The sequence below is a fragment of the Pan paniscus genome, chromosome 11 (assembly GCF_029289425.2).
Source record: "Pan paniscus chromosome 11, NHGRI_mPanPan1-v2.0_pri, whole genome shotgun sequence".
Lineage (NCBI taxonomy): Eukaryota > Metazoa > Chordata > Mammalia > Primates > Hominidae > Pan > Pan paniscus.
The window spans coordinates 101,761,374-101,833,462 of record NC_073260.2 but is presented as its reverse complement, the minus strand read 5'-3'; the positions used below and the strand labels follow the sequence as shown (position 1 = coordinate 101,833,462).

The 72,089-nt window shown below is 34.2% G+C and overlaps 1 pseudogene; it reads left to right on the top strand.

The window, feature by feature from the left end:
* The first annotated feature begins 26,497 nt into the window (after nucleotides 1–26,497).
* LOC100968453 (chloride intracellular channel protein 4-like) lies at nucleotides 26,498–40,095 on the top strand (annotated as a pseudogene).
* The last annotated feature ends 31,994 nt before the right edge of the window (nucleotides 40,096–72,089 follow it).

Genomic DNA, 72,089 nt, shown 5'->3' with positions numbered 1-72,089 from the left:
CAATTATTATATCTGTGCTATATATGCATTGTCAGATAAATACCTTATTACATATTAGATTTATGTAACCTTTATTTCATCTAGTTATATAATAAATATATACATAATACCACTAGATCTTATGTTGGTGTCTTTTTACTTTTCTGTTGTCTGAACTTCATTCTAGATGGATTACGCAAGAAGGGTTTATAGAAATCATATTTCTTGGGTTTTTGACTGTTAAAAATACTTTGTGCCCTTTCACTTGAATGTCACTATTTCTAGTTTTAAAATGTTGGGCTCCCATTTTCTTTCCTTGAGTATCTTAAACATCTCAATTTTCTTCTAATATGAAATATTGCTATTAAAAATCCGGTAACATTCTATTTTTTCTTATAATTTGTTCTTTTCATTTATATGCCTAAATGAGTTTTATGTAAAGTCAACTACGTTTAATAGGCTATGACTCAATGTTGGTTGTTGTAGTCAATATTTTCAGGTATGCAGCTATGCATTTTATTATGTAATTTCTATTTTACACTAGCGTAAAATTCACAGCTTTAAATTAACCATTTTTGAGTTGTATAATTCAGTGGTTTTTAGTACTTCACAAGGTTACAAAACCACAACTACTTTCTAATCCAAGAATATTTTTATCATCCCAAAATAAACCTGACAGCCATTAAGCTGCCACTTCTCATTCCACTCTCCTCTTAGCCCCTGCCCACCACTAATCTGCTTTCCACCTCTATGAATTTGATCAATCTGTACAAATGAAATCATACAATATGTGGACTTTTATGTCTGTCTTTGTTTTCTTTAGCATAATGTTTCAAGGTTCATCCAGATTGTGGCATGTATCAGTACTTCATTCCTTTATGTGGCTAAGTAATTTTTCCATTATATGCATATACAATATTTTATATAACCATTCATTATTAGATGAACATTTGGGTCATTTCCACATTTTTGTTGTTATAAATAATGCTGCTGTAAATGTTTAGGTACAAGCTTTTGTTTTCAATTCCCATTGATATACAGCAATAATTGGAATAGTGAGGATCATCAAATTCTTCCACAACAGCTGCACCATTTTGCGTTCCCACCAGAAATATAGTAGAGTTGCAATTTTTTCATATCCACGTATTTTTCTTGTTCTTTTTTCTTTAAATTATGGCATCCTCATGAATGTGAAGTTGTATCTCGTTATGGTTTTAATTTGCATTTCATCAATGAGTAATGATATTGAGCATCTTTTCATGCTCTTATTGGCGATTTATATATCTTCTTGAGATAAATATCTACTCAATATTTTTGCCCATTTTAGAATTTGGCTTTCTTATTTGTTGTTGGATTATGTAAGTTATTTATATATTTTGGATTTTTGCAAATATTATCTCCCATTCTATGAATTGTCTTTTCACCTTCCTAACAGTTTTTTTAATGCACAAACATTTTAAATTTTGTTAAAGTCTAATTATCATATTTTTCTTCTTTAGTTGCTTGTCCTTTTGGGTCATCTCTAGGAAGCCATTGCCAAATACAAGGTCATAAATATTTACCTCACATTTTCTTCGAAGAGTTTTATAGTTTAAGCTCTTATATTGAATTGATTTTTACAAGCGGCATGAAAAAGATGTCCAAATTTATTCTTTTGTATGTGAATATCCAGATATCCCAGCACCATTTGTTGAAAGTATTATTATTTCCCAATTGAATAGTGTCTTAGTCCATTTTGTGCTGTTATGCTGAATACCATAGACTACGTAATTCATAAGAACAGAAATTTGTTATCTCACAATTCTGGAGGCTGGAAGTCTAAGATCAAAGAGCTACATGTGGCAAGAGCCTTCTTTTTGCATCATCCCATGGTGAAAGGGCAAAGAGAAGGGGAGAGAGAGAATAAAAGGAGAGAGTGAAAACAGTCAAAATCTTTTAATAATGGCTAAATAATAAACCCTATCAATAACAAACACTCTCTTGCAATGGCAGCATTAATTCATTCACTCTGTCTTCATGGCCTAATCACCTCTCATTAGGCCCCACCTCCCAACACTATTACATTAGGGATTACGTTTCCAACACATGCTAATTGGAGGACACATTCAAACCATAGAAAATTTTCTTGGGGCTGGGAGCGCTGGCTCATTCCTGTTCCTGGCACTTTAGGAGGGTAAGGCTGGAAAATCCCTTGAGCCCAGGAGTTCACGACTAGCCTGGGCAACATGGTGAACCCAGTATCTACAAAAAATTAGGGAAGTGTGACAGCATGTGCCTGTTGTCTCAGCTACTCAGGAGGCTGAGGTGGGAGGATCACCGGAGCCTGGGAGGTAGAGGCTGCAGTGAGCCTTGATTGTGCCACTGCACTCCAGCCTGGGTAACAGAGTAAGACCTCATCTCAAAAAAAAAGAAAATTTTCTTGGCATGTTTGTCAAAAATAAATTGATCATAGATGCCAATTTTCTGTATTCTCCATTCTATTCCATTGTTCTCTATATCTATTCTTATGATAATATCACACTGATTTGATTATTGTTGATTTATAGTAAGTTTTGGAATCCAGAAGTATGAGTCCCCAGCTCTATTATTTTTTATCCAGAGAGTTTTGCTATTCTGTGTTCCTTGAAGAAATTCCATATGAATTTTAGCATATGCATGTTCGTTTCTACAAAAAGGCAGTAAATATGATATAGATTGCATTAAATCTGTACATCAATTTGGGGAGAATACTAATCTTAACAATATTGTGTATTCCAATTCATACCACATGATGTCTTTCAATTTATTTAGGTTTTTTAAAATCTACTTTCATAGTGTTTTACAGTACTCAGTGTACATATCTTGTAACTTGTTCATTAGATCTATTTGTAAGTATTTTAGGTTTTTAATAGTATTTAAATGGATTTTTCATTAATTTCCTTATTGGAATGCTAATTGCTAATGTATAGAAATACAATTGACTTTAGTACGCTGATCTTATATCCTGATACTTTGTTACATGTGCTAATTCACTCTAACCTATTTTTTTCTGTACATGCAGTCTTTAGGGTTTTCTGTGTAAAAATCACATCATCTTTAGATAGAAAGTTTTATTTCTTTTTTCTCAATTAAATATATTTTATTTTTTCTTTTATAATTTCATTTCTAGAGCTTCCAGTACAATGTAGGATAGAATTGGCCAGAGTCAACCTCCTTGACTTGTTTTTGATCTTTAGGAGAAATCTTAACCCTTACCCATTAAGTATAATGTTAACTGCTAGTTTTTCATAAATACCCCACAGGAAGACAAGTCCCTGAATAATTCTGACTGACCAAAGTAGGTTTTCTCCCTTTTTTATGCATAATGTACTGAGAATGCAAATTTCTGAAATAATGAAGAAATGTTTGAAACAACTTGGACTATGTCCTTGTTTCCTCCAGAACAGAATATTCTGCAATGCTTGAGCTCAACAATCGAAGTTGTGTCCAGGGTATAAAACCCAGAGCTGAGTGGTTTCATGATCCTTCAGATATAGTATGACCGGGGACATGAACAGAAAAAGCTCCATGTCCCTGGGCAGCTTTCCTGAGACTTAGGGGACTTATTCACCAGGGTTCCTTGGCTTCTGTTTATACTTGGTGCCTCTCACTAATAGAGGTGCTTTGCCTGCCTTGTTGTGCAAGTGTTCTGTCTCTCAGACTCATGCAAGTAGTAAAGATACCAGGGCTTCTTTTGCTGCTCACAGGTGCTGTCATGAAACTGGGACTGCTGTGGCAACTGGGTCTGTTTTTAGGTCCATCCACACCTAAAAACCCTTGCAGAAATTAGTGTAAACCTTTCCATACCCTTTACTGATTTAAGGAAGTTTTCTTTTATGTTTAGTTGATTGTGTGCTTTTTTTTTTAATCATAAATGAGTTTTGGATTTTTTCAAATCCTTTTTCTACATTAATTGAAGTAATTGTGTGGAATTTTATGGTATATTACATTCATTGACTTTTCTATGTTGAACCACCTTTGTGTTCTTGAAATACATTCCACTGGGTTATGATGTATAATCCTTTCAACATGATGCCAAATATAAATTGCTAGCATTTTGTTGGAGGTTATTATATCTATATTCATAAGGTATATTGGTCTTTAATTTCCTTTTCTAATGATGTCATTGTCTGACTTAGAAGTGAAGATAACACTGGCTTCATGAATGACTTGAAAATTTTTCCCTCCACATATAGTTTGGCTGTGTCTCCACCCAAATCTCATCTTATATTGTAACTCCCACAATTCCCATGTGTCATGGGAGGAACCTGGTAGGAGGTGATTGAATTATGGGAGAGGGTCTTTCCTGCACTGTTCTCATGATAGTGAATGGGTCTCATGAGGTCTGATGGTTTTAAAAAATCAGAGTTTCCCTGTACAAGTTCTCTTCTCTTATCTGCTGCCATGTGAGATGTGTCTTTCACCTGCCACCATGATTGTAAGGCCTACCCAGAAACGTGGAACTGTAAATCCATCAAACCTCTTTCTTTTGTAAACTGCCCAGTCTTGGGTATGTATTTATCAGCAGCAAGGAAACAGACTAATACAGTAAATTGGTACCAGTAGAGTGGGGCACTTCTGAAAAGACACCCAAAAATGTGGTAGTGACTTTGGAACTGGGTAACAGGCAGAGATTGGAACAGTTTGGAGGGCTCAGAAGAAGACAGGAAAATGTGGGAAAGTTTGAAACTTCCTAGAAACTTGTTGAATAGCTTTGACAAAAATGCTTACAATAATATAGACAATGAAATTCAGGCTGAGGTGGTCAAAGAGGGAGATGAGGAACTTGTTGGGAACTGGAGCAAAGGTGATTCTTGTTATGTTTTAGCAAAGAGACTGGCAGCATTTTGCCCCTGGCCTAGAGATTTGTGGAACTTGGAACTTGAAAGAGATGATTTAGGATGTCTGAGAGAGGATATTTCCAAGCAAAAAAGCATTCAAGAGGTGACTTTGGTGCTGTTAAAGGCATTCAGTTTTACAAAAGAAGCAGAGCATAAAAGTGGAAATTTGCAGCCTGACATTGCGATAGAAAAGAAAATCCCATTTTCAAAGGAGGAATTCAAGCCAGCTGCAGAAATTTGCATAAGTAACAAAGAGCTGAACGTTAACCCCTAAGACAATGGGGAACAGGTCTCCAGAGCATGTTAGAGGTATTAGCAGCAGCCCCTCGCATCACAAGACCGGAGGCCTAGGAGGAGAAAGTGGTTCTGTGGGCTTGCCCATAGGTTACTCTGCAGTGTGCAGCCTAGGGACTTGGTACCTGTGTCCCAGTCACTCCAGCCATTGCTGAAAGGGGCCAATGTAGAGCTTGGGCTGTGGCCTCAGAGGATGCAAGCCTCAAACTTTGACAGCTTCCGCATAGTGTTGAGTCTGCCAGTGCAAAGAAGTCAAGAATTGCGATTTGGGAACCTCTGCCTAGATTTCAGAGTATATATGGAAATGCCTAAATGTCTAGGCAGAAGTTTGCTGCAGGGGAGGGGCTCTCATGGAGAAACTCTGCTAGGGCAGTGCAGAAGGGAAATGTGAGGTTGGAGCCCCCTCACAGAGTCCCTACTGGGGCAACACATAGTGGAACTGCGAGAAGAGGGCCATATCCTCCAGAACCCAGAATGATAGATTCACCAACTTCTTGCATCGTGTACCTGGAAAAGCTGCAGACACTCAATGCCAGCCCATAAAAGCAGCTGGGAGGGAGGCTGTTCCCTGAAAACCCACAGGGACAGAGCTCCACAAGACCATGGGGACCCACCTCTTGATCAGCATGATCTGGATGAGAGACATGGAATCTAAGGAGATCATTTTGGAGCTTTAAGAATTGACTGCCCTGCTGGATTATGGACTTGCATGGGGCCTTGTAGCCCCTTTGTTTTGGCCAGTTTCTCCCATTTGGAACAGCTATATTTACCCAATGCTTGTACCCCCATTGTATCTAGGAAGTAACTAACTTGCTTCTGATTTTACAGGCTCATAGGTGGAAGGGACTTGCGTTGTCTCAGAAAAGACTTTAGACTGTGGACTTTTGGGTTAATGCTGAAATGAGTTAAGACTTTGGGGCACAGTTGGGAAGACATGATTGGTTTCGAAATGTGAGAAGATGAGGTTTGGTGGGTCCAGGAGCAGAATGATATGCTTTGGCTGTGTCCCCACACAAATCCCATCTTGAATTGTAACTCCCACAATTCCTATGTGCCAGGGGAGGAAGTCAGTGGGAGGTGACTGAATTGGGTGGGGGGAGGGCGGGTCTTTCCTGTGCTGTTCTTATGATACTAAATGAGCCTTACAAGAGCCAATGGTTTTAAAAAACGGGAGTTTTCCTGCACAAGCTTTGCCTCTGCCATTCACGTAAGATGTGACTTGCTCCTCCTTGCATTCTGCCATGATTGTGAGGCCTCCCCAGCCATGTGGAACTGTAAGTCCAAGTAAACATCTTTCTTTTGTAAGTTGCCCAGACTCAGGTATCTCTTTATCAGCAGCATTAAAACAGACTAATACATCTCCTATTCTATTTTTTGCAAAAACTTGAGAGGAAGTGGTGTTAATTCTTCTTTAGATCTTTGGTAGAATTTATCATTGAAAGCATCTTGTCTTAGGCTTTGCTTTGTTGGAAGTTTTTTTATTATCTTTACTATTTACTACATATATTTAAATAGATCTTGTAATCAGTACTGGTCATGTTTTTCTTTGTCCCTTGTAACAAATTTGACTTAAAGTCTAGTTTGCCTGGTATTATTATAGCCACTCTGGCTCAGTATAGTCACTCATGGAATATGTTTTTTCATACTTCGGTTTACAAACTACTTGTGTCTTTATATTTAAAGTGAATCTCTTACAAAGAGCATATAGTTGCATTATTTTAGCTCATCTTATGAAGGTATCTTTTAATTATAGAGTTTAATACATCTAAAATGTAATTAATTATAATGAATATAATTATTAATAAGGAATAAGTTATTTTCCCATTTTGTTATTTGCTTTCTATATCTTGTACTTTTATTTCTGTCTCACAACACATCCCTAACATAAGAGAAGGCATTCTCTTATGTTAGATAACTATTTTAAGTGTTCCATTTTAATTCCTTTCTTATTACCTTTACTAAATGATTTCTAGTTATTTCTTAGTGGATCCTTTGGAGATTACAAAAGAAATCCTAATTTATAACAACATTATTATATCATTTGAATTAATGTCATATAATGTACACTAGTTACTTTGTTCCTGTCTCCCCTTTATTGATTTTTATGCCACAAATGCCACTTTTATTTATTGTGTGCCCATTAACATAGATTTATGAGGATTGTTTTGTTTAACTGTTTTTTTAAAATCAAGAAGGACAAGAAAAAGAATTACAAACCAAAATTATATTAATACTGAATTTTATATTTACCTGTGTAGTTGCCTTTTGTGTGGATTGCCTTTATTCTTTTGTGTGGATTTCAGCTACAGCCTAGTGTACTTTCACTTCAGTTTGAAGGACTCCTTTTAGTATTTCTTATAAGGCATATCTACCAGAAACACACTTTTAGTTTCTGTGTCTGTGGGAATATCTTACTTCCTTCTTCATTTGTGAAGTCGGTTTTAGCCAAATACAGAATTCTTTGTTGATTTTTTTTTCCTTTCAGCACTTTAAATATGCCTTCCCACAGTCTTCTGGCTTTCATAGTTTTTTGTTTTTGTTTTTGTTTTTGTTTTTTAATGAGAATTCAGCTGTTAATCTTATGGTGAATCCCTTGTATATGATGAGTCACTGCTCTCTTGCTGGTTTTAGGTTTCTTTTTGGGTTTATTTTCAGTTTTGATCTTTTTGCATTTATCCACCTTGACATTAATTAAGTTTCTTGTATATGCAGATTCAGGTATTTCACCAAATCTGAGAAATTCAGTCATTATTTCTTTATTTCTTTTTCTTTTTTTCTTTCTTTTTTTTTTTTTTTTTTTTTGAGACGGAGTCTCACTCTGTTGCCCAGGCTGGAGTGCAGTGGTGCGATCTTGGCTTACTGCAACCTCTGCCTCCCATGTTCGAGTGATTCTCCTGCCTCAGCCTCCTGAGTAGCTGGGATTACAGGCATGTGCCACCACACCCAGCTAATTTTTGTATTTTTAGTAGAGACGAGATTTCACCATATTGGCCAGGCTAGTCTCAAACTACTGACCTCAAGTGATCCACCCGCCTCAGCCTCCCAAAGTGCTGCAATTACAGGTGTGAGCCACCACACCTGGCCTAGCTCTTTAAATATTCCTTCTGCCGCTTTTTTTTTTTTTTTGTCTCTACTCTCTTCCTAGAACTAACATTATGGATATTTTTGTATGCTTGGTATCCCACAGGTTTCTTAGGCTCTCTATTTTTCTTTATTATTTTTCCTTTATGGTCCTCTGACCTGGGAATCTCATTTGATCTACTTTCAAATCTTCCCTATACCTTTTCAAATCTTTTGAATTCCTCTGGTGAATTTTTTATTTTAGTTATATTTTTCTATACGAGAATTTCTATTTGGTTTCTTTTCAAAATTTCTATCTGTTTATGGGTATTCTCTGCTTGGTGAGACATTGTTCTGATGATTTCCTTTATTTGTTTGTCTATGATTTTCTTCAGCCATGTTAGTATATTTAAAATAGTTGATTATACATTTTAGATGAGATAATTAAAAATATACATAAAATAGTTGACTAAGTCTTGGTCTAGTAAATTCAATGTCCAGGCTTTCTCAGGAAAAATTTTTGATAATTTCTATTTGTATTTTTGGTATATGGGTTATATACTCTTATTTCTTTTCATAACTTATAATTATTTTCTTGAAAAGGGGATATTTTGAATATTATTATGTAACAACTCTCAGGATCATGTTCTCCTCCTCCCCAGAGGTTTATGTTCTTCATATTGACATTGTTTTGCTTGAGTGTCAAGTGGATTTTCTGCACTAATTTTGTAAAGTCTAAATTTCTTCTTTGTGTTCCTTAAAATCTCCATTTCATTATATTGTTGGTCAGCTTGTGATTTAATAGTGATTTCCTTAAACTTGTAGAAACAACAACAAAACACCAAAACCCCAGTCTTTGAAGATAGTCTCTGTTTCTGTGTTGGAGCACATGTTTCACATTCAGACAGGAAGAGTGCAATTCTGCCTAATGCTTTACTTCTGATTGAGTAGAGTTCAAGTCACAGTGAGAGCTTGGGGCCTTAACACATTTTTTTCTGAACATGTATATTGTAGCCTCAGAGGTTCTCAGTAGTATGTGGAAGATTTTTAATTCCCTTATTACCAGAAGCATCTAATTTTCTAAGCTTTCCTCCCAAAGTTTTAGCTTTGTCTATTGCTTACCCCAACTGTTATCCCTTGCCCTAGGTGGCAAGGAATAATGCATTTGTTTAAAATATTTTTTTCCTGGTAGCCACTTCAGTACTGGGAGAGTTCAGAGTTCAGTAAAATAAAGACAAGCCTAGTGGTCCTTCAGGGAGCCAGCAGACATATCAAAACAAAGTCATACTTTTTTGAAAATGAGATTTATTTTGCTCCCCCTAGTGCTAGGCACCTATAACCTATATAAAAAATGAGAATTGTTGTGCTCAAAGTTGCTGCACAAGTGGGAGACGCTGCCCAGAGAAATTAAGACTCCACAAACATAAACTAGCAAGAATCAAGTTTCTTGTTTTTTTTTTTTCTTAATTAAGCATTTTCCTGATTGCTAGAAACCTATGATTAGTTTTTCCAGAGTTCTAATAAAGTTGCTTCTGACAGTGCTTACCAGTTTCTTCACTTTTTTTATGCAAGGACAGTCTTTTGTAATTCCTTATTCAGCCATTTCACTGATGTCACCTCAATTTGTTTAATTATTCAGGAAAGTTACTAAAATTATAATTGGTTTTATTTATTGTGTTCCTTTGTTTCTGTATTTATTCCTGAAAACATTATTACCTATTTTGGATTTTTTTACTACCTTCTGTAATTATTACTTATCTCAAATCCATTTTTAAAGCAATTTTTCAATTTCTTTTTGATTTTTAAAATTTTCATCCATTTGACTATTTCTATAAAGGCTTTAATCTTTTGTATTTATTGTTTTTTTTCATTCTCTCTAGTTTGGTTTTCATAACCAGAAATATCCTTTCTAATTATGTCCTGAGTTGCATAGTCTCATTTTGAATTTTGTATAATTCTTATTTACCTTCTTTCATGTTTTGTACCATAGCTTTAATGTGTTTTAGCTATTCTGGAATGATCCTTGGCCATTCAGTTTTGATGACTGATTCAGCCCCTTCACATCTTCTTAAACACACTTGCACTTACCCACATTTCCAGTAGGTAAAACTCTCCAATTTTAGTTGCTGCACACAACTAAAATCTACACCATTGTGGTTTTAAATAAATACCTGTTGGTCATTTGGATTTTTTTCCATTCTCAAGTATTTCAGATTCCCACTTGCTTTCTTGTGCTTTCTCCCCTCCAGACAGTGATAGTAGGCTGGACTTCTGGCTGTTGCTGTGATTTCTTTTTCCAATTCACTTATTTTGGGGTTCATCAGGCACCTCATAACTAAATTTTATTAACAGGTTGCCCATAAATTCCTGACTTTCACATTTAGTTGCTGAGTCTGTTTTTGTCTGGGGATCCAAGAATATTGAAAAACTATGACCCCTGCCATCAACTTCGCAGAATCCCCATTCACTCTTATTTGATGTTTATCCATATATTTCATAAACACATCTTAACTAATATTGATAAAGTTAAAAAATAGAGAGATTATTGGCATGTAAACTGATATGGATTAACCTTCATCAGTTTACCACTATTAACACCAAAGTTTATTTGCAATATTTTATTTTGTACACTGTGATAAGTCAATTTTGATATCACCTGTCATTTATTATAGATATGAATTATATTTTAATATGTAAAATATATTTCAATATATAGAATATAGATAATATATTTTTATATATATGAAATAACATATGACCCCAAGATTGATGTATATATATGTGTCTGTACATAGCTAAGCTATTTGCTTCCTCTAGGGGGAGCAAAACTTAAAATTATTTTTAAATTTTAAAATAAATATATTGATTCTCATTAATACACTGATATTTTTATAATTTGAGAACAACATTTTCTGCTTTAAATAGCAGCTTTCTATACAAAGTTTTGAATAGTGACATATTTTAAAATGACTATTCATGCACATAAATATTCATCTGGACAAAAAAATTTAAGACTCCAAAGAAATTTTTCTAAAATTTCAGCTGCTTAGAGAGAATTTTATGGCTTGACACTGTAGTTTTTCTGTTGCCTTCTTAAATTTTCCCTTATAGTTATATAACCTACTTTATGGAAAAGCTGCCACAGAGTCAGAAAGCTACTAGATAATGACAGAAAAAATTGCATAGTTTCCACTTCACTAAGCTCAGAGATGAAAGTTAAATATTGTTTTTGTGTTCTAGTCGTGTATAAACTTACTATCACAGAACACACTCTGCCCAAATATTACTATGCTATTTTGGTAATAGCACTGGTAATGTTCTCCACTGAATAGTAAAATATATCAGAGTCTCTATGAGCTTAATATTTCAAACCTTTAAAAACTAAAGGAAAAAGAAATAACTTTAAATAGTTTTGTTAATACAACGACATGAACAGGTTTTGTAATTTTGATTAAGCATTTTAGAAAATGTTTCATGGGAGATGACTACCTTGAATATGAGATGACTACCTTGAATACATATGCTCTGGGTTTGATCAGGTTTTTATAAAACCTTAAAAGGCATATAACTATGTTTTATCGTAGTGGATTAACTGTCAAGCAAATCACTTGATGTGTTTTGATGTTTTATACAGACCACTATACTGTCTCTTGGGCAGCAATACTAACAACAGAAAATATGCAGAAACAGAGATTTGTTAAGAACACATATATGCTTCTTGAATTATTCAGGTTTTAAAATGATGCTCCAAGCATACCATTTTCAATACTCTGCAATGTGTTCTGTTGACATTTGCTAAAATTTTGTCATGTATTTTTTTCATCTTATAAAAATAAGTGAATATTCAACTTTTCCTTCTTTATATTATTTTTGTGAGAAATGAGATCCTTTATGGTGAGACTGTGTCACTACTTGTATTATATTACACTCACTGAACACAATTTTTCTCATTTAAAAAATGAAGATTAAAATACATAGAGTTAATAAAAATGCTCAACACTATGTCAAAAATAAGCTAGATTATATAAAAAAACATTAGTTTCTTCCATCTTTCCTCTACATAATAAAATATTTATAACCAATTTTTGCAGTATAATCTTCCTGCACTATAATCTACAATATCTCCCAAAGAGCAAGTCTTTGTTTCTGTGTAGACAGGCATTTGCATTTTTTAGACATTTGATTATAATCAGTACTCTCTTTATTCTTACTATATAACATTAGATGCTTCCATAGACTTGTTTACTACCTTTGAAGTTAATCAGAGAAGGGGTAATTTTGCCAATCAAGTACCTCAGTAGGGTATATCTTAATTTTCTGATTTGTACATCAAAAATTGATCTATCAAAAACAAGCTTTAAATTTGGTAAAGAAGAAGACGTTATTGTTGCAGATGCTGAAAAACTATATTAAAGAACATAATCTTCTGTCCTAAAAAAGATGCAAATATCGCGACTCTGTAAATATGTCTTTCACATGCCAGGCGCAGTGGCTTACACCTGTAATCCTAGCATTTTGGGAGGCCAAGGCGAGTGGATCATTTGAGGTCAGGAATTTGAGACCAGCTAGACCAACATGAGGAACCCCACCTCAACTAAAATTTAAAAAAACTAATTTACTTCATAAATTTACCTTTTCTATATAGTTGTTATAAATAGATACAACAAGACAATATTTAGTCTCTTATGTTTGACTTCTTTCATGTAGCACAACATTTCTGAGTTGTACCCATGACACAGCAAGTGTCAGTATTTGCTTCATTTTTATCACTAAATAATACTCCATTCTATGGATATACCACATATTGTTCATTTATCAATTGATAGGCATTAGATTGTTTCCAGTTTTTGTTTTTCAGTATTCCACTTGCTAGAACTCTCTTAGCATACAGAATTTTTACATCTTATTTCTGTCTCCCTTTCTTACTTCCTACCTTCCTGCTTCCTTTCCTTCCTTTCTATATTATAGCTTTCCAACACAAATTATGAAATCAGCACCAATAAATAAGTTATAGATGTTGCTAATTGGATCCAAACGGCTTATCCACTATTTATAATAAGTAAAAGTTTAGGTCCTTGGAGTTTATTATAACAAATAAAGAAGGGAAATGAATGCGACTTGGAAAAAAATAGTAATAGAATCCAGAAAGCTAAGTTTATTAAAGATTCATTTGCTTATGAAAATAATTCAATTAACAATTATTAGCCTTAAACAGATTAAGCTAATTTTGAGAGTTAAATATCTACCACATATAGATGAACATTTTTATGTTGACAATTTTCATTCTATACAAAGCAACACACAATTTATTATTGAACAATGTCAAATTTCTAAACTGCAATATCATATAACACCTTTCACAGAAAATGCCATAAAACTAAATTGCATCATTTCTTAAGTAAAGATAGAGGAAGACTAATTGCTTTAGAAGGGTTATGAAGGCCAACATAGATAATATAATTGGATTTCTAATTAATTTAATTTGTTTTACAATTACCATAGATAAATTGCTATTACCACAATTCTTTTTTGTTGTTAAAAATTTAAAGTGATATAATTTATCTCTAATAAATGAGAGATAAAGTAATTGACTTTTATAAAATACATTACTATCTATTCCCCCTAGAGACAAATATAAAAACAAGTGAAGTTTTAGATACTGTTGTACAAATCTGCTTGGGTTATGTAGAATTTTAATGAACTTTCAGGGAATTCCAGATGAAGATCATAGAATAGTATCCTTATTAGGATAGACAATACTCATGCTCTTTTTCTAATTCAGAAAGTTGATACTAATATTTATAATAATCGTTATGGATTGAGGTAAATTTGTTTGGGTGAGAGGGTGTAGCCTCAACAGGAGTCTGAGCAATGATTGTATTGGTCAGAAATGAGACCTACAGGATGCCTATGCAACACTCAATCAATTGGCAGAGAGAGAACAATTGCTGTTAGGACATACTAGTTACATAACTGACGAATGCTGAACACTGTGATTTTAATTCATTAAAATCATTTAAGTTCCATTAATTTTCTTCAGAGTTCCACAGCATTTTTAATGGTAAACTTATAGCACTTATTATAGGGCTTTTAAGATTAGATGTTCAATTTTCTAGTTTATTATAATAGATAAATATTTGGCTTTTCTGGGTATTTTTTGCCTTTTGGTCAAAAACGCAGATGATAAATGTGTCAAATAGACATTTTTGGTATCAGTTGTATAAAGGCCAATAATGAGATACATCTTACAAATGTTCTTTAAAAAACACATCTAAATCTTACATATTCTCTTTGCAATTAGAAATAACATTCTTATTTTTGTGTAACTCTTTAGTACCTAAAGAGAGTTAAAGGGTTTATGAAGAACTAAAAAGAGTGAAGAATGAAACATTCATTATTTCAACAACCCTAGACATTTGAAAATATTTCAGGAGCCTAAAGCTGATGTAATTACTATTAGAGATCTATAAAAAGAAATTACACCTGTGTAAAAATCTGAATGTCAGTAAAATGCCTCTGAGTGCTTAAACTATTTCATTTTTCAATCTACGAAACACAGATAATATTTGCCACCCACATATCTCAGAGGAATGACATGAAGAAAGTGTTTTGTGCTTTTGTCATATTTAGCCTTCATTCTAATCATCCTATTAACCTGCTTCTTAGTCATTACAAAGACATCCCTGACAAAGCGACATGTCGTTGTTAAAACACATCCCTTTAACTCTCATACTGTACATCTTTGCTCCCAGGAAGAATTTGTACCCAAGGATGGTGCTTGACATTTGATTTAAAGGGACTTTTATTTAGGTTTCTACTATCAAGTATTTGAGCCATTTTAACTATTTTACTTACACATACTCTGAATCGGGCACCTAACAATAAAGCAAATTTTCTTTAAGAACTTAAATACTTATAGAAGAAATTTCTGTAATGCATCTATTCAGAACTTTTACTTTGAGCTAAAAGATAAACATCATTCAACAACCATAGTTATAATGCATAAGTTATATATACTAAATTTACTATTCAGGTGTTACCTAAGAAGAAATTTAAGTATAATAAAGAACACTTATTTTTTTACTCAACTACACTTTATTTCCTAAAAATTAATGTGTATTGCAAATTAATCTTAACTTTAGGTAGAAAATGGTTTAGTGCTCTTTCAGATGTTGATGTTAAAGATAATTTTGCTTTAATGCAAGATAATATTACTCATTTTTGGTTTGGCAGAAAATACTACTTGTCTCAAAATATCCAATTTCTTTCCTTCTCATATATACAGGCAGACTAAAATTCTCAAGATTCCTATGCAGTCGAGTTTTACCATATGACTGAGTTCCAACAAAGAAATATGAGTAGAAGATTGTATAAGCATCATTTTTGACCCAGGGCTTTAAGAAGCAGGTATGTCCACTGACTATTATTTTTTCTTTTCCACTGCTTATATATCAACACGTCTGTAAGAGATGCTAAAACCACAGATAGTCGACTGGCTACTTGAATCAGACTCAGGCTGGGAAAACTCATGTTGAATGGTAATGTGAGTATGAAATAAACTTCTATTTTGTTTTAGACATAAGACACCTTTGGTGCTAATTGTACTGCAGCTTAGTCTACTCTAATATAACAGTGTAATAATTATTTCTTTTTTATTTGGACTTTAAAATAATTGAATAATGAATGCAAACTTAGCATTGATATTCACTTATTAATATTACTGTTACTTAAATAAACACAAGACAATGATTATTACTAATGACAGTGTAGCAAAATCTGAATCATAAAGACAGCAAACATAAAGGCATGCAAGCTTAACCATCAAGTTAGCAATATTCTTATAATGTGAGCAGCAGGAGCATATCCATGGTTCTCCTTATTTTATAAACAGAAATCAAGTATAAAGTATGTGGTTGCTTATAAGTCTTTGAAGGGAATGAGATTTTATCCAACTTCTTAGAAATAAGCACATGAGCACTGACTTGATTCTCTGAAGCTCTCATAGATGATAAAAGATAAATGTTTCTCATTCCAAAACTCTGGAAATTTGTATTAGATCACACTCCCTCTTTTAATTAATATGCAAACACATTGCAGCACTATGATATATGTTTTCACATGCACCATCTCATTTGATAGTCCATAACAACTCATATGACACATCAGTGTACCCTATTTTGAAGAAATACACAATGAAAATCAGATAATTGTATCAATAACCTTAATTCACAGCACTGGAAAGCAACAGAAAAAAAGATTTGGTGGGAGATCTCCTTGCTTTATGCTGACAATTCTTTCTATATTAATATTTTGGCTGTAGCTTGGAATTATAAACCCTCTGGAATAGAAGAATTTTGTTTCCAGCATATTAAGTGTATCTCTTGAAAAAAAACAAATAAGAAAGCTAAAATTTATTTTAATGTTTTTAAACATTAGTCCCTGGTTTTAAAATTAATAACACATCTACAAAGATTTTTATTTTTTATTTTTAATCAAGCAAAAATGGGAATCCTGGGATAGAAACAAGTACCAAAATGAGAATGTTTCTTGTGATAATCTACCTAGACTGATAACACTGAGATTCCATTTTGACAGTTGTACAAATTGTGGGAAATAATAATTCCTGGAGCCAGTCTGGAAAGAGAATAGCAGGCTCCCACATGAATCTGGGGCCTTCAAAGTGCTACTCTTTCTGAGAAAATGTTAGTGAAAGAAAAGTTGAATTTCCCAACCCTAGTATATGGTAGGATAAAAAAATCTATTGAGAATTTGTACACATACATAGTTGTCCACAAAGTTGTGTGGCCTGAATTCATTCACACTGTTTAGTTATAAAACATCAAGCAGATAGCTTTGTTTGAAGCCATCCTGGGATTGTATTGCTTCTAGGCAACTAGCAAAGAAAATACAAACCATTTCTGGAGAAATGTAAGTTTTCTTATATAATAATGTAACAGATAAAGTCCAATGAATGTGAATTCATAGCAAAGTAATAAAACGCAATCAATTCTTATTATTTGCAGTAGTTAGGCTCCATAAAGTTGCTGTGAACACTGGATTAGCAAATATTGAACAATTGCTCCTAAGGGAAATGTGGGGTTAGGTTCCTATGAGCTTGTGGTCATAATGTTTTCATTAACTGATAAATACGTCATTTTTTATTACGTATGTTTCTATTTAAAGACACCTTAATTAATATATATTGCTAGTTCATTAACATTGAACTCATAGCCGATAAGATGCCTTTTCTCCAGAAGGCACACTAAAACTTTCATTTGTTTAGAAGCACTAAAAAACACTTCAGCACTACGCTTGTGGGCCATTTTAAAATGTAAAAAACCATATAAATGTGTAAAATATGTCCCTAAATAGACAGCAAAAAAGGTCATTTATTTATAGTAGGAGATCTGAAACAAGAGGCAGAACTTCACTCTGTTTGACCTCAGGTGGGAATCTATCAGGTGACTCAAAATTTTTTTGCTACGTTGTGAATATACACGAATGACCACAGAAGTGCCATGAGTATTGATTTTAGGGTTACAAATATATTTTAGCAAGTAGATAAATTCACAATTACAGAACCCATGATAAATGAAGACCAACTATACTGCCTAGCCCTGTATGCTTGAGCTAATAAAAAAATAAGCAAACAGCAGAATCAGCCATGTAAAAACTTTTTGTGTTAGAATTATCTACAAAACATACAATAAATATGTTTAATATTCTAAAAGAAATAAAAATCCTTGAATGAGCATAGATTAAGGAGCTGTAAACATGACCAAGCAGATTTCCTAAAGAACCATTGTAGAAATGAGAAAATATGAAGGTTTTTTTTTCTTTCTTTTTTATTATACTTTAAGTTTTAGGGTACATGTGCACAAGGTGCAGGTTAGTTACATATGTATACATGTGCCATGCTGGTGTGCTGCACCCATCAACTCATCATTTAACATTAGGTATATCTCCTAATGCTATCCCTCCCTCCTCCCCCCACCCCACAACAGGCCCCGGCGTGTGATGTTCCCCTTCCTGTGTCCATGTGTTCTCATTGTTTAATTCCCACCTATAAGTGAGAACATGCAGTGTTTGGTGTTTTTTTTTTTTTTTTTTTTTTTTGCGATAGTTTGCTGAGAATGATGGTTTCCAGCTTCATCCATGTCCCTAAGGACATGAACTCATCTTTTTTTATGGCTGCATAGTATTCCATGGTGTATATGTGCCACATTTTCTTAATCCAGTCTATCATTGTTGGACATTTGGGTTGGTTCCAAGTCTTTGCTATTGTGAATAGTGCCACAATAAACATACGTGTGCATGTGTCTTTATAGCTGCATGGTTTACAATCCTTTGGGTATATACTCAGTAATGGGATTGCTGGGTCAAATCGTATTTCTAGTTCAAGATCCCTGAGGAATCGCCACACTGACTTCCACAATGGTTGAACTAGTTTACAGTCCCACCAACAGTGTAAAAGTGTTCCTATTTCTCCACGTCCTCTCCAGCACATGTTGTTTCCTGACTTTTTAATGATCGCCATTCTAACTGGTGTGAGATGGTATCTCCTTGTGGTTTTGATTTGCATTTCCCTGATGGCCAGTGATGATGAGCATTTTTTCATGTGTCTTTTGGCTGCATAAATGTCTTCTTTTGAGAAGTGTCTGTTCATATCCTTTGCCCACTTTTTTGATGGCGCTGTTTGTTTTTTCTTGTAGATTTGTTTGAGTTCATTGTAGATTCTGGATGTTAGCCCTTTGTCACATGAGTAGAATGCGAAAATTTCCTCCCATTCTGTAAGTTGCCTGTTCACTCTGATGGTAGTTTTTTTGCTGTGCAGAAGCTCTTTAGTTTAATTAGATCCCATTTGTCAATTTTGGCTTTTGTTGCCGTTGCTTTTGGTGTTTTAGACGTGAAGTCCTTGCCCATGCCTATGTCCTGAATGGTATTGCTTAGGTTTTCTTCTAGGGTTTTTATGGTTTTAGGTCTAACATTTAAGTCTTTAATCCATCTTGAGTTAATTTTTGTATAAGGTGTAAGGAAGGGATCCAGTTTCAGCTTTCTACTTGTGGCTAGCCAGTTTTCCCAGCACCATTTATTAAATAGGGAATCCTTTCTGAACTAAAGGAGGAAGTTTGAACCCATGGCAAAGAAGTTAAAAACCTTGAAAATAAATTAGACGAATGGCTAACTAGAATAACCAATGCAGAGAAGTCCTTAAAGGACCTGATTCAGCTGAAAACCAAGGCCCAAGAATTACGTGATGAATGCACAAGCCTCAGTAGCCGATGTGATCAACTGGAAGAAAGGGTATCAGTGATGGAAGATGAAATGAATGAAATGAAGCAAGAAGAGAAGTTTAGAGAAAAAATAATAAAAAGAAATGAACAAAGCCTCCAAGAAATATGGGACTATATGAAAAGACCAAAACTACGTCTGTTTGGTGTACTTGAAAGTGACGGGGAGAATGGAACCAAGTTCAAAAACACCCTGCAGGATATTATCCAGGAGAACTTCCCCAATCTAGCAAGGCAGGCCAACATTCAGATTCAGGAAACACAGAGAATGCCACAAAGATACTCCTCAAGAAAGCAACTCCAAGACACATAATTGTCAGATTCACCGAAGTTGAAATGAAGGAAAAAATGCTAAGGGCAGCTAGAGAGAAAGGTCAGGTTACCCACAAAGGAAAGCCCATCAGACTAACAGCTGATCTCTTGGCAGAAACTCTACAAGCCAGAAGAGAGTGGGGGCCAATATTCAACATTCTTAAAGAAAAGAATTTTCAACCCAGAATTTCATATCCAGCCAAACTAAGCTTCGTAAGTGAAGGAGAAATAAAATCCTTTACAGACAAGCAAATGCTGAGAGATTTTGTCACCACCAGGCCTGCCCTAAAAGAGCTCCTGAAGGAAGCATGAAACATGGAAAGGAACAACCAGTACCAGCCACTGCAAAAACATGCCAAATTGTGAAGACCTTCGAGGCTAGGAAGAAACTGCATCAACTAACGAGCAAAATAACCAGCTAACATCATAATGACAGGATCAAATTCACACATAACAATATTACCCTTAAATGTAAATGGGCTAAATGCTCCAATTAAAAGACACAGACTGGCCAATTGGATAAAGAGTCAAGACCCATCAGTGTGCTGTATTCAGGAAACCCATCTCACGTGTAGAGACACACATAAGCTCAAAATAAAGGGATGGAGGAAGATCTACCAAGCAAATGGAAAACAAAAAAAGGCAGGGGTTGCAATCCTAGTCTCTGATAAAACAGACTTTAAACCAACAAAGATCAAAAGAGATGAAGAAGGTTTTTTAAAATAAAAGATAAATCAAATGGCAGAGTAGTCAAAATTTAAAAAGAGCATTAACAAACTGAAATTGTGGTCTGAGGAAATTATCCAGGGTTAGCCAGAAACAAAAAAGGAAAAATGTGAGAGAGAGGTTAAAACACATAGCTTATAGAGTGAGAAAGATTAACGTTTGTCTACTCAAGTTTAGGATAATAGAAAGAGTGGAACAAAAACAATATTTGAGGGGATAATGGCTGAGATTTTTTTCCAGGGTTGTTGTAACACATTAACCTCAATCCCAGAAAACCCAATGTATTTTCATTATAGTAAATAAAAATAAATCTATACCTAGATGCATGACAGTGAACTGACAGACATGAAAGATAAAGAGAACCTACACTGTATACATATTATATTGATAATTGATTTCTTTTTAGCCTAATAGAATAATATCTTACATGTGTTGAGGAAAGATTACTGTCAACATTAAAATCATATGCCCAGTATATCTCAAAGAATATGGACAAAATTAAGACCTTTTATTAAAGTACAGAAACTTCTACTTTTGAGTATCTAGTAAGTTACATACTCATTATCAACAATTATTAAAAATAAGCTTAAGGCAGAAGAAAAATGATCTCAGATTGAACTTATAAGATGCAAAGGGAAATAGTAAGCAATGATAATGATAAACATATTGGTGAGTCTAAACAAACTGATTGCATAAGACTACAATAATAACATTTTACATAATTATCATTTAATTATGTGTGAGTAAAAAATTAAAATACCTGACAACAATGTCATTGAATGGAGGAAGGGACAGTCAGTTTTCAAAATCCTAATGTCTGTGTAATTTTGTAGGCACTCTGTGGAAAGTAAAGATATAAAATATCTTTATTTAGTATTGAGTTAAGTATACATGGAAAATTATCTAAGGTCAACCCCGAATAAATATAATACGGAGGATGTCTTCAAAAGTGCAGTTAAAAAAATTCAAGAGAAGGCAACAAAGAAAAAATAAAAACAAATAAAAACAATGACATAAGCCAAAAGCCCAGAATAGAATAGTAGAAATTTGTGCAGATATATCAGTTGCAATGATTGGCCTAAGTTCTCCAGTGCAAAAGGTATTTTTCAGACAGTTTAAAGAGAAAATCTGCCAATATACTATTTACATTAGGTACATTTGAAATGTAAGGACATAAAAATAGATTTTAAAATAAAATTTGGTGTAGCTATATTAATTTTAGAGGAAGAGAACTTAAAAATCTATTACTAGATAAGCACGAAACTAATTTCATAGGGATTATATAAATATTTAAACTTGAATTCATATCTAACATGGCTTGAAAACATGCAAAATTAATTATAAATGGGCAAGTCTGCCTTTATGCACAGAGATGTTAAAACACTATATTCAGTAACTGATAGATCAGACTGACAAAAGGGTGATAAGTGTATGAGTGTTCATTTTATAACCTTTTCCGTTACTGAAAGTAGAAGTTTAAGAGGATATTTACTAAAAAAAGTCTCTGAAATACTGACATATGCAGCACATTTCATTAAAAAGCTAGCTACAAACAATGAAGATATAGTGTCTGGTTGAAACTATGTTCTTCCTTCTACTTGGAATACTTTATCTTTTCCTCTTCACCTAGCTAAATTATACTCATCTGAGTTCTCAGTTGCCTCAGAGAAGCCTTTTTGAACTCTTGGACTTGGTTTAGTACCCAAGTACCTGCTTTCATTACACCCTGTAATACTCCAATAATGAAACTCAATGAACTTGTTGTTATTTGTTTAATGTATTTTTCCCTGATAAATCAAAAACATGAAGCCAGAAGCACATCATTCTTTTTCTCTCTTCAGTTCTAACACAATGCTAGCCTCACCATCTGGTGATAGATTATTAATTGTATATGTAAAGGAGGGAAGAAAGGAAGAAAAGGAGGGATGTATTCTCTATTAGTTTTGCTGCATGGGAACCCCAGAGAATATCCTGGCATTACTTTGAGACCTATGGGGATTCCAGTGTATTGGAAGAGTAGGAGTGTTGCTGGAAATGAGGATGCGTAATGCTCCTTCAGGAAGCCAACACCAGAGAGAAGAAATGATGCCTGCCATATAATGACAGGACTTACTCAAGAGCCATTATGGGATGCCACTTACAGACTTCTATAAATCATTGGGTTAAGGGAGGCCACTTTGCAGGGACCAGAGTCCCTGAAATAAATACAAGTATATAAAATAGTAAAAAATAAGGGTTATTACTGTCCCATTCATCCAAATTCTTAAACTCAGGCTGATATGGCATAAGCAAACATAGACTACAATATAAAACACAACAGTGATTTATAATACTCAGGGCATAAAGTATGTGCCATCCAGATTACCAAGATTTTTTTTTATTCGTGACATGATAAGAGCCTTTGTATATACAGAAACTAACTTCAGAATTGGCTATGTCACGAGTAGTTAGAAAGTAAGGCCACAAACAAGCAAACAAACAAAAAACTGCTGAACTTAATAAAAACACAGAAATTACAGAAGACGGGGAGAGGCACATCTGCTCCAGAAGGAATTTTCAATGAACAGCAAGAAACAGAAAAAAGCTTCACCCTGAAGATTTTTAAGCCTGGCAGAGAATAAACACAACCATTACCCAAGTTCACAGCTGTAACCTTGGGGAGCTGAACTGGAACACAGAACAGTTGCCACCTGCACAGCTGAAGAAAGACTAATAGCAGGAACTTAACATCAGATTGGTGATTTCTCGGCTGCAGAAAAGGTGGCATCTTTCATAAAGCAAGCTGTTTTCCTGCTTTTAGTGACTCCAATTCTACTGAAGATTGTTGTTTTATAATGGAGAAAAACCCTTGCTGGCAACATTGCCTATATACTGATCTGTCATAAAAGACTCTAACAGATGCTTGTGCCCAGTCTCCCCTGTGACAGAATATTCATTGTGGGTAATGTTTGCAGCACATTCTGCCCACGAGAAGCTACCAGTGATGCATTTCTCCCAAACAACAAGCATTTTGTGCCAAATATCCAGCACATCTCTGAAGATTGTTAATCTACCACCTTTCATAAAGTAAAATTCACATTCAACAGTTTACAGAATAAGGGAGAAAATGGGAAAATAAATTGTAAATTCCTTTTCCTTGGCAAGCAACCAGATTGCAGTATTGCAATTAGAATTTCCCCCATATTAATGTTTTTTTTTGAGAAAACAGATAGTTGTCTTGTAGAAGTTTCCATATTCTATTCTCAAAAAATTATTTCCTCATGATTAAATTATGATTATACATTTTTGGCAAGAAACTATTGGTGAACTGTCTTTTATTGCATTGTGTCGTGAGAAATGTGACATCAGGTTACCCCACTATTGTTGATGTCACCTTTAATCACTTAAAGTGGTGAGTGCGAGATTTACATATCTCTTCATTGTAAAGATACATTTCTCTTTGGAATAAGTAGGTAAGAGGAAGGTGCCAGGAAAGGCACAGTTTAAACAATTGAATATAGTGGTTGAGACTAAGGCAGAGAGACAAATTGGGCAATTGTTATAATAATCCATGCAAGAAATTATCAGAGACTAAAAGAGTGGTGGCAAGGTAGAATTGGGTAGAGAGAAAGAATTCCAGAAATGTTAAAGTGGCTGAATCAACAGGACCTGTAGAGTGACTAGATATACGAGATAAGGTAAGATTTAAAGAATGTGGAAAGGAGTGTAAGCTAAGTACTAGGTTTGGGGTTGCAAGATGAAAATAGCAGATTTCTTTTTGGATCTTCTGAGTATGAGATTATCTGAGGAATTTCAAATGTAAATATCAGTTAGGTATCTGAAAGTAAAGGCGACTAAAATTTAAGAGAGGTTACTGTACACACTGTATATTTGCTTAACTTCCTTTTCTATCTTTCCTGATGGATTCCATTTCATGTTGATGGGTGATAATATTTGAATAACAATGCATAAAAGTGATATAGTCTGTGTTTGCAGCTCATGTTTATATGTATTCAGAAAGTTTACATTAAATGGCTATGAAGAGATCTCACCAATTTCCTTTGACAACCCATTGAACCAGCTCTATTTATTATAAAATTCCCATTATAACGGAAATAGACTTTCAGTACCTGACACTTCTTTTAAACTTTTATTTTAAGTTCAGGGTTACATGGAAAGGTTTGTTACATAGGTAAACTTGTGTCTTGGGGGTTAGTTGTACAAGTTATTTTATCACCCAGTTATTAAGCCTAGTACCCATTAGTTATTTTTCCTCATCCTCTCCCTCCTCCCAATCTCCACTCTCTGCTGGGCCCCAGTGTGTGTTATTCTCCTCCTTTGTGTCCATGTATTCTCATTATTTAGCTCCCACATATGAGAACATGCAGTATTTGTTTTTTTTTTCCTGTGATAGTTTGCTAAGGATAATGGCCTCCAGCTCCATCTATGTTTCTACAAAGGGCATGATCTCATTCTCTTTATGGTTGCATAGTATTCCATGGTGTATATATACCACATTTTCTTTATACAGTCTATCACTAATGAGTGTTTAGGTTGATTCCATGCCTTTGCTCTCGTGAATAGTGCAGAAATGAACATATGCGTTTATATTACCTGACACTTTAAATGTTTGCTTGTGTTTCTACCACTTCACTGTCTTCTTAGATAAATCTATGCATATATGTTTATCACATTTTACACAAATAGAAGAATGTGCTGTCCTTATTGATATCTGTATTCCAAGAATCAACAACAAATGGACATTTTATCCATTGTCTTACATCTCTTATTCTGTGGATGTTTCACACAGTTAATTCTAACACAATGGGAAAACTTCCAAAATATATGATTCATTTAATTTAAACAAAGCTTGGAAAACACAACTGAGGAAAGAGGTTTGTTTTCTGATGACAGAGGTAGTTCAAAGAAGGTGTTAATTATTGTAAATATGGGGACTTAAATTGCAACCTAATCCATTAGTTATTGAAACTCAGAACTTGGGTACTCAGTAACTTGAAATGGAATAGAGGTCCTTATGTCTTATTTGTAAAATGTTCATCTCAATCATTTTATTCTAGTGTCCTATGGTTTAATATTCATCTTATGTCAGAATTAAGTGTTCTGTGATGTTCAACAAATTTGTAATCTCACTGAAGGTATAAATACGGAATTTTACTGTTTCTAGAAACAGTTTAATCACACTGTATATGTTGAAGTAGTTTGGAGTAACATACTGGCCACTTAACATTATCTTATTTAATAGGCATTACAATTTTTTGAGATAAGCAGTGTAATCCTATATCAAAGACAAATAAATTGAAACTTAGGAGGTCTCAATAATTTACATAATTCCATATAACCAGTCAATCAGTAAAAAACAAACAAAACAAAACAAAACAAACTTGGTAGGTCTGCCTCACTCCAAAGGCTGGACTCTTCCAGTTCTACCAATTGTCTTCAGTATGCTGTGCCTTAAGAAATTTACTTAACTGTATCAAATGGGTCCTATGATATGTGTTTGGACACATATCCAATAGCCAACTCTCCTCAGAAATCTCCAAGACAGTCCTACTTGCAGGGTAATGTCACATTCAGCCCCTCACTAATAGTTAGTCTATTTGTCTTGTGCTTTATCATTAATGTTCCTCTGATTTTTACATTCTGCATTAGGCTAAGCATCAAAATAATATGTACAGTTTTTTTAAAAAAAATAGATGTTCCTTTCTCACTCCTAACTATTCTATATCAGTAAGATATTTTTCTTATACTAGAACATATCACACTTGTTTTAATGTAAGGATAATGTCTTGAAGTATTCAGTAATAAAATTACTTAATTTCCCAAATTTGAGCCATATTTTCCTAAATTTGGGCAACATTTGTGCTTCAGGAAGATATACCCTGTTTGGCTCATTATTTGGATTGTAACTTCCTCTTTATAGTTTTCATCTGTGAAATCTCCAGTTGCAGGGACTGTGCATACTTCTGGTAATCCCCAATGTCTGGTGCTACCGTGAAGCCTATGAGCTTCCAGTATCAGATGAGTCAGAGGTAGATTAAGACTGAAAGGTAGAGGGTCTTAAAACCAATAGACTAAGAGCATGGATTTGATCATTTATCCCCAAGTTTAAGCAACTATCTTCAGTAGTTGGCTTATGCTAGAGTCAATGGATATAATGTATAACATATTTGGAGTTATTTATTAGTATTTATACAACCCTATAAGAAGTAGGAAAGAATGAAAAGAAAAAGAAGACCATATCTATCAATAATTTATTGATGATCTGAACAGAAGTTGACAAAAACTCCACTGTCAGGTGGGAAGAGGTTTGTTAGGAAATTCAGAGAAATGCAGGGGCCTAGTTAAGACGCTTGTGAAGGTATACATTTTTTTGGCAAATACATGACTTATAAATGTCAGTTTCACTCTATATTATCAAGAACATAATTAATATTTTTATTTTTTTAATTTTATTATCATTATACTTTAAGTTTTAGGGTACATGTGCACAATGTGCAGGTTAGTTACATATGTATACATGTGCCATGCCGGTGTGCTGCACCCATTAACTTATCATTTAGCATTAGTTGTATCTCCTAATGCTATCCCTCCCCACTCCCCCCACCCCACAACAGTCCCCAGAGTGTGATGTTCCCCTTCCTGTGTCCATGTGTTCTCATTGTTCAGTTCCCACCTATGAGTGAGAATATGCGGTGTTTGGTTTTTTGTTCTTGCGATAGTTTACTGAGAATGATGATTTCCAATTTCATCCATGTCCCTACAAAGGACATGAACTCATCATTTTTTTTATGGCTGCATAGTATTCCATGGTGTATATGTGCCACATTTTCTTAATCCAGTCTATCATTGTTGGACATTTGGGTTGGTTCCAAGTCTTTGCTATTGTGAATAGTGCCGCAATAAACATACCTGTGCATGTGTCTTTATAGCAGCATGATTTATAGTCGTTTGGGTATATACCCAGTAATGGGATGGCTGGGTCAAATGGTATTTCTAGTTCTAGATCCCTGAGGAATCGCCACACTGATTTGCACAATGGTTGAACTAGTTTACAGTCCCACCAACAGTGTAAAAGTGTTCCTATTTCTCCACATCCTCTCCAGCACCTGTTGTTTCCTGACTCTTTTTAATGATTGCCATTCTAACTGGTGTGAGATGGTATCTCCTTGTGGTTTTGATTTGCATTTCTCTGATGGCCAGTGATGGTGAGCATTTTTTCATGTGTCTTTTGGCTGCATAAATGTCTTCTTTTGAGAAGTGTCTGTTCATGTCCTTTGCCCACTTTTTGATGGGGTTGTTTGTTTTTTCTTGTAAATTTGTTTGAGTTCATTGTAGATTCTGGATATTAGCCCTTTGTCAGATGAGTAGGTTGAGAAAATTTTCTCTCATTTTGTAGGTTGCCTGTTCACTCTGATGGTAGTTTCTTTTGCTGTGCAGAAGCTCTTTAGTTTAATTAGATTCCATTTGTCAATTGTGGCTGTTGTTGCCGTTGCTTTTGGTGTTTTAGACATGAAGTCCTTGCCCATGCCTATGTCCTGAATGGTAATGCCTAGGTTTTCTTCTAGGGTTTTTATGGTTTTAGGTCTAACATTTAAGTCTTTAATCCATCTCGAAGTAATTTTTGTATAAGGTGTAAGGAAGGGATCCAGTTTCAGCTTTCTACATATGGCTAGCCAGTTTTCCCAGCACCATTTATTAAATAGGGAATCCTTTCCCCATTGCTTGATTTTCTCAGGTTTGTCAAAGATCAGATAGTTGTAGATATGCGGCATTATTTCTGAGGGCTCTGTTCTGTTCCATTGATCTATATCTCTGTTTTGGTACCAGTACCATGCTGTTTTGGTGACTGTAGCCTTGTAGTATAGTTTGAAGTCAGGTAGTGTGATGCCTCCAGCTTTGTTCTTTTGGCTTAGGATTGACTTGGCGATGCGGGCTCTTTTTTGGTTCCATATGAACTTTAAAGTAGTTTTTTCCAATTCTGTGAAGAAAGTCATTGGTAGCTTGATGGGTATGGCATTGAATCTGTAAATTACCTTGGGCAGTATGGCCATTTTCAGGATATTGATTCTTCCTACCCATGAGCACAGAATATTCTTCCATTTGTTTGTATCCTCTTTTATTTCATTGAGCAGTGGTTTGTAGTTCTCCTTGAAGAGGTCCTTCACGTACCTTGTAAGTTGGATTCCTAGGTATTTTATTCTCTTTGAAGCAATTGTGAATGGGAGTTCACTCATGATTTGGCTCACCGTTTGTCTGTTATTGGTGTATAAGAATGCTTGTGATTTTTGCACATTGATTTTGTATCCTGAGACTTTGCTGAAGTTGCTTATTAGCTTAAGGAGATTTTGGGCTGAGACTATGGGGTTTTCTAGATATACAATCATGTCGTCTGCAAACAGGGACAATTTGACTTCCTCTTTTCCTAATTGAATACCCTTTATTTCCTTCTCCTGCCTAATTGCCCTGGCCAGAACTTCCAACACTATGTTGAATAGGAGTGGTGAGAGAGCATCCCTGTCTTGTGCCAGTTTTCAAAGGGAATGCTTCCAGTTTTTGCCCATTCAGTATGATATTGGCTGTGGGTTTGTCATAGATAGCTCTTATTATTTTGAGATATGTCCCATCAATACCTAATTTATTGAGAGTTTTTAGCATGAAGGGTTGTTGAATTTTGTCAAAGGCCTTTTCTGCATCTATTGAGATAATCATGTGGTTTTTGTCTTTGGTTCTGTTTAATATGCTGGATTACATTTATTGATTTGCGTATATTGAATCAGCCTTGCATCCCAGGGATGAAGCCCACTTGATCATGGTGGATAAGCTTTTTGATGTGCTGCTGGATTCGGTTTGCCAGTATTTTATTGAGGATTTTTGCATCAGTGTTCATCAAGGATATTGGTCTAAAATTCTCTTTTTTTGTTGTGTCTCTGCCTGGCTTTGGTATCAGGGTGATGCTGTCCTCATGAGTTAGGGAGGATTCCCTCTTTTTCTATTGACTGGAATAGTTTCAGAGGAATGGTACCAGTTCCTCCTTGTATCTCTGGTAGAATTTGGCTGTGAATGCTTCTGGTCCTGGACTCTTTTTGGTTGGTAAGCTATTGATTATTGCCACAATTTCAGAGCCTGTTATTGGTCTCTTCAGAGATTCAACTTCTTCCTGGTTTAGTTTTGGGAGGTGTATGTGTCGAGGAATTTATTCTAGTTTATTTGCATAGAGGTGTTTGTAGTATTCTCTGATGGTAGTTTGTATTTCTGTAGGCTCGGTGTTGATATCCCCTTTGTCATTTTTTATTGCGTCTATTTGATTCTTCTCTCTCTTCTTCTTTATTAGTCTTGCTAGCGGTCTATCAATTTTGTTGATCCTTTCAAAAAACCAGCTCCTGGATTCATTAATTTTTTGAAGGGTTTTTTTTTTTGTCTCTATTTCCCTCAGTTCTGCTCTGATTTTAGTTATTTCTTGCCTTCTGCTAGCTTTTGAATATGTTTGCTCTTGCTTTTCTAGTTCTTTTAATTGTGATGTTAGGGTGTCAATTCTGGATCTTTCCTGCTTTCTCTTGTGGGCATTTAGTGCTATAAATTTCCCTCTACACACTGCTTTGAACGTGTCCCAGAGATTCTGGTATGTTGTGTCTTTGTTCTCGTTGGTTTCAAAGAACATGTTTATTTCTGCCTTCATTTCGTTATGTACCCAGTAGTCATTCAGGAGCAGGTTGTTCAGTTTCCATGTAGTTGAGCGGTTTTGAGTGAGTTTCTTAATCCTGACTTCTAGTTTGATTGCACTATGGTCTGAGAGACAGTTTGTTATAATGTCTGATCTTTTACATTTTCTGAGGTAGAGCTTTACTTCCAAGTATGTGGTCAATTTTGGAATAGGTGTGGTGTGGTGCTGAAAAAATGTATATTCTGTTGATTTGGGGTGGAGAGTTCTGTAGATATCTATTAGGTCTGCTTGGTGCAGAGGTGAGTTCAATTCCTGAGTATCCTTGTTAACTTTCTCTCTCGTTGATCTGTCTAATGTTGACAGTGGGTGTTAAAGTCTCCCATTATGATTGTGTGGGAGTCTAAGTCTCTTTGTAGGTCACTCAGGACTTGCTTTATGAATCTGGGTGCTCCTGTATTGGGTGCATATATATTTAGGATAGTTAGCTCTCCTTGTTGAATTGATCCCTTTACCATTATGTAATGGCCTTCTTTGTCTCTTTTCATCTTTGTTGGTTTAAAGTCTGTTTTATGAGAGACTAGGATTGCAACCCCTGCCTTTTTTTGTTTTCCATTTGCTTGGTAGATCTTCCTCCATCCTTTTATTTTGAGCCTATGTGTGTCTCTGCATGTGAGATGGGTTTCCTGAATACAGCACACTGATGGGTCTTGACTCTTTATCCAATTTGCCAGTCTGTGTCTTTTAATTGGAGCATTTAGTCCATTTACATTTAAAGTTAATATTGTTATGTGTGAATTTGATCCTGTTATTATTATGTTAGCTGGTTATTTTGCTCGTTAGTTGATGCAGTTTCTTCCTAGCCTCCATGGTCTTTACAATTTGGCATGATTTTGCAGTGGCTGGTACTGGTTGTTCCTTCCATGTTTCGTGCTTCCTTCAGGAGCTCTTTTAGGGCAGGCCTGGTGGTGACAAAATCCCTCAGTATTTGCTTGTCTGTAAAGGATTTTATTTCTCCTTCACTTATGAAGCTTAGTTTGGCTGGATATGAAATCCTGGGTTGAAAATTATTTTCTTTAAGAATGTTGTATATTGGCCCCCACTTTCTTCTGGCTTGTAGCGTTTCTGCCAAGAGATCCACCGTTAGTGTGATGGGCTTCCCTTTGTGGGTAACCCGACCTTTCTCTCTGGCTGCCCTTAGCATTTTTTCCTTCATTTCAACTTTGGTGAATCTGACCAAATTATCTGTCTTGGAGTTGCTCTTCTCGAGGAGTATCTTTGTGGTGTTCTCTCTATTTCCTGAATCTGAATGTTGGCCTGCCTTGCTAGATTGGGGAAGTTCTCCTGGATGATATCCTGCAGAGTGTTTTCCAACTTGGTTCCATTCTCCCCGTCACTTTCAGGTACACCAATCAGACCTAGATTTGGTCTTTTCGCATAGTCCCATATTTCTTGGAGGCTTTGTTCGTTTCTTTTATTCTTTTTTATCTAAACTTCCCGTCTTGCTTCATTTCATTCATTTCATCTTCCATCACTGATACCCTTTCTTCCAGTTGATCGCATCGGCTCCCGAGGCTTCTGCATATTAATATTCATTCAAGTCACACCCTGTATCTCTGTGTCTTAGTTAAGTTAGAAAAGTAACTTTTTCCTCACATAATGCAGAATAATTTCAGTTTATAGATATTAGTAGCTAATAAATTGTATTCTCATTGTAAAATAATAATATAAAAGGGGCATGCAGGAGAAAAAGTAAAAGAAGAATAAGGAAGCCAAGGTAAGAGTTTGTTAAGTAAATTCTCATCATTTTGGTTTGGAATGTAAATATAAATGCTTCAAAATCTGACAGCTACCCTCAGCTCTATGATTAGCCGCTCTATTTTCCTGCTAAGTCAGCAGATGCTTGTGTCTCAAACATGAGGCTCCTACTTGTAAGAAATGCCAGAAAAGAGAGAACACTAGGTCATCCATTTTCCCTAGATAAACAAAGCTTTCATTTTGCTTGTTCCCAGAATGCGGCAAACTGGGAAGAAACTATGGAATAATGGATTGGATTTATGGGCATATATTAGAGGTCTATAAATCATTATAAATCACTTGTCTCTTCATAAAGCCAATATGTTATATAGAAATGAGCTATGGACGGGGTTATATAGGGAAATCTTTCACATTACTCGCAGTAAGAAAGTCAAGCAGTTGATCTTTCACAATGGCATGTAATTCTGGCTGAAAGAAATGAGGGCCTATTTTTTGCCTCAATATTTTCTTGCAAAACAGGGATATATCATTCCAATTTGTTGCAGTAGGCAAAATTAAATTGCTAAGAGTTATTTCTTGGACTCTGTTTCTATTTTATCTGCTACTGAATCATTTAATTCATTATTTTATACTTAATCAGATTTTAGCTCCTAGATTATTGGGCTTTAAACTTTTAAGAGTTCTTATTTTTTCTCCTTATTAAAAACCTTGGCATGTTACCAGCACACTACATAAAAGAGGGCCACAGCAGCGCTCTCCCTGGAAAATTTTATTTGAACCAAGTGGTAGGCATAATAAAATGTTCCCACAAGCTTAGAAAAGTTTAAACAATACACAGAACAAGTTTATTGTGAGTTTGCTTCCTGGGTTCAAGTTATGGTACCCTCCAACTATAGGCATTCTCTCCACCTTTACATCATTCATAAATTTCATGAGAAAAATGATACTTCAGTGACTATTGCTCAGTTACCTACAAATAGAGAAAATAGATGTTTTTTCTTCCCATCTCCCATTATGGAATTAGTTAATGAATGCTGTAACACCATAGCATTTAGCAAATTTGAAGGATCTTTTTTTCATGTTTACTACAGTTCCTTGTTTTATTCTCCAGGTAGAATCTACTCAGTTACAACTCTTTTAATCTTATTCAATATTGACAACCAGATTTCTGGCTGGCTGTCATACTCAATGATGCTGCCTCTCCCATTTTTATTACAATGGAAAGCCTGTAGCTAGGTGATAGAGGAGGTTGCCTGTGAAATGTAACCCAATACAGTACATTTTAGTGTGTTAGATGTGCTGCTTTGGTCTTCTGACAGTTGTTCTGGAAGTAAATAACATCTGCCATACAATTGGCTGGCAAAACTCATTTGTAGTATAATTAAACAGCCATCATTTTGTTAGAGCATAAACACAAAGATAAATAGTCCATGAATTAGCAAGTGCAACATCATTTGACAGCTCACAGCTAGACAGGCATAATATAGATTTTACATATATGCAGAGTGTCCCTGCAAGACAGCTAACAAAATCAAAAGCAAAATCAGCATATAGAATTTTCAAACTGGAGGTGGGAGTGTTTGGACAGCCTTAGCAATCTTACTTTTGCCATATTTTGAGCCTCTTCTTTGATCTCGCATAGTGGCCGGTCCAGGTGGTCTTCTTCACCTTTAAGTTATATTTTAAAGGTTTTCCATCTTTGGCATTTTCTTTTCTAGAATTGTCACCACCATTTCTTCATTAGAGCTAGAACAGAAACCAGAAGTCAAAACCCAACTTAGGTATTAGCCAAAGGTATTTATCTTCCTCCCAGGTGTCTGGTAAAGTAGTTTAATTTATGTAAAAAGGTCAGAAAGGAAGAAAAAACTTGTAGAAATTTATACTTTATTTTTGTGCTGTCTCCCAAATGGCTGAGAGGATTGCCTCTGAATAACAGGTAATTTAATGAAGCATTCCAATTCACAGTCAATTCTGTTTTATAAAGAACTGATTGTACAGTGGAGTAGTGCTATCCTTTGCTTCTGTCCCTTCCTCTCTTGGCTCTTTGCCTTTGGACTGGTTTGCTAGACATTAGGAGTGTTGCTTTTAGAAGGGCAAAGGAATAAAATGGATACAATCTTCAGAGTATGGTTAGGAAGGACCAGTGAAGCCAGTTGTCAGTGAATTTTGTATCCATATTGTCTCTATACATGATTACTGAGCTCCTTTAAATGTAGATACACGAATCTTTATATCACTGTTTCTTAAATGAGAAGAGGAACTATTTTATTCTTAGAATAGAATATAGTCAGTAGTCAATAAAATATATGTTGGATAAAGTAATAAATAAGTTAAATAATTTATTTCAATTTGCTTGAAATACCATTACTGCATTGAAGATGAGACCTATGAAATTTAATGACTGTTAGCAATTAAAACTATTTTATTTCCATTGTTATGCTTTCCATCTTGTGTATAGCTACTGTTGATAATTACTGAGTGAGCTCCTCTGCTGAATGCATTATATAAATACTCCATTAATCTCTGCAAACATTTATTGTTTTAATTTTATGATAAAAATGTTATACTCTCAATTTCCATGATTAGTATTGATCAGATTGAGCTGCTCTATGCTGCAGTAACCAATAACCTTAAAGATTCAGTGGCTTCATAAAATTAAGTTTATTTTCTGTTTATGATCAACTTATATTGTAAGACATTAGAGGGTTTGGTCCACATAGACTTTGGGAAAGTGAGCTGAGAATGACAACACCACCTTGGCACTATATCATCTGGAGCATGAAAACCCCATAACCACAGTTTGCAGGGGAGGAGTGAGTGAGCTGGAGTGTCATGCACCAGCTCTTTTATGCTTTGGCTTCAAAATGGCCCAGGTGACTTCCACTCACAGCCCATTGACCAAAAACCTGCCATACAGCCCTGACTAATTTCAGGGGTGGGGAAGGTGGTGAGGGAACAGATGGAATCTGATGAGCACCACTGCCCCTGATAAGCAAAGTTATGTGCCCTCTGGAACCAGATTAGAAAACACAGTTGACATTGCTTAACAAAAATTGAAATTCGAAATCCAGAAATTCACATTACAGTAGAACTTGAAACACATTGAAAGACACTACAGAAGAAAAATTAACATACATTATCACAAAGTAGAATTTATCAAGAGCAAGAAGATTGAGTCAACATTTGAAACTGATCAATATAATCCACTAAAGAATAGAATAACACAGAACAATCATATGGCCATAATAATAAATCTATAAAAAGCTTTTGATAAAATGTTAACAGTACCTTCATGATTAAAAATTGTTTGTTAGCAAACAACCCCATCAAAAAGTGGGCGAAGGATATGAACAGACACCTCTCAAAAGAAGACATTTATGTGGCCAAAAAACATATGGAAAAAAAGCTCATCAGCAGTGGTCATTAGAGAAATGCAAATCAAAACCACAATGAGATACCATTTCTCACCAGTTAGAATGGTGATCATTAAAAAGTCAGGAAGCAACAGATGTGGAGAGGATGTGGAGAAATAGGAATGCTTTTACACTGTTGGTGGGAGTGTAAATTAGTTCAACCATTGTGGAAGACAGTGTGACAATTCCTCAAGGATCTAGAAGCAGAAATACCATTTGACCCAGCAATCCCGTTACTGGGTATATACCCAAAGGATTATAAATCATTCTACTATAAAGGCACATGCACACGTATGTGTGCCACAATAATGTGGCCCTGTTCACAATAGCAAAGACTTGGAACCAACCCAAATGCCCATCAATGACAGACTGAATAAAGAAAATGTGGTGCATGTACACCATGGAATACTATGTAGCCATAAGAAGGTTGAGTTCATGTCCTTTTCAGGGACATGGATACAGCTGGAAACCATCATTCTCAGAAAACTAACACAGGAACAGAAATCCAAACACCACATGTTCTTACTCATAAGTGGGAGTTGAACAATGGGAACACAAGGACACAGGGAGGGGAACATCACACACCAGGGCCTGTCAGGGGTTGGGGGGCTAGGGGAGGGATAGCATTAAGAGAAATACCTAATGTAGAGAACGGGTTGATGGGTGCAGCAAACCACCATGGCACGTGTATACCAATGTAAAAAACCTGCACGTTCTGCACATGTATCCCAGAACTTAGAGTATAAGAAACTTTTTTTTTAATTGTTAGCAAACTAAAACTAGAAGGCAACTTCCTCAATTTGATGAAGGGCATCTACAAAAATAAATAGCTGATGTCACATTTAATATTGAAATATTAAATTCTTTAACCCAAGATTGGAAAAAAGATAAATTGCCCTCTTTTACTACTTACATTTAACACCGTGCTATAATAAGGGTCATGCTCAGCAGATGAAGGCAATAAAAAATTACAAAAGAAATACAATTTGGAAAATAAAGGCAAAAATGTTTTCATTTACAGACAATATGATTATGTGAAAAATTCTAGATGCTAAAAACTCCTAAAACATAAATTTGGTAAGGTCCCAAGATACAAAATCAATGTACAAAAGCCATTTGCATTCCTGCATACTAGCAAAAAATAGTTGGAACATAAAATCTTAAAAATATGCCATCAAGAACATAATATACTGTACTTAGTCATAAAATTTAAAATATCTACAAAATCTATACAATGAACACTACAAAAAATTGTTAAGTGCAATTAAAGATCTAACAATGAGATATACCAAGGTCATAAATTAGAAGACTTGATTTTGTGAAGATTTGTCTATCATTGAATTTACCTGCAGACTCAAGGCAATTTGACTTGAAATCCTAACATTGTTTTGAAAATTGTTTCTAAAATATATAGAAATAAAAAAAACCTAGAATAGCCAAAACAGACTTGAATAACAGAACAAAGTTGCATTACTTTAACTGCCTAAATTTTAAGTCTAAAGTAACAATACATGATATGCTTATGAATAGACAAATAGATCAATAGAACAGAACAGAGATTCTGTACAGAGGCAAGAAACCAAGGTAATTCAATGGAGAAAGGAGAACAGTTTCAGTAACTGGCGTTGGAATAACTAGTATCCAAATATAAAGGCCAAAACCGTATTTCTAAAACAAAACCTAAGAATACTTTCATGAATTTGGAGTAGGTAAAGACATTTTAGAAAGAATACAAAAAATATCATAGAAAAGTGATAATATGGATTCCACTCAAAATAAACACTTCTATTCATCAAACATTTTGTTAAAACAATGAAAAGGCAAGACACAAGTTTGAAGAAATATTTGCAATATGTATTTTGAAGGATTTGTAATCAATATATGAAAACTACTTTTCTATATCACTGATAATCCCAAATGAATTTACAAGAAATTTTGTAAAGGAAGGTATACAAATCCCATTAAGTTCATAAATAAGAAAATGCAATTTATTCCCCACTACAAGATACTTTATTCCCCACTACAAGATACTTTCTCACACCAACTACAGTGTCTCAAATTCAAAAGACTGACAACCATAAATTATGATGATGGTGTATAACAACGGGGACCATACTATAATGGTGGTGGTAATATAAAATAGACCAACCACTCTGGACAATTCTTTATCCGTTTCTCAAGATAAACATACATGTAGACTGTGAGCCAGAAATTTCACATTTTGACATTTATCTGGGAAAAAAGGAATACATATGGTGCACAAAAAGAATTGTACAAAAATGTTTATCACAACTTCGTATCAATAGTCCATAAGTTATTGCTGAGTAGATTTTCTCCTTAATGAACTTTTGATTGTTGAATTGCAAAAATATTATTCTGAGTGAATGAAGCCAGACAGAATAGAGTACACTCCCTATGATTCCATTCATGTGAAGTTCAAAAGAAAGTAAAACATATATATTGATTGAAATCAGTACAGTGGTTGCCTGTCTGTCATATTTTGACTGGGATTAACTATAAGAGTGAATACATTCTTTAAAGCTCATTGAATTGAACTCTTAAGATCTATGTGTTTCAGTGTATATAAATTTTACCTGAATAAAGAGACTAACACAGGAAATGTTTGTAACTATACCTATATATCTATACATATCTCAAATACTGTTTGAGTTTATTTTTCTTTTTCTTTTAAGCAAAATGTAATAAATAGTTTGCTAGCAAACAGAAAAACAAAAGAAGCAAACAAACAAAACCCAAAAACCTCTCTGGATATTTTGTGAGATTAATGACAAGAACAATAAACTATTAAAACAATAACACATGACATGAAGGTTAAACGTAATATTACATCACAATCTACTGGTGCAACTGTCAACATGAGAACCATTTGTTATGTATAGAATCATTTGTGTATCCATTTCTGAAACACTTGGTGAGAAATTGAATGATTAAGATTTTAGTACTGGTGAGAGAAAAAAAGCTATGGCCTAAAAGTTATATATAATTTCTGGTTTAGGGCTTCAATTAAAGCAAAACAAAATGAAACAAAAACATGTGGAGTGCTATTCCTCAACATGGCTGTAGAAAAATTTAACTCAAGCAAGTGCAGTGAGTGAGATCAGGCAAAACTGCAGTAAATACACACTCACCATAACTATAACTTAGTCCAAAAGGAATGAACAATCCTCTATACAAGGTAAATGAGGTGAAATGAGAAAGTTGATGACCTGTGTTTTATCATATATATATGATATATATATAATTCATATATATGAATGATAAATAATGCATTCATTATATCATCTACATTAAATGTGCTTTAGAAACAAATATATATAGGATAAATAATGCATTCATTATATCATCTACATTACATATGCTTTAGAAACAAAAATTTACTTGATATTTTGACAAACCCACCCATCATTCCTTAGGTTAATTTCTGTGTTAATTTTTACATTGCTAATCATTGTACTGCTGTAGCTAAATCATCTGAATATCAGTTTATGTAGTGTTGCTCAAAAGATGTATAAATAGCCAGCTCTATGATTACCTAAAAACAAGCTTTTTAAAATAAAGGAAGAAAGCAACAATGTTCCAAATGAATGGCACAGGGCAAAACACATATAACAAAACATATTTAGACAGTATTAGGTACCCATCACTTTCTCTTATAAAGAGAAATGCTTGAGGAAGATCTTGAGAGAACCCTCCTTCCCTCTAAACGTTTAGCTCCTACATGGTGTCAGATGTTACAATTGATATGAAGGATAAATGCTTTCAGGCAAAAGTAAAAATCTATCTACAAAGCAATATAGCAAAATCTGTAGTGACTTTTGTAGAAAGCTCTCTTCTCTGATGGTAATATTCTTTAGTATATATCCAGGATAGACTAAATTGAAACAGTATTTCTGATACAATAGCAATACTTTCATATACTCTTACTAAATATTACAAAATTCCAAAAAATACATAAATATCCCTTGTACCATGCATTATGCACCAGTTTGGGGCTGCCTGATAAAGTCATGGCTAGTATTTTAACAATTAAACATTACAACTCAAAAATTCTGCCATCTATACACAGTGAATGGACACAATGGTGAGGGCTCCTGAGAGATGGCAAGCTACCTCTAAAGTGAAAAGTCTGTGGTGGAGTGTCTCCAAATTAAAGAGAGGGGAACATAACTTTCAACAGTGAAGTCAAAACAGATGTAAATAAGATTGAGGAATTTCTTCAAGAAGTCTTAAGCCCTCCCACGTACTTAAAGCCTTCACCAAAACACCCAGAATCAAATACTGCTGGAATGGACATCTTTGCCAAATTCTCTGCATATATCAAGAATTGAAGGCCAGAGGCTAATGAAGCACTGGAGAGGGGTCTCCTGAAAACCCTGCAGAAACTGGATGAATATCTGAATTCTCCTCTCCCTGATGAAATTGATGAAAATAGTATGGAGGACGTTAAGTTTTCTAAACGTAAATTTCTGGACAGCAATGAAATGACATTAGCTGATTGCAATCTGCTGTCAAAACTGCATATTGTCAAGGTTGTGGCCAAAAAAATCGCAACTTTGATATTCCAAAAGAAATGACTGGCATCTGGAGATACCTAACTAACTAATGCATACAGTAGGGATGAGTTCACCAGTACCTGTCCCAGTGATAAGGAGGTTGAAATAGCATATAGTGATGTAGCCAAAAGACTCACCAAGTAAAATCGCGTTTCTGAAAGAGATGTGTTCATGTCTTGCTCTAAGAATTTGCTTTTCCTAACAGGCTACTCCTCTTCCTGTAGAGTGGAAATTGTATTTTGCACTAACATGCAATTATTGAAGATTAGGATCAAGCATAGACAAAGTATAGTAGTTATCTTAAGATATACACTCCTAAGCAGTATTATTTTAAAATCATTTTATCCCTCTAAATGTTCGAGGAAGGCATGTCTATTGTGATTTTAATGAAGACAGAATTATTTTTCTCTGTAGAAAGACAAATACTACTTTATCAGGGAAGTTAGTCAAATGAAATGGAAATTGGTAAATGGTCAAAAGCTAGCTAGTAAAAAGATCCAACAACATGCTTTAACCCCATTGCATGTTTGTGGAAAGACCATAGCTTAAAATCTTGAGAAATTTGGGACATAAAATTTTCATGGTAGACAGTTCATGGAGTATATGAACTGACATTATGGAAAAATCTGATTTTATTTTTACAGTTAACAAATCCATTCCTCTTAATTTAAACACCTGTTGTGTTTTACTTCGATGAAGAGATTGGAGTCTGAATAGAAAGTCTGTTTTCCGGGGGATACTGAGAAATTTTTGTATTCAGGAGTTGGAAAGCTCTCTTCCATTCTAGTTGATAAAACTTCCCTTTTTTTGATGTAGATGCAGATTTTCTATACAGTTCTGTTGTCTTCTTTTACTAGGACTGCTAACTTTTGTGATAAAATTCAAATAAGATTTTATTTCTTGATAATTTTGGTTTTCACAATTTATCTTTAAATCCTTGAGCAATCTGTATACAATTAAGAGATTTCTGACATTTATTCTTAAACTGAGTAGATCAACTCTAGGATTTAGGCATGTTAACTTTACTTCTGTTGTGTTTTGAATCTCTCCAGAGTTGCATGTAGGTAGCTTTTATTTCTGTGCGCTTACAGTCTTTTAGAAAATATCTACAAAGTAGGCTGGGTGTGGTGGCTCATGCCTGTAATTCCAGCACTTTGGGAGGCTGAGGCAGGCAGATCACGAGGTCAGGAGATCGAGACCATCTTGGCCAATATGGTGAAACCCTGTCTCTACTAAAAAGACAAAAATTAGCTGGGCGTGGTGGCGTGCACCTGTAGTCCCAGCTACTCAGGAGGCTGAGGCAGGAGAATCACTTGAACCTGGGAGGCAGAGGCTGCAGTGAGACAAGATCATGCCATGGCACTACAGCCTGGGTGAGAGAGTGAGACCCTGTCTCAAAAAAAAAAAAAAAAAAAAAAGAAAGAAAGAAAATATCCGGAAAGTGAAAATGGAGAGGAAATAGAAATGTATTTTTAATGAACATTTTGATACAAATTTCATCATTTAATGATTCACCAATTTCTTACATTAATTTGAATTAAGCATTTAATTCAAAGAGACAGGAGCATTCATTGATTTATATGGGCTTTAAAAAATTCCACCCTTTATAAATAGACATGGTTTAGGCTACAAAAATTATATTTTTATCATGGAAAAATTTCAACTCCTCAAGTCATAATGTTGAATAGAATTGGAGTATTTTCTTTAGAATTTCTTGAACAGGCAAATTAAAGCTTATTATAGAATGCAAGTATTTACTTTTCTCTTTGGAACATCAACACCAGTGTATTGCTGACAGCTATTGTATTTTTAAAAAATGTATATTTTCACTATCATAAAGGATTCTTTTTCCCCCCTCATGAAAATAAATGACAACTTGGGGTAAATATATATATATAATTTCTGAAGTAAAAAGAAAGATCCTCCCTTCCAAACAAATATGATCATATTTTATTCTACTTGTGATAAAGGCGGTGAGGCATTTGTTTTGGGGAATGTCCAAAATATCTATGATTTTACTTTTCCAGCCAAAACAATTTTGCTTTTCTGGCACGTATTAATCAATATGCAAAACATTTTGAACTTTTAAATATTATTCCACATCACACTAATTTATTCTAGTTCAGAAAAATTTGGAGTGCCAGTATTTCTAGCATAATCATATTTTTAATGGGTGAACATAAAGTATTTTTCATAAGAACATAAGATAGCAGAAAACGTATATTTGTTGAAGAAATAGAAATAAATAATATAAAGTTACCAACAAACAGAAAACCAAATGACATAAGTACTAGGAACTTCTGACTAGTATAGAAGTAATTTAATATTTATATTTGGACATACACTGGCTAGACTAATTATTGATAAAGTAGTCATTGCCCATCTGCAAAATCAAACAACCATAAAGTAACATTTTGAATTGTCTGCCATGGGGCTCAAAGTCTTTTATGTATCATCCTTTGATTTAACACATTAGAGTATTACCATAGTATAATGAAAAATCTAAAAGCTTTTGAATCAGATAACTTTATAACATAGTACGTTCGTCTTTTGATGTCTGTGTCATCTTGAAATTTATATATATTTCTGAATCTTAGTTTTCTCATGTTTATAACAACTGGGGATAATAAATTTACCTCATTTCAAAACATTTACCTTTAGTATAAAAATAAAAATAAATTATCAATATAAAAATACCATGCTTGATACTTAGGCTCTAAAATATTAGACAAATTTCCTGGCATCATAGCGCTTACAAGTAGTTGAGATAAAGGTGGAGAACAAACACAGGAACTAACTCATTAGCTAGCTCTTACCTTGAAAATTAAGTGCAGAACTCTGGGAGAATGATGCATTCAACAAACAAGTTTTGAAATTGCGAAAAAGGAGAATGGGCAGAATTAAAATGCTCAGTAGAGACAGTCAGGAAGGGCAGGCCAGGGTACCAGTTCATTGCAGTAAGTGGTTGTTAAACACGGAGGTAATACACAGCAACAGAAAATAGTAAAATGGGCCAAAACTAGAAGAGCAGAGGTTGAGGCAAGAAAAACTAGACTTCTTTTACAATTTTGCCTAGGGTTGACAATGTACCTTGGGTTTCAAAACAAATAATTTCTGTCTATACTACTATACAGATGTAAATGAAATACATGTTTATTAAGCCAGTGGTATAGATTGTTCAGCACTGACCTAGTTTATAATTTTGAAACTAGATAAGGTTTTTATAAACATGCAAAAACTGAGTGCGACTTAGTTCTGCTTTCTGGCTTTTTGATAATCCAAGGAAGCAGCCTCATTAAGATTGAAGTATCCAGGAAGATATATTTTCCAAAGGATAAAACCTACTTAGATGGAGAGTAGATTTTAGGCTATCACTTAATTTCTTCCTGTTAATTTTTGGCTGATAATTTTATTTTAAAGAGTAAATTTTACTACTTAAATTATTTGTACTCTACACAAAGATGGACCATAAAACACAATGCCTCATTTAGGCAGACTTCGCCATACCAGCAGCATTGTAACTCAATCCATCCATATGTAAAGCTGTAACCACTGCTGACAGAATGCAGGGTGGGAGAGAGGAAGAAAATTAAAGAGTATTCAGATGGTAGAATAATACTAACATAAGTAGTTATAGTAATTACAAATCATTCAACCAACCACTAATGCTATTAGATGGCATGATTTATTGAATATTTACATATGTTGAACATTGTGCTCAGTTCTTCATATTTATGCCACACAATTTTCACCATATTTCTGTAAGATAAGCATCATTTCCATTTTGCCCCTTCTGCAGTTAATGCTCAGATAGCATAAACAAAATACCCAAATCTACACAGATGGAGTTTGAATTCAGTTTTTTCTAACTCCAAGTTGAATATTCAAAAGCATCCTTTGATTTTATAATTTAAGATTTCTCCTTTTTCAAACACCATTTGGTGAGATAGAAAGCATTAGAGATAAAACACATATATTAATCTATGTGGTGGCTCTTTCTTCTGCTTAAAGTCATTCCCTATAATCCTCATAAAGATCTAACACCCCCACTCCAGTACTTCCTATGTTTCTTTAGTTCTCCATTATTTCCTATTTGTGCAGTATCCCACATGCTCAGGGTGTTATAAAAGTCTGCAAATTAATGAACATGTGCTGCCTTTGTTCGGGGATTTTATATTATAAATTTGTTTTTATTTATTCTACACATGGTTGGTTGTAGTTTGTCCTCCAAAATGAAATGAAATTGGTATTATTACAGAAAGATGACTGAGTCATATTATGATAGAGACTAATTTCTCTGACCTAGTAGACTAAAAGTTTTCTGTAGTCTCTTAATGAGACTCCTTTTATAGCATTTGTATCTTTGTGCTTAATTATTCTTAGTATAAATATTTAGAAATTGATGCATCATTTTACTTCTATGGCATGTCATAAAGCTATTTTTTCAAAAAAATTGTTTTATTTATAATGTCATGAGAAAAAGAATTCTTAAAATGATTTAAAAGATTTAGACCCCCCTCCGAAAATATCAACAAAATGAATTTTCTAAGATAATAAGAAAATGATTAAAATCCCCCCATAGCAGCAAATAATTGGGCAAGGAATAAAATCCGGGTTTGGAGGCAGAGCTGAGGAATACAGCATGACTTGGTTCACAGAGCTTACCCTCTCCCTTGAAGTTGAATTGATGAGAACAAAATCTTGAGCCTTCTCAGAAATATTCCACAACTGCAAGGAAGGGAACAGAATTTATTTTTCTAATTTATCTCTACACTTGTTTCACTAAAGAGTGATGGAAATCGTTACTGTGGAGAAATGTGTGAAACATGGCAAGAAAATAGGGAGAGAAGTAAGTATCCAGTGCCCTCCTGTTCCAGGAGAAAAGCCAAACCAATATTTATCCACCTCCTCCTATCATCGGAATAGGATAAGAGCCCTCTCCTTCCCCAGTGGACTGAGTACTGGGGTATTTAACAGTACCTCAGAATTGATGGTACATCTCACGTGCAGCACAAAACCTTTTTAACTCTCAGGTAAACATCCACCTGCCTCATGCCCTCAAGCTAGGGGAAAAGGAATGGAAAGCAGCCATATTTGTCTTCAAACTGAAGTTAAACAAAATCCAAAACAGTCATCAGATGTAGTAGAAAGTCAAGAATGTACTTACACTAAATCAGGAAATATAGCTTCTCAAGCATGAGAAAGATGAATGAAAACGGCATAGTCCATATAGAAATGTTCTATTAATTATAACAAGAACATTGATAAAATAAAAGAAAATAAATAAAAAGAAATTAGGGACATACCATTATACAACAACAACAACAACAACAACAACAACAACAACAACAACAAAAAAAAAAAAAAAAAAAAAACGAGTCCAGTCTAGAAGAAAATATAACTTAGGCAAAAGGAAAACTCATTTTGTGTACATTAAAAGTATCATTCAAGAAAACTTATTCCCAGGAAAAAAATGATTTGAGGTAAATGTAAACATATAATTCGATTATAGAGGATTGATTGCCTAAAGAAACAAATTTTAGGAAAAATTATTATTAAGGAACTTAACATCAAGAAACTTTAAGTTGAATTATTTAGGAAGGAGTTTTGAGATAAGCCTACCTAGGGCATATTTTAAAAACATGAACCTAAAAGAATGCTAATTGAAGATATATTTCAGTATTCCATACTTTGTGTCCCTGGATCAGCAATTTACCAATAGAAGGAAAATTATAGTGGGTAAAAATGTTAAATAAGATAATAAGTAATCCCTGAAATAATTAATTACTAGATTTTAAAATAAAAAATCCAACCACGATCCAGAAAAATTTGACAGTGTGTCTTGCAAATCAAAACGTTTTCTCTTTCCATTATTGAATCTTTAAGAAATGTTTTTAAGAAGAATTATTATTCAGATACTCAGGAAGAAAGGTGAACTGAGGTAGGGTGAGAGGTATTAGAAGTCTAGTCTTTTACCTTCTATTTCTCTACAGCAATATTTTAGACAATGGGTTAACATATACAGATTTTAAAAAGAAAAGCATGACCCACTCTTTACAGCCAGTCGAGATGTCATCTGCATATCCATCTCACTCACTATCTGTATATGCACATACACACACATATACACACACACACAACTCCAAGAAAACATCAGTGATTTTTTTTTCAACTTCCTGGGTTTGTGATTTGAGGCTGTTTTTATTTACTTCCTTCCTTCTATTTGCCTATCTCATTTACATCTCTTGTCTGTCTACCTTCATTATTAAGAACACTTAATTCTTTGATAAAAACAAATGAAGTGACTTTTTTTCCTCTAAAACAAAAATCTTCAGTTTGATGGTAAACGATTTCACTATAATATAGGGTCCTCTTATAGCATGTTTTGTTAATAAAACAAATATATTTAAATGTATGTAACATGTCAACTATATTCTTTTAAGGTAGATGGCATTTATTAGTCCTCTTTGTGTTTACTTACAATGCCTGGCACATAGATGTACTTGATATATTATTTTTTAGTAAATAAATACATGAGTGAATGAATGAATGAAACGATAACAAACAAGCAACAATATATACTTTCCCTTCTACTTTGGTCTATGATATAGGTTTTGACAAAACACAAACTTTAAATTAAAACAAATAATACAGTTTTGAATTTTAAAAACTAACACCAGCCTTTAAGAAATTGTTCATCACAAAATTTTCTTCATATTCTTGGGTATACCCATTCAAATACGGAGGTTGAGACACTATCATTTTCATTTGTCCAAAGATATTTGGCCACAGTTTTTTATATAACTGCCCTTCTGATAACAGGTTAATGAATTAGGCCTATCTTTTATGTGTTTTATCATACAATATAATATAACTTTATTTTGGCTAATACTAATTTATTGGTTGTCATTTTTCTCAGGCTTTCATGTATTCTAACTTGCACAATTTGTGGTCTTGCAAAAGTTAGCTGTACATGGACATTCTCCTCTAATCAGCACAAAATCATCATGTGTCTTTTCTAGCACTTGCACTAAAGAAAAAAGGCCTGGTTTGACTACAATAGAGACAATAGCAAGGCTCAAAGGTTGAAGACAAAAGATTCTGCAGAAATTAAAGGAAAAGCTGCTAGAGAGCGTGACAGCTCTTTTTGTTATTTTCTGGGCTGTAATTTTTGAAATCAGTTTTCATTTTGAAAGTTCCTTAATTTTCTCCCACTTCAGTCTAAAATATAGCACACATGAGTACTGAAGACAGACAGCCCCTCAGAATGGTTCAATCAGGTGGTATTTGTAATGAAGCTGCAGGCTATTGCTTGGATTTCTTAGTATCAGTCTTCATAATCTTCTATATTTAGCTGCAGAAAACTATTGTAACAGTTTCTTAAGCTCAGTTCACTAAAATGAATGCAACAAATTGTTTTTGGAATTAGATATTCTCTAGGATTCCTAGTTATAAATGACTTGCTTATAGCAAATTTCCAATCCTCTATGCTTCAGTTCCTATATAGCCCTCTGGATAGATAACTAACTCTCTTTGCAGGTTCAAGTGTCCTTTGAAAGGGATAGAAACCATCATCGTTTATTTTTGATATTAAAACAAGTGCTTTTAAACTTTTTGTATTATTAAATGTGGGACTAGCTCCAAGGGAAAAGAAGAGAGGAAAAGGAAAGAGGAGAGGACAGGAGAGAAAGATTATGTTAAGGGAATTATCTATCTGTAATTTACGAAGCCTAGTTGACAGTACTTATTGTCAACTGTAATATACAGTTTCCTTCATCGTTATATTAACTACTATATTAATATATTTTATGCGAGCAAACTGCTGTTGTATATCTTTATCAATATCAGTAAAAAATTATTTTGAAATATTGATTTTAACTCACTTCCATTTGATGATGTATATATTTTAAGTACAATTATCCTGTAGTTTTATTTCAAGGGGTTCTTTGTTAGATTTTGTGTTCTGTCATTATGAGTTACATTGTGTAGCTTGACACCATTTTTTATATTCTGAATCAGTGTGTCTGGCCTGGGAATTAAATGTTTCTTAAATTTAAGAAAATTCACAAGTAAAAGAGCCTCCACCAATGTATCTTTAGGAATTTTTAAAAATAATATTTCCCAATTTCTTCCATGAGATTATCAGGTTTTATTCTTGAGTCACTTCAGACTTTTTCAATTTTATCATTTAGTCTTTATTTTTGAATAATATCTAGTTTCCTCCAAAACAGACCACTTCATTTATAATATCAAATGTGTTTTTAGATAGTTGTTCTTTATTACCTAATATTTTTCTGATTTGTTCTCTATCAGTTTTAACAACATACTGTTAGTCCCAATTTTAGCTTATTTGATTATGAGAGGTTTGAATTATTTTAAGCACTGATATAACTATTAATGTTCTATAAGTACCAGAGATACATATTAAAAGAGGCTTAGAAACAAGGTATTGTCTCAAGAGGTGGAAAGTCAAGGGTCACATCAAAGATATAGCCTGCTTTAAGAACCTCTTTCCATCTCTTCCATCTGCCATCATTATTCACTTGTTTGTCTTCTCCAAATCAAAACAAGCCTGCTTTTTCTTTGAAAATAATTTCTGAAGAAAGGGGAAGTAGAAAAAGTAAAAGTACTGTATCTCATTGGTCAGCTTGTGGCTTGCCTATTCATACCCATTAGTTTTTAAATTTTATTTTGAGAAAAAAAATCTGAAATTTATAAAAAAGTTGCAAAACCACTACAAATAATTTTTCTTAAGAGTAAATTTCTAACCTAATTTCACATAACTTCCTAGTAATGTAGTGTACATTTTCTACAAGTAAGTCTTCCTCCTACAAAATCCAATATAACAAACAACATCATGAAGTTAACACTGAACTATTAATAACATCTAATCCTCGGGTCTCATTCAGGTTTCAGCAATTATCTTGCTTTTTCTTGTTTTTGAGGACTGAAGAGGTGGTCTCTTGCTGATATGTGAATGGATTCAGTTGCTGTTAGTTTACTTAAAATTCTCATGTTAAATTAGGTAGGCCTATAATTTTCTTGTCTTCTGAAAGCCTGTGGTTTTTATATTATTGTAATGCTTACAAAGTGTATTTTAAGGTGTTTTCTACTAGAAGATATTATATAGCATTGGTATAAGTTATTATGAAAGTATTTTGAAAAACACAAACTGGTTCAGGTTTATGGTTTCTTGGTGGGTAAATATTTCTATTCAAGTATATTAAAGTTTCTAATTTATGAAGTCTAAATATCAAAGTTTCTCATTTATATATCTATTGGTTTTTATCAGTTACATTGTTTTAGATAATTTTTCATTTCATATGCATTTTCAAATTTGCTTTAAATTGTTCATACACTTTGCTTAATATATTTGTTTGCAGTGTCTTTGTTGATACCCTTGGCATCTGACATTTTTCTTGTTCAATCTTTATAAAATTGTTTATTATATCAGTCTTTTAAAGAACTTCCTTTTTGATCTTTTCTCTAGCACTTTGCTCTATTTTGATTAATTTATGTTCCTGTTACATATTTGCCTATTTCTATTTTTCTGAGTTACTGTACCTTTCTCAGTAAATAGCAGCTGTCCTCTGTTAAATGCTCAAACTCAAAACTTGAAGTCATTTTTTGATTCTCTCAAAACTCACATCTAATCCAGCAGAAATCCTGTCAGCTTTGTGTTCAAAATATTATGGATGGGATAACTTTTACTTCTATGAATGATGGGATTTTGAAAGTCAGTGCTCCACTGGGAATAACTAAAAACAACCCTGATAAATGACCAAAGATATAAATATTTAAAAGCATCAGTGACTTGAACTCTATTTTGTTGGAAATAATAAAATTACACCTCTTTTCTTTGGTTTAGATTTGTAGGAATATTTTTCCATCCCTTCACTTTCAGCCTATGTATATTCTTAAAGTTAAAGTGAGTCTCTTGTAAGCAGGATATACTTAGGTCTTTTTTTTTTCTAATCCACTTAGACTCTCTAAGATCCATTTATGTTTAAAGTAATTATTGATATGCAAGGACTTACTAGTGTCATTTTGCTAATTGTTTTCGGACTCATATGTATTTCCCTTTTCCTTTCTTTGACTCAGGTTATTTTCCATTATGATTTGATGATCTGCAGTGGTGTGTTTCAGTTTCTTTCTCTATATTTATTTACTTTGTGTGTGTATCTACTATAGGTTTTTACTTTGTGGTTACTAAGAGGTTTACAACATCTTGCAGTTATACCAGTCTATTTTAAGCTGTAAATAACTTAAGTTTAATTGCATGCAAAAACCTGACATTTTTGCTCCTTCCACCTTCAAATGTTATGCTTTTAATATCACAATATATATCTTTTATTGTGTATTTATTAATAAAATATTGTAGCAAATGTTATTTTTAGCACTTTTGTCTTTTAAACTTTATATTGAAGTTAAAAATGATTTATAAACCAACTTTACAGTATTAGAGTATTCTGAATTGACCTATATATTTACCTTTGCCAGGATATTTTAACTTTTACATATTTTAATGTTAGTAATTAGGCTATCTACATATTCAATGAATCTCCATCAAAATTCCAATCACATTTTTCACATGAATAGAAAAAGCAATCCTAAAATTCATATAGAACCACAAACAACCTCAAATAGCCAAAGCAAAATTAGAAGAGACATACAAAGCTGGAGACTTCATACTACTTGGTTTTAAAGTATATTATAAAGCTAGTCATCAAAAGAGTATAGTACTGGCATAAATACAGACACATAGACCAAGGAAACATAACAGAAATCCCAGAATAGAATAAATTCACACAATTGTGGTCAACTAATCTTCAACAAGTCACCAAGAATACACAATAAGCAAAGAATGGTCTGTTTTAAAAATGGCGGTGGAAGCGTGATGTGTACAACTTTGTTCTTTTGGCTCAGGATTGTCTTGGCAATGCGGGTCCTTTTTTGGTTCCATATGAACTTTTAAGTAGTTTTTTCCAATTCTGTGAAGAAAGTCATTGGTAGCTTAATGGGGATGGCAGTGAATCTATAAATTACCTTGGGCCATTAGTGTGGCCGTTTTCATGATATTGATTCTTTCTATCCATGAGCATGGAATGTTCTTCCATTTGTTTGTGTCCTCTTATATTTCGTTGAGCAGTGGTTTGTAGTTCTTCTTGAAGAGGTCATTCACAACCCTTGTAAGTTGGATTCCTAGGTATTTTATTCTCTTTGAAGCAATTGAGAATGGGAGTTCACTCATGATTTGGCTCTCTGTTTGTCTGTTATTGGCATATAAGAATTCTTGTGATTTTTGCACATTGATTTTGTATCCTGAGACTTTGCTGAAGTTGCTTATCAGCTTAAGGAGATTTTGGGCTGAGACTATGGGGTTTTCTAAATATACAATCATGTCATCTGCAAACAGGGACAATTTGACTTCCTCTTTTTCTAACTGAATACCCTTTATTTCTTTCTCCTGCCTGATTGCCCTGACCAGAACTTCCAACACTATGTTGAATAGGAGTGGTGAGAGAGAGCATCCCTGTCTCGTGCCAGTTTTCACAGGGAATGCTTCCAGTTTTTGCCCATTCAGTATGATATTGGCTGTGAGTTTGTCATAAACAGCTCTTATTATTTTGAGATACATCCCATCAATACCTGGTTTATTGAGAGTTTTTAGCATGAAGGTTGTTGAATTTTGTCAAAGGCCTTTTCTGCATCTATTGAGATAATCGTGTAGTTTTTGTCTTTGGTTCTGTTTATATGCTGGATTACGTTTATTGATTTGTGTATGTCGAACCAGCCTTGCATCAGGGATGAAGCCCACTTGATCATGGTGGATAAGCTTTTTGATGTGCTGCTGGATTCGGTATGCCAGTATTTTATTGAGGATTTTTGCATCAATGTTCATCAAGGATATTGGTCTAAAATTCTCTTTTTTTGTTGTGTCTCTGCCAGGCTTTGGCATGAGGATGATGCTGGCCTCATAAAATGAGTTAGGGAGGATTCCCTCTTTTTCTATTGATTGGAATAGTTTCAGAAGGAATGGTACCAGCTCCTCCTTGTACCTCTGGTAGAATTCGGCTGTGAATCCGTCCGGTCCTGGACTTTTTTTGGTTGGTAGGCTATTAATTATTGCCTCAATTTCAGAGCCTGTTATTGGTCTATACAGGGATTCAACTTCTTCCTGGTTTAGTCTTGGGAGGGTGTATCTGTCCAGGAATTTATCCATTTCTTCTAGATTTTCTAGTTTATTTGAGTAGAGGTGTTTATAGTATTCTCTGATGGCAGTTTGTATTTCTGTGGGATCGGTCGTGATATTCCCTATATCATTTTTTATTGTGTCTACTTGGGTCTTCTCTCTTTTCTTCTTTATTAGTCTTGCTAGCAGTCTATCAGTTTTGTTGATCTTTTCAAAAAACCAGCTCCTGGATTCATTGATTTTTTGAAGAGTTTTTCTTGTCTCCATCTGCTTCAGTTCTGCTCTGATCTTAGTTATTTCTTGCCTTCTGCTAGCTTTTGAATGTGTTTGCTCTTGCTTCTCTAGTTCTTTTAATTGTGATATTAGGGTGTCAATTTTAGATCTTTCCTGCTTTCTCTTGTGGGCATTTAATGCTATAAATTTCCCTCTACACACTGCTTTAAATGTGTCCCAGAGATTCTGGTATGTTGTGTCTTTTTTCTCATTGGTTTCAAAGAACACCTTTATTTCTGCCTTCATTTCATTATGTACCCAGTAGTCATTCAGAAGCAGGTTGTACCTGATTTCAAACTATACTACAAGGCTATAGTAACCAAAACAGCATGGTACTGGTACCAAAACAGAGATATAGACCAATGGAACAGAACAGAGCCCTCAGAAATAATACCACACATCTACAACCATCTGATCTTTGACAAACCTGACAAAAACAAGCAATGGGGAAAGGATTCCCTATTTAATAAATGGTGCTGGGGAAACTGGCTAGCCGTATGTAGAAAGCTGAAACTGGATCCCTTCCTTACACCTTATACAAAAATTAACTCAAGATGGATTAAATATTTAAATGTTAGACCTAAAACCATTAAAACCCTAGAAGAAAACCTAGGCAATACCATTCAGGACATAGGCATGGGCAAGGACTTCATGTCTAAAACACCAAAAGCAATGGCAACAAAAGCCAAAATCGACAAATGGGATCTAATTAAACTAAAGAGCTTCTGCACAGCAAAAGCAACTACCATCAGAGTGAACAGGCAACCTGCAGAATGGGAGAAATTTTTTGCAATATACCCATCTGACAAAGGGCTAATATCCAGAATCTACAAAGAACTCAAACAAATTTACAAGAAAAAAACAAACAACCCCATCAAAAAGTGGGCGAAGGATATGAACAGACACGTCTCAAAAGAAGACATTTATGCAGCCACCAGACACCTGAAAAAATGCTCATCATCACTGGCCATCAGAGAAATGCAAATCAAAACCACAATGAGATACCATCTCACACCAGTTAGAATGGCGATCATTAAAAAGTCAGGAAACAACATGTGCTGGAGAGGATGTGGAGAAATAGGAACACTTTTACACTGTTGGTGGGACTGTAAACTAGTTCAACCATTGTGGAAGACACTGTGGTGATTCCTCAAGGATCTAGAACTAGAAATACCATTTGACCCAGCCATCCCATTACTGGGTATGTACCCAAAGGATTATAAATCATGCTGCTATAAAGACACATGCACATGTATGTTTATTGTGGCACTATTCACAATAGCAAAGACTTGGAACCAACCCAAATGTGCATCACCGATAGACTGGATTAAGAAAATGTGGCACATATACACCATGGAATACTATGCAGCCATTAAAAAGGATGAGTTCATGTCCTTTGTAGGGACATGGATGAAGCTGGAAACCATCATTCTCAGCAAACCATAGCAAGGACAATAAACCAAACACCACATGTTCTCACTCATAGGTGGGAATTGAACAATGAGAACACTTGGACACAGGAAGGGGAACATCACACACCGGGGCCTGTCATGGGGTGGGGGGAGGGAGGAGGGATAGCATTAGGAGATATACCTAATGTAAATGACGAGTTAATGGGTGCAGCACACCAGCATGGCACATGTATACATACGTAACAAACCTGCACGTTGTGCACATGTACCCTAGGACTTAAAATAAAAAAATACAAAAAAATACAAAAAATAAAAATGGTGGTAGAAAAACTATATTCATGTGCAAAATAATGAAATTGTACCCTTAATTTAAACCATACAAAAAATTAGCACAAAAGAGACTAACTGGTGTGAGATGGTATCTCATTGTGGTTTTGATTTGCATTTCTCTGATGGCCAGTGATGATGAACATTTTTTCATGTGTCTGTTGGCTGCATAAATGTCTTCTTTTGAGAAGTATCTGTTCATATCCTTCGCCCATAGAACTGGAAATGGTAAAAAACAAACTAGAAGAAAACAGGGGAAAAGCTCCTTAACATTGGTATTGGTAACATTTTTTTAAAAATATAACACCAAAAGCACAGGCAGCAAAAACAAAAATAAAGTGGAATTGTATCAAAGTAAAAAGTTTTTTTTTTCTTCTTTTTTGTGATGGAGTCTGACTCTGTCACCCAGGCTGAAGTGCAGTGGCACAATCTCATCTCACTGCAACCTCCTCCTTCCAGGGTCAAGTGATTCTCATATCTCAGCCTCCTGGGTAGCTGGGATTACAGGTGCATGCCACAATGCCTGGCTAATTTTTGTATTTTTAGTACAGACAGGGTTTCACCATGTTGGCCAGTTTGGCCTTGAACTCCTGGCCTCAGGTGATCTATCCGCCTCAGCCTCCCAAAGTGCTGGGATTACAGGCATGAACCACTGCATCTGGCCCAAACTAAAATGTTGGTACAAAGTAAAGGAAATGATCAACTAAATGAAAAAGTAACCTATGGAAAGGGAAAAATATTTGCAAACTATATATCTGGTAGGGGAATAGTGCCCAAAATATATAGTGAATTTATGCAAATTAATAGTAAAAAGCAAGTAACCAAATTTAAAAAATACAGAAAATACCCGATTAGACATTTTTTTCCAAAGAAGACACACAAATGGCCAAGAGGTACATGAAAAAGTGCTCAACATCACTAATCATCAGGGAAATGCAAATCAAAACCACAATGACATATTGCCTTACACCTGTGAGGATGGCTATTATCAAAAAGTCAAATGATGACAAGTGTTGGCAATGGTGTGAAATACAGGGAAGAGTTGTACATTGTTGGTAGGAATGTAAATTGGTACAACCATAATGGAAAACATTATGGAGGTTCCTCAAAAAACTGAAAATAGAACTGCCATATGATCCAACAATTCCACTTCTCGGTATATATCCAAAAGAAATTGAAATCAGTATCTTGAAGAGATAGCTGCACTCCCATGTTCACTGCAGCATTATTCATAATTGCCAATATATGAAAACAACCTAAGTGTTCCTCAGTAGTTGAATGTATAAAGAAAATGTGGTACGTATATACAATGAAATATTACTTGCCGTAAGAAAAAAAGGAAATTCTGCTGTTTGGGACAATATGGTGAACCTAAACGACATTATGCCAAGTGAAATAAGCCAGACACAGAAAGATAAGTACTGCATGGTCTCACTTTATATGGGATCAAAAGAAGTTAACTCACAGAAACAGAGAGTAAAATGGTGGTCTCCAAGGGCTAGAGATTGAGGGAAATGAAGGAATTTTGTTCCAAGGGTACAAATTTTAGTTATAAAATGAATGAGTTCTAGAGATTTGATAGACAGCATAATGATTACAGTTAATAACAATGCACTGTAAACTTGAAATTTACTAAGAGAATAGATCTTAACTGTTCTCACCACACACACAAAAGGTAACTATATGAGGTAATGGATACATTAATGAGCTTGAGTGTGGTAGTCACTTCACAATGTATACACGTATCAAAACATCGCATGATACATCTTAAATATAAACAATTTTTATTTGTCAATATATATTTATTTGATAGGGAAAAATAAAAATAAAAAAGATTCAGTGAACTGTGGAAGCAATGAGGACTATAGGAATAAAAATTACAGAAAGGAAATAAGTTTTTAGCTGTGAGCTGGGAATTTGCATCCCCTTGGGGTCATTCTAAACCGGAATGCAGTTTTGGAATCTGAAATAGGACAAACCTACTGACAGACAGGATCCTTATGAAAGACAGAAAAACAAGAGGAATTTTTGATGGTCCTACAGTGAAGAGTCACAAAATTGGAGCACTGGAGAATCATTCACAGAGAAAATTTATCCTTCCATATTTTTTGTTAAATTTTGAAGCTGTGATAGATAGGAGGTAAAAACAACTAGAGATGAATTTCTTGCAGTCTCACAGGATTAATGAACAAAAGACCCATTTACAGTGATTCCTCAGGGATCTAGAACTAGAAATACCATTTGACCCAGCCATCCCATTACTGGGTATATACCCAAAGGATTATAAATCATCATGCTGCTATAAAGACACATGCACATGTATGTTTACTGCAGCACTATTCACAATAGCAAAGACTTGGAACCAACCCAAATGTCCAACAATGATAGACTGGATTAAGAAAATGTGGCACATATACACCATGGAATACTATGCAGCCATAAAAAATGATCAGTTCATGTTCTTTGTAGGGACATGGATGAAGCTGGAAACCATCATTCTCAGCAAACTATCGCAAGGACAAAAAAACCAAACACCGCATGTTCTCATTCATAGGTGGGAATTGAACAATGAGAACACATGGACACAGGAAGGGGAACATCACACAGTGGGGACTGTTGTGGGGTGGGGGGAGGGGGGAGGGATAGCATTAGGAGATATACCTAATGCTAAATGACGAGTTAATGGGGGCAGCACACCATCATGGCACATGTATACATACGTAACAAACCTGCACGTTGTGCACATGTACCCTAAAACTTAAAGTATAATAATTAAATGAATTAATTAACTTTAAAATAAAACATTTTATTAAATATGAAAAAAAAGAAGTAGAATCCATGGGAAAAACAGGGAGGGGTGTAAAGTTCTCCAGGGAGTGGTGAAGCAACTGAAGATTTCTTACCATTTTTCCATGAGGATAGTTGCTGATCTGGACCTTAATAGAGGCTGAGAATCAGGATCAGGACTTGCTAGATGGCTATTTACCAGGAACAAGAATTTATGAGAATTTGGATTCCCTGTATAAGGTTAGGATGACAAAATACAGTTAGGTTATTTTGCCCTGACTTTCAAATTCATGGTGTTGTAATAATAAAATATATATTCATTTGTGCCTGGCTTCCTTTGTGCAACCTAGTGTTTTAGAGATTTATTAAGTTATTTATTATATCAGCAGTTTGTTCTTTTTAATATGATTGCTCAGTGTTACTTTGTATGAATATACCACAATTTGTTTATCTTTTCTGCTGTTGGACATTTGCATTGCTTCTAAGTGTTAGCTGTTATGAATTAAGCTCTATTAGGCTATTGTACATGTGCTTTGTGTTTATATGCCCAGATTTATCTGAGTATGCACTTAGAAGAATTGCTATGTGACATAATAGTCTATGTTTTATTTCAGTAGATAATGTCAAAGAGTTTTCTAAAATGATTGTAAAAATGTTCCTTTCCACCAGCAAAATTCTGCGCATTTTCACTGACACTTAGTATTCATTATTTTTTACTTAAACATTCCGGCGAATGTGTAATTATAATCTTAGTTTGAATTTAATTTGCATTTTCCTGATGAATAATGATAGTAATGTAGTTGAGTTCCTTTTCATATATCTTTGGTTTGAATATGCTACTTTGTGAATTGCCTGATCATCTCTGCCATTTTAAAATTTGGATTGTTTACCTCTTCCTGATTGTTTTGTAGGAGTGTATTATGCATTCTGGATATAAGCCTTTCACCAGATTCTTGTATTGTAAATATTTTTTTCCAGTCTGTGGCTTGCTTATTCAATTCTTAATCATGATTTTGAGAAACAGAAGTTTTTAATTTTAATGTAATTCAGTTGAGTTTTATATTTGTTGTCATTGCTTTTCCTGTTTAAGAAACCTTTGCGTAATCCTAAGTCAGGAATATATTCTGTTATTTTTTTTTCCCCACACACAAGTTTGACTGCTTTAATTTTAGATTTAGGTCTAAGATCAAATTCACATTTATATTTAAGAATAGTATGAAGTAAATCTCAAGGTTCATAATTTTTCCATATAGATAACCAAACATTCTAGTGTCACTTACAGAAAAGTCCATCCTCTTTTGCTCTAATCAGGTGACTATATTGGAGTGACTGGAAATATGTGGGTATATTTCTAGGTTTTCTTTTCTGTCCATTGGTCTATTTGTCTAACAATGCACAATTAACTCCTCAATTAATATAACTTTATCATGTCTTGAAATTGAGAATATAAGACCTCTAATGTTGTTCTTTGCTATTTAAGATTGTCTTAGTTTTTGGGGTGAGCTTTTGTTTCTATATAAGTTTTATGATCAGCTCATCAATCTACACCAAAAAAATTGCTGACATGTTGATTGCAACTATATTAAATTTATAGATCAATATTTAGTAATTTGGCATCTTAACAATATTGAACTTTCATAAACTTTCTAATGTTTTAAGTATTCTTTAGTTTCTCCAAATAACATTTCAACATTTTTAGAATAAAAGTCTTGTATATCTTTTACTGCATCATTACTATGTGAATTTTTATGAAATTATTAATCATATTTTAAATTTTTATTTATAATTGTTTATTGTTGGCATATACAAACACAAATAAATTTTCTACATTAACCTTGGATCCACCCAACTTCTTTAATCCATTTTTGAATTATAATGGTCTGTAGATTATTTTGAATTTTCTACATGAAATTATATCATCTTAGAATAAAAATTTACTCTTTCTGTATTAGTACGTATTACCACAATAATACTATGTAGAAAGTTGACTTTAAACTCACTGTTCTAATAATTATTCAGATTGTGAATTTGAAAATCAGAGATTTAGGTTTGGTGGGATTTTTGTTTGTTTGGTTTGTGTTTTGTTTGTTTGTTTGTTTGTGTCTTCCTGAGTTACATTTTATGTCTACAGTTGGCTGGCTATGCAGTGAAGCTCCATATGTCCCACATTCATTCTTCAGAATAACTTGGGCAAGTTCTCATGGTGAAAGTAGAGGTGCAAAGGTAAACAAGTCCAATTATCTAAGTATGTGCGAAGTCTCTATTTGTGTCTTGTTTACTAACAGCACGTGGCCAAAGCTATGAATCACAACATTAAGGGCTGAGTAAAATTTCCTGCCCAGACTTGGACAGTACTTGAAACTTATATACAAAAAGAAAAGATATAAAGAGGGGAGAAAGAATTTGGGCTGAAATTCAATCTATCACACTTTCCCAACCTAATAGCTCATATTTCTTTTTGTTTGATGAGTTAGTTCATCAGTACAATGCTGATAGAAAGACTGATAGTAAACATTTATGTCTTGTTTCTATATGTAATAGGAAGGATCTGGAGTACATTTTTGATGAATATAAAATTTTAAGTTTATGGTTTTCTTCTTTCAGCTCTTCAAGCATTTTTTCCTACTGTCTAATGAACAGTCTGTATTAATTTTAGTTTTGTTCCTGTCTTTATAAGTTTACCTGTTCTCTCTTTTTCAAAATCAACTGTTAATTTTAGAGCCATTTTAGATTTACAAAAAATTGTGAAGAGAGTACAGAGTTGCCATTACCCCCATAAATGCAGGTTTTCCTGTTATAACATCTTACATTAGTGAGGTAAATTTGTTACAATTAATTAAGCAATATTTATACATTAGTATTAAATACATCCATATTCTATTCAGATTTTGTTCATAATGTTTTTTTTGTTCCAGGATTTCATCTGAATACCAAATTACTTTTGGTCATGATGTCTTCTTAAGCTCCTTTTTGCTGTGACACTCTCAGACAAGAATTTTGATAATCATGTTTTTATAACCTTGACAGTTTTCTAGAGTACAGTCAGGTATTTCCCGCAATGAGAGTTGTATGATGCTTTCCTATAATTAGATTGGGATGATGGGGATACATGGAGGGAAGGCACAGAAGTAAGGCATGGAGGTAAATCATCGTGGAAAAGCTATTTTATCACAGTATGCCAAGTGTACATTACATTGTAGATGTAAACCATGATTACCTCGCTGAGGTAGCAATTGCAGATTTCCTTACTGTAAAGTTCTTCTTTTTCCTCCCTTGTTATATATCACCATTTGGAAGCAAGTCACTACGCATAATTCACAATTAAGTAATAAAGATTTATGCTTCACCTCTTTGAAGGTAGAGTATCTACATATATTATTTGACATTCATCTCTATTTGTTCAGTCATTTATTCATATCAATATGGATTCATGGATAATTACATGGGTACTTTATACTTTGGCTTATAATACAATACCACCTTTTATTTTACTGTTCAGATGGTTCCAGCTTTGGACAACAGGAGCTCTTTCAGGTGACTCTTAGTCCCTTTGACATAATACATCATTGTGTTTAGTATGTTTGTTTCACTTTTTAAATTTTTCTTCATTTTCAAACACTATAAGATGCCAAAAACTCATCTTGCATATTAACTGCCCAAGTCTTAGAATTAGATATTTCTCTAAGAAGCCCTGATTCCTTTTGTTGGTAGTGTGAGTCCTCCAAATTTGTTCTTCTTCATTATTAGGTTGATTATTTATTCTAGGTCTTTTATCTTCTCATATAAACTTCACAACAAATTTTCTACTTTTTCCATTCAAGCCTTTAATATATTAATTATAGTTCATTTTAATCCCCTCTCTGATAATTTCATTGTCAACTTTATATCTGCATCTGGTTTTGATACTTTTTTTCTCTTCAGAATCTGTTCGTTCTTCCCTTTTGCCATGTTTAAAGTCAGACATGATATATCAGGTAATAAAAACTGAAGTACATGTTTAGTGTAAAGGTTTTTGTTAATTTGGGTGCTTTAAACTGTGTTTAATATCTGATGGGCTGTGCTTAATGTGTATGCGTCTGCAGGTGTCAGAGGTTTCAGATTTCTCCAGTGTCCTTATTTTTGTCTCACTGGTTGACTTGGGCTTCCCTCAGTATTCCTCCTCAAAGAATCTTTGTCTCACAACTCTTTTAGCTGGAATACAATGTTATTATTTTAGAGCCCTGTTTTTTTTGGTGGTAAGTTGTGAAGGAGAGGAAGCATTCTGTAATATTAAGATTAAATTTTGCTATTTTATTGGGCCTGTGCTCCTGGCTCTGACCTTCACAGGTGTTTCTTAGATTCCTTCTTTCACTGTGCATGAAACAGGAAGGCTCAAGAGGGTTGGAGTGAGAGTAAGCCCATTCCTCCAAGTAGGATAAAGCTATGGCAAAGCTTTATCTTGTGGACAGTAGGCGTTTGTAATAGAAGAATGCTGTTAGCTTATTTCTTTTTCCCTTCTTCTGCTAGAGCCACAAAAGGATCTTTTTCAGATCTTCCCTGTGAGGTCCTGGTAGGGTTCCTGGAGGTAAGACACACAATGTTCCACCTGCCCTTCCACTCCCCCTGCCTATTGCAGCCCCGGCAGTTTCTCATTCTTAAACTCATCTGCAATCAGCCATCAACATTTCATCAAAATGACCAATTAAGTGTATTTATCAATTTATGGCTCCAGTGGTTTTCACTCCAGGTAAGAAGATTTGTACTGTGACTCTTGATTCACATGTCTCTACATTTTGTGGTAATAAATTTTATCCTGCAAATAATTTCTTCTCTAATGAGTCCGAGAAAACTCACTGATTTTCAGTTTGTTCAGTTTTTTCTTTGGTGTAGAGATGAGAGTCACAACTTCCAAACTCCGTGTAGGAGCTGAAGTCAGAAGTCTTTATTGCTTTAAAGATTTTGTAGCACTGTTTTCTAGCAATTTGATTATGGCACTACTTAATGTGGTTTTCACTGTGTTTATCCTCCTTGGAGTTTAGTAAAATTATTAAATAAGTAAGGTTGGAGTTTTATTTAAACTTGGAAACCATAGATGTTATTTTCTTCAAAAATTTTATGCTTGTCTTCCCTTTTTCTTGTATTCTAAAGACCCATATGTTAGACCATCTGATACTACATACACTTGAAGCTCTGTACAAATTTTTTGTCTTTTTTTCTTATTTTTGCAGTATCTATTCTAATGTTAAATGTATGCAGTAAATTTTTTATTTTATTTTTTTCACTCTAGAAGTTCTACTTTGTCCTTTTAAAATAATTTTTATTTTCCTTCATTATTTTCTTGTATAACTTTACATTTTGAGCACATTAAACATAATATTTGTTTCAAAGTCTTTCCGTGATAATTTCATTGTTTGATTTTCTACTGGGTAAGGCTCACATATTTCCACTTCTTGTCATCATTATACCTATTTTACGGGAATTGCAATATTTTGAATGTATGTTGCTGTGTGTTAGGTCTGTTGTCTTCCTTTAAAATGTTGGATTTTGTACAGGCATGCAGCTGTTACTTGTGGATCAATTTGATTACTTCCAGGCTTATTTTAAAGCCTTTTGTAAGAGCTGATTTGGAATAGTTCTTACTCTGGGGATGGGTAATCCCTACTACCATACTATAGTTCTTTTCTGGTTTCTACTGAATGTACTGAGTGATCAACAAATATTCACTCCGCCTTTCCAGAGCTCAGGTGGCTCACAGCACTATGAAAGCTGAGAAGTTTTTACCTTTCTGCTTACTAGGGGTCGTTTTACTACTCTTAAACTTCCACCTCATCCATGCATAGCTTAGTATTCAAGGGGATCCCCGTACAGATTTCTAGGGCTTGTTTCCTTAGTAATTCCCTCCCCTCTACAGCATCTCCCCAGTTTTTAGTCATTTCACCCTCCCTCAAATCTGATCCCTGTTTTCTCAACTCAACAAATCCACTGCGCTCTATTTGTCGTCCATTTAATATCATGATTAAGCGTGGTTAAGAATTTTCCTCTAGAAATAAAGCTAGTGGGATCCTGGGGCTCACCCTGCTTATGTGGCTTCTCTCAGTGACTACAGTCTTTTGCTGCTTGCTGTCCTAATTCTAAAAAAAATTTTGTCCTGTATTTGTTCAGCTTTTTAATTGTTTTGGTGGGAAGGTAAATTCAACCATTTTACTTCATAATGCTCACAAGCTAATTTTTACTTTATGTGCTGCCGAAGTGAACACTCCAGAAGCTAATTTTAAAATCAAACTTAAGTAAAAATAAGGAATTATTGACCATCAGCTAAATATTTCTTTATTATATGAGGTTCTATCTTAAAAGCAATTTTCTCCCTAAGGTAAGAAGTGAGATTATGAAGAACAGTAAGTGGTTGTAATCTCTTTTCTTTTTCCTTTTTTAATATGGTGTTTCAAATTTAAACAATATCTCTTCACTTTGATATGAAAAATAAGGACATTAGATCCTTTGCCTCATGCCCTTAGTTTATTAATTCCATTTTATATGTTTCATAACATTAACTTTGATTATATAGCCACAACTTAAGAAATGATCTTGTATCTGTTCTCTATTTAAATGGAATCACATGTCATCTACAATCATTTTATCATGGCTTTCCATTCCACTATTATTTTGACTTCTTATTTACCTTCTAATTAGCCCAAATTTATCACTCCTGGGTTTTTGTTTTGTTTTATTGTTTATAAGAAAGATTCATGCTATATTACTCATTATTATTCATGGGGTTGTTTTTTATAGTTGAGCATCTACAACTTTATCCTCACACCAGAATGAGGTTTGAGCTGGGTATAATACTGGATCACAATTGGCTGTCTTTAGAACTTGGTAAATACTGCTTTTTCTTGATGTTGTGTGTCTGATTTTACTTTTTTAAAATACTGTACTTTTTGATTTACAGATACAGTTCTTTCTTCACTATAGGAGAAATTATCATAAGTATTTAAATGTATCTGCGATTTCATTTAATGACTTTCCTACTTCAAATGTAACTATTTTCATTAGGCTTATCTATATTCTGGATTTATCAGGTTCTCTCTGAATGGCCTAATTGATTTGCCTTCTTTATCTACATTGGTTAGAGTTATTCCAATCTTTTTCTCTATGATGAGAATTTCAGAAGTAACTAAAGTTTTGGCTGTGTTTATTTGTCAGTTTGAGATTATTGTTCTTTAGTGATTTTCTATGTTTTTGCAAGTCTGCAATCTCAATTAAATATACCTTTCAATCCTATGCTTAAAGTCGAAGCTTACTAAATTAGTCATACCAAATTATTCTACATTTTGCAGTGATTGGGTATAACTCTTGATTCATGAATATTTTCTTCAGCACTGTGTACTTCGTCTACCTTTTTGCATACTATGCTCTTTCTATTTGTTCTTGTTTGATACTTACGAAGCACAATTGCCACACCATTTTTTTCTTATATTGCTCACTTTTGGGCAGCAGTTTTCACATTCTCTCTTCTCACTTTTTTTTTTTTACATCTCTCAAGAGAGATGTAAAAACATTTCCTTGAAATAAACATTAAATTTTAGTTTGTTATTTTGTGCAGTATTTCCCCTTGTATAGCCTAATGGTGGTGGACTGTGGAAAGACTTTACCAAGAAAAGATGAGTTGAAATGTAAGCATTTATTTTTAGAATATCTTAAGTCCATTCTAATTGCTTTTGTTTGTTTTGTTTATTAAAGTCCCGTACCAAGGTTTTGTTCATCTACTCTGGGGGGAAATCCTATAACTGTGAGAGAACATTTTCAAGCCATGGATTATTTCTGTAGCTTTGTGTGTTAAGTCTAAGACTACAGTTTTGTCAAGGAAACATAGTCCCATGGTTTACTTCTCCCCCTTCTCTACCTCCCTCCATCTCTCAGAACTATTCCTTTATATCATTATGTTAAACATATAAAAAGACTGTGGTTTTTTGAAAATGGCACTTGATTGTGAAACAAGAGCTCTAATTTGAAGACCTGTTTTTGACACTAGCTATGTGACCTGCAGCAAATTTCATTCTCATCTGGAAAATTTTTGCAGAGGAAGGTGGTGAGAGTAAAGTGATTTGAACAATATGATTTCCACAGTGTAATTTAGCTGTAGTGTTCCATAACTGTGAATTTCTGGACCTCCTGAGTAATGGCTAAATATAAAGTTGGCTCTATAAAAACTTATGTGGGTAAAAAATTTGCAAAGAAGTAAATATAATATTCTATTCATATGTATTATCTGCATGATAGTAAATTCCTTGGTATTTATAGGTATCTGAGTACGTTCAGATACCCTGTAGCAGCCTTAAATATTGGAGCTTTTATTTATATGGATATATAGACAAAATTAAGTGACAAGCTGAGGAATTATCTGATAATTTAGTCTCGCTAATAGTTTTACCTTAAACATAAGCAAATGGGCTTTGGAGAATATTATTTTGTAAGAAAACCACTTGAGTTTCCATGTATACACAAAGTTGATGACTACAAATCAGCTAATAGACAATGTTTGGTTAGGATAAGGAGTAAGCCAAACTACCTCACAGCCAGATCACTTTTGCCTTGATTGACATCTGTATACCTCTTTCTTGGCATTTTGCTTTAGGTTTTAAAATGGATTTCTCTTTTTACTAGCCTACTCCTTTAGAGTGATGGACACTATGTTGTAAATGAATCCTTTGTGCAGGTTCTTTTCAGTTACCTTGAAAACAGCTCCACATTACTTTGCATTTAGGAATAATAAAAAGAGGGATTTGGGAACTTGCTTTTATCATTTGGTAGTGGCATCATACAATATTCCCAGTCTGATCATGCATGAGTGACTTAAGTGGAAAATTTATTATGGGGAATATTTTCCTTACTTAAAACACTCTATTCTTACAGCGAAAGAGTAAGATATGGTTCTATTTATAAACAACTGAAGCATAATATCTGCAATACATCATGTAAAGGTATAATCACTGTCAAAGTGCCAAGGTACCATCACAGAAAGTGACTGCTGTAATTGACAGAGATGGTGATCAGGCTCCAGAACCATTTGCCGATTGCATATTCATGATTCCACTTTGTAATATGCTACAATTCCTCTGTGAGTTATTCTAAATGGATGTTTAAACATCACTAGACTGACACTATGTATTTTGAAATTTGCAAGTCTAATCTTTAACACCTTTCTTTCTGCTTTGTCTCAGAATGTCTAACTCATGAAATTGGAACTTAGCTAAGGGCCTGAATAGGAGGTTTGTATGTATCTGCCATTGTCACAGTACAGTCAGATAAATTCGGCTCTTTTTATGAATTCAGTCCTTAAATTCTTTTTGCAACCTTAAAGTAAACATTGGCAGTCAGTTAAAACTAACTTCTAAATGCAATGGTTCTCTTATCAGCCCCTTTACAAGGATAATTTATTTTAATTTAATTTAATTTTATTTTATTTTATTTTTGAGATGGAGTCTCGCTCTGTTGCCCAGGCTGGAGTGCAGTGGTGCGATCTCGGCTCATTGCAACCTCGCCCTCCGGGTTCAAGCTAGATGGCAAATTTTTTAGTCTCTCACTGAAAGATACTTATATAGCTGTGAGTAATAATTATCTTAAATATCATGTCCCTAGTAGAATCATCTCTAGTGTTTTAGTTTTAAACCCATGTGCCATGTGGTGTTTCCCCTCATTTTGACAAATTGATTTTAGAATATATTGAGAAGATCTATAAATTATCCTCAAATAAATAGAATTTTTACTTCAAAACTTAAACATATCAGCTTTCCCATTGGAATAAAATGCAAATACTATACAGAATCAAATATATGTCCCAATACTGAACTTTAGGTTTAATTTATTTTCCTCACGATGGTGAGAAAAACAGACTGTATTTATAAAGAAATTCATAAATAATACAAAAAACCGCTTTAGTAGGCTGAAGTAGAGGCAAAAAGGAGATGTGGAAAGCCAATAATGCATTTCATGGCATTCAAAGGAAATGGGAATTAAGTTTTGTGTTTTTTCTAAATTAGGGTGTATTCAAAAGTTCATTCATGTTACCAATTTAATGTAATACATTGCAGTTCAGGTTGGTTAATAAGTTTCAAAAGTAATATAAATTAAAATAAACACATACTTCCATTAGTTTCAAATTTTGATGTATTTCACAAGTGCTTTAAATCTCTTAAGAATATGCACATAAAAATATATTAGTTGTTTATATTTTATTAAAATATGATATAACTATATAAAAGTATATAAATATAAAATGATATATACAAGAGTATAAATCAAGAAGGCACAGCTCAGTGAATCTTCATAAAGTTCATAAAACCAATAAAACCATAACACTATGTATTTTTAAATTAGTTTATAAAAAAACTATCTGATTCAAGAAACTAAAAATAAAGGAATATTTTAAGTAGCCTGTTTTTCCAAATTCCTTTCACTTAACTTGACAGTCAAGAAATCAGGTTAAAATTTTCTCCAGGCTAATGTTAGAGTAAAAGGATGATACTTCTCTAGGTCATTTGTCTGTGAGAAACCTGGACTTAAACCAAGCCAATAGGATCTTCTGTCTGGCAGTCTGGCAAAGCTATGTTGATAGAAGCAATTACGGGTGAGTCATGTTAACCTTAATGAAACTCGAGGGATAATCCTGGAACCCAAATTATAGTTTAATTTCTACAATTACAATTAATCTTCCCAATCAGGTAGACATCTTAATGTTCATATTTTCCTCCATAGCCATATGCAGATGCTGCTTTCTCATCTTTATATGCCGTATGCACCTGAAAACTTCCATAATTATTTCAAAAGCACTGAAGTCCATCTTTTGTTAGAAAGACTATTTCCAAATTATTTGAATCAGAAAAAAACATTTGGAAAAATTCATTTATAAAAGCAAGTTGATACCATTGGGAGGAAATTTCTCTTTCATTTCCCTTCTAGGACCTATTGCTATTTTTTATTCATTTATTCATCCAAGAAATTTTATTACATATCCTTTATTTGCCTACCATCATATCAGGTATAAACAAAATTTTAATAATGGCAGAGTATTTGATCTTATAGAGCTTATAGCGTCTGTAAAGGTGTTGTGAAGGTTTCCATTCATCCATTTATTCAACAAATAATTACTGAATTTTTGTTATGTGCCAGGCAAATTACAGGCATTTTGAATAAGACATTGAACAAAACAGACAAAATTCTTTTTTCAGAGCTTAGATTCCAACAAAGGAGACTGATTATAAGCAAAGTATACAAATAAGTATGCAATGTGATACGCTGATTATATCTTTGGTTTTAATTAATTATTTCACTAGAGCCAAGCCTCTTTTAGTGTGACATTGCACAACAGTTGAATCTGAACTAGTTTTTAACTTGTTTTGGAAAATAGAATGTGATAGAAGTGACAGTGTGGTGGTTCCAAACATAGGCCTCAAGAAGTCTTGTAGAGACTGGGAAGGATTGTGGGGAGGGAGGGAAAAGTCAAGATTGTTTGTGGGTGCAAAAATATAGTTAGAAAGAATGAATAAGATTTAGTATTTTATAGCACAACATGGTGACTATGATCAACAATAATTCGGTGTATGTTTTAACATAACTAGAAGATCAGTATTGGAACGTTCTTAATACAAAAAGATAATACTTGAGGTGATGAATACTCCAATTACTGTGATGTGATTATTATATATTGTATGCCTATATCAGAACATCATATGCACTCCACGAAAGTATACACCTACAATGTGCCCATAGAAATAAAAAATTAAATATATATATGAACTTATTCATACTAAAAAAAAAAGCTTTGCACATTTCTACTCTTTCTGAATGCTACCTCTCCCATGCGAGCAAGCTGTAAGGTCATCCTGGACCACACTGTTCCCACCCAACCCCTCCGCAGACCTCAGATAATGCGAATTTAGCTAAGATCACTGAGTTAATAATAATCATTATTATATGCCATTTATATGCCATTAAGGCTTTGTGATTATTTGTTATACAGAATTATTAGGGCAATATATAATGGACACATATAGAACATAAAACAATGAAGATTTCACAGGAGAAAAAAGTAAATCAAAACATAACAGTCAAAACAATAATAAAGGAGAAGAATAAAGTTGGAGGACTGACACCACCCAACTTCATGGCTTACTGTAAAACCTCAGTAATCAAGACAGTGTTGTATTGGCAAAAAGAAAATAGACAAATAAATCCATGGAACAGAATACAGAGTCCAGAAATAAACCCACATAAATACAGATAATTAATCTTTGACAAAGGAGAAAAAGCAATGCATTGGAGAAAAGATCGTATTTTCAAAAATGGTGCCACGGGACATTCACATGCAAAAAAAATAATCTAGACACAGACATTATACCTTTCACAAAAATTAACTCAAAATTTATCATGGAATTCAATGTAAAACACAAAACTATACATCTCCTATAAAATAATATAGGGGAAAATCTATATGACCTTGGGTTAGGAGATGACTCTTTAGATGTAAAACCAAAGGCACAATCCATGAAAGAATTGATAAACTTGATTTCAGTAAAATTAAAAATCTTTGCTCTGTGAAAGATAGGGGCAAGAGAATGAAAAGATAATGTATAGACTGGGAGAAAAGATTTGCAAAAGACATATCTGATAAAGGACTGTTAAGATATACAAAAAACTCTGAAACTCAACAATAAGAACATTTTTAAAATGGGCCAAAGACAAACAGATACCTCACCAAAGAAGATATACAGATGGCAAATAAGCATATAAAAGATGCTTCACATTATATGTAAGCAAGGAAATGCACATTATAACAACAGTAGGATGCCACCACAGACCTATTAAGATGGCCAAAATCCAGAACACTGACAACACCAACTGCTGGCAACGATGTGGAGCAACAAGAACTCTCAATAGTTGGTGAGAATGCAAAATGGTGAGCTACTTTGGAAGACAGTTTAGCAGTTTCTTCCAAAACTAAACATACTCTTATCATAGATCTAAAAATCACACTGCTTGATATTTACCCAAAGAAATTGAAAAATTATGTCCACACGAAAACTTGCACACAGATGTTTATAGCAGCTTTATTTATAATTGCCAAAACTTAGAAGCAACCCAGATGTCCTTCAGTAGACAAGAAGATAAATAAACTGTGTTACATCCAGACAATAGAGTGTTATTCAGAGCTAAAAAGAAATGAGCTGTCAAACCATGAAAAGACATAAAGGGAATGTAAATACATATTACTAAGTGAAAGAAGCCAATTTGAAAAGCTGCATACTGTATGATTTCAACTGTATGACATTCTGGAAAAGGCAAAACTATGGAGACATTAAAAAGATCAGTGGCGTCAAGTAGTTGGGGCAGGAAAGGATGAATAGGCAGAGCACACAGGATTTTTAGGTCAGTGAAAATTCTCAGAATGATATAATGGTGGACACATGTCATTAATATATTTGTTGAAACCCATAGAATGCATAGCATTTTCTCCGCAGAGGTGAGACTTTGATTATATTTTTAAAAATAATTACATATTCTTCATGCAAATATATGTTTGAACCATGCTAAGGGAAAGCATTACAAACTCAGCTAGGAATACAACATAGAACATTCAATGGGTTATAAATTATTCTGTATGTTTGAAGTATGCAATTCTGAGGATAGATTGAGAATGGAGGAAATAACAGAACTTAGCCTTGGAGTACAGGTTAGCGAACATCCAAAATCTGAAATGCTCCAAAATCTGAAGTTTCTGTTTTGTTTTACTTGTATTTTAGTTTCAGGGGTACATGTGCAGATTTGTTATGTAGGTAAACTTGTGTCACCGGGATTTGATGGACAGATATTTTGTCACCCAGGTACTAAGCCTGGTACTCAATAGTTACTTTTCTTAAACCTTTCCGTCCTTCCATTCTCCCACTGCTGGTAGGCCCAAGTGTGTGTTATCCTCTTTGTGTCCATGTGTTCTCATCATTTAGCTCCCACTTATAAATGAGAACATGTGGTATTTGGTTTTCTGTTCCTTTGTTAGTTTGCTAAGGATAATGGCCTCCAGCTTCATCCATGTTCTTGCAAAGGACATGGTCTCATTCTTTTTACGGCTGCATAGTATACCATGGCATATATGTACCATATTTCCTTTATTTAGTCTTCCATTGATGGGCATTTAGGTTGATTCCATGTCTTTACTATTGTGAACAGTGCTGCAGTGAGCATACACATGTCTTTATGACAGAATGATTTATATTCCTTTGGGTATATACCCAGTAATGGGATTGCTGGGTTGAATGGTAGTTCTGTATTTAACTTTTCAAGGAATCGCCACACTGCTTTTCACAATGGTTGAACAAATTTACACTCCCACCAACAGTGTATAAGAATTCCCTTTTCTCTGCAATCTTGCCAGTATCTGTAATTTCTTGACTTTTTCATAATAGCCATTCTGACTGGTGTGAGATGGTGTCTCATCGTGGTTTTGACTTGCATTTCTCTAATAATCAGTGATGTTGAGCTTTTTTTCATATGCTTGTTGGCCACATGTATGTCTTCTTTTGAAAGGTGTCTGTTCACATTCTTTGTCCACTTTTTAATGGGATTGTTTGTTTTTTTGCTTGAACGTTTAAGTTTCTTAAAGATACTGTATATTAGGCCTTTGTCAGATGCATGGGTTGCTATTACTTTCTCCCATTCTATAGGTTATTTGTTTACTCTGTTGGCAGTTTGCTATGCAGAAGCTCTTTAGTTTAATTAGATGCCAAAAGTTTTTGCTTTTGTTGCAATTGCTTTTCGAATCTTTGTCATGAAATCTTTGCTCATTCCTATGTCTAGAATGGTATTGCCTAAGTTTTCTTCCAGGCATTTGATAGTTTTAGGTTTTACATTTACGTTTTTAATCCATCTTGAGTTGATTTTTTATGTGGTGTAAGGAAGGGGTCCAGTTTCAGTTTTCTTCATATCACTAGCCAATTATGCCAGCACCATTTATTGACTAGGAAGCCTTTCCCCATTGCTTGTTTTGTCAGCATTGTTGAAGATCAGATGGTCTTAGATGTGTGGCCCTATTTCTGGGCTCTCCACTCTGTTCCATTTGTCTATGTTTCTGTTTTTATATCAGTACCATGCTGTTTTGGTTACTGTAGCCCTGTAGTAGAGTTTGAAGTTGGGTAGTTTTA